The sequence below is a fragment of the Oreochromis niloticus genome, linkage group LG13 (assembly GCF_001858045.2).
Source record: "Oreochromis niloticus isolate F11D_XX linkage group LG13, O_niloticus_UMD_NMBU, whole genome shotgun sequence".
Taxonomy (NCBI): Eukaryota; Metazoa; Chordata; class Actinopteri; order Cichliformes; family Cichlidae; genus Oreochromis; species Oreochromis niloticus.
Window position 1 is genome coordinate 6,834,286 of NC_031978.2, and position 72,089 is coordinate 6,906,374.

Genomic DNA, 72,089 nt, shown 5'->3' on the forward strand with positions numbered 1-72,089 from the left:
AACAGTAAACACACATACTAGACATTATCTCAGTGTTATGTCTCTAGTTTAGGTCTGACAATGCTTAGGGTTTCAACTCTGTATAGCCTGGTTTTACAACAAGCTGCAATTTACATATTTAAAGAGAGACATGCCAATTGTTACTGTTATGTACTATAAAAAGATGCAATCTGAAATGTTTCATGTAAGGCAAAATGGAAAAAAAAAAACTAGTAGAGCATCTGAAATTCTCAGCTATGCAAGTTAATAAATCGGTAATAGAGCCTAAATCAGCATAGAGCTTAGTATTGCATACATTCTACTTTGTGACAGAAAATAACAGTTAGTGGAGAATCTTAATTTTCTTGCTAAATCTTTATTTCCGAGCATAATTCTGTCTTTGTAAGTCTAACCATCTAGACACAACATGGCGAGAGAGAAAAAAGAAGACAGGTGGAAGCACAGAAATAGATCAACAGACTGTCAGAAAAGAGCAGACACGTGAAGCCCTGGGGAGATGTTGTGTCTAGGTGAGGTTTTACAATGTGGAACATCACAACACCTCCATATCAGACATGAAGAGGATTTCCACAGCAGCTCTCTTCCTTCTTCTGTCATTTTACTCTTTCTCTCTACCACTCTTTTGCAGATCTTTCTGCAGCCCCACCCTGTCTGCTATGGTTTCTTGCCACATCTGTCAGGTAGAAGACAAAAACCAACTTTTTTTTTTTCTCTACAGTATATTCTAAAGATAAAACGTGTTGTTTCACTAAAACTTTATAACCAAAATTACACAATCTAGCATTTTAAAAAATATAAACCGCTGAGGCAGTGGAGTAGATTTTCACTGGTGTGTGCATGCATACTGAGAAGTGCTTTAAGTAACCCCAAAGTAGAAAAACATTATGTAATTGGATACAATTTACTGTTTAAAACTGCCACTTCCCATATACCACCCAGTGTCTCCTGAGCAATGCAGCTTATTTGACTTGACTGATTAACAGTGACAAAATAATTTGATAATTTTAAGTCTGTCCATTACGGTTTAACTTTAGGTGTAAATTATGAAACCTTTTCATAAAAAAATGTTACTTCCCATTTCTCTGTAATTCAGTACATGACTTCCCTCATGGATCTACTCACTTTAAAATATTAAATGTCACTATAGCAAGCCTAGCCAAGTGTATCTAATGTTACTCAATGTACTTAGCATGAGCAGCACAGACGCTAAGAACAAATGCATCATTTGATTTGTATATTTTTAGCTTTACATTGTTTTTCATGTTTTGTTGTTTGCACACTGCTGACAGATGAGGACGTAATAAATGAAAGAAATATTCTGCAAAATGAATGCTGTAGTGTCCAGTTTTCTGTCTTATATGAACTAAATAAATAAATAAATGAACAACAAGCATTTTATATATCCCACCATTGTTAGTTGTTGCTGGAAGCTTTATGTTTTCAGGTTGTCTGTCCTTGACACCTTGAAATATTTTTTCTTTTCTTCTCTTTTAAATTTGGCCAAAATATTTACCTCACTCAAAAATGAAAAGACTGGATTTTTGGTTTTCTTTGTGAACAGTTTAGTGAAATTTAGTGATATTTTAGTGAAATTGAATTAAAGCTTTTTGAGCATCTTTTTTTAAGCTTTTGAAATGTTCCTGAACACATAATTTTTCATTTTTATTGTAAAAAATGTGCTCTAAATATTACACTATTAAATGGTATGTCAAAGTGATAAAATAATAATGATGTTTCAGTGTGCTTACTAAGGCCAATTAACACATTGTTTACCTATTCATATTGTGAAGCATCACTTTTGAATGGCCTTTTCATAAGCAGCTGGTGTTTTCTAGCAGCGAGATCTGCTATAAAACTTTGTTTATTTTGAGTTGTATAATCTTTTCATAGAGGGTAAAGATTGATTTGCCCTTCTCGAGCCAATAATACGCATGAGTCTGCACTGATAATGACAGTCAAGCACACGCAGGACACATCATCCCCAACAGACTGCAGGTATATGGATCACACCCTAAATTGCATAGAGTGCCTCTATGCATGTATGCACGCAAGTAATTATGCATTTATAATTTTAACATCTTTGTGGGAATGCCTGGTGTGAGCCCATATGTGTAATGTGTGTACTAATGTGTATGTGAGAGTCTGTTTTTTGTGCTTGCTGCAAATGTGTGAAAATGGTGTCTGTGTGTGACTGAGAGACAAAGGTAGAGGGAGCAGAGAGAAAAATAGAGAGAGAAAATACCAGCATTGTCAGTTGCACTTAGTTCAGAGCCCATGTGATGAGTTCTCCACAGTGGCTGCAGGGGCCACAACCCCATTATTCGCAGGTCACACACGCTGACCCCTAGTGTGAGAGTTTATGGGATTGAAAGTCCTGTTGTGGTCTGGTTGTGTACTTTATGGAGTACATACATCGTGTGTGCATGACTGTATATGTATCCAAGTGAATCACGACAAAGATATATATAACACAAATTAGCCTAGCATTTGTTCAGTGCTCTCATGTGATGAACAAAAATGTGGTTCATGTTGACATCTGGATCAAGTGTTGTACAAATGTGAGCAGAATTGGTAGAAGTAAAACTTTGCAGTGCAATTCAAGTAACAGCTCTGTCCCATCCATTAAGAATGGGGCTACAAAATAATCAAATGGAATCATTTCAACATGGCTGCCAAGCTCCTTAATTCTAGAAGCCCTTAGTATGCTCCGTTATACAATCATCTCTGCCACCGCCAGTGTCTAGAATCTGGGGGTCATGTTCTACTTCCTACCAGTGTTGGACTTTACGCTGCTTCATCCTTCTTTGTATAATCATCTAATCGTTTTTTCTTTTACTCAAACTCTGTATTTCATTAAATTACATTGAGTTCCTTATTGAATTCTATTTAAGTCAGTGCACTTGTTGTCCATCAGCTAGAGCATGCTCACAGGGTTAGCCCTGAAAGCTTCAAAGTTTTCTTTTCCATTGTAGGACTGGAGCTTGGATCCTGCATGAAAATTTTGACACTACTTTTCGATTCCTTCATCACTGTGGAAAAGAAGGATGGAGTTGAGACACATAAAGTGGAGGTCATCCTATTTTATGTAAAGACACTAAGCAAGTCTTTCTTAGATTAAGAATATAGATCATGCTTATCATGTGTTTGCAATTGTGTTTTTTTTTCCTTTTACGGGTATATTTTTTGCCATTTAGTCTGGTCTAGTTAGCTATGGGTTTTTTCAAAGTTAATCAGCACTGTGAATCCTCCTCTGACATGCTTTATGGTCACAGGGGGAATTAATTTATGTACGGTAGTTATTGGTGGTCAGTTGGGTTGAAGTAGAACCAGAAAATGATATATACACTTACAAACTGTAAATGTGACGAGTAGGGCTGATCATGTATGTACTCTATGAACCGTTAGAGTGCATATTTGAAACAACTTATGACTTCATTGCATATCATAAGAATTCATTTATTCAACAGACATAAGCTCACTAAAACTATACTTCTGTTTATGTCAGCCCCCAAAAATCTTGTTTTCTTAAGTCTGTATATTTGCAGAAGCCAGTATACTTTGATCATTTTCATTTTAAAGCATACCAGAGTATCTTAAAATTCTTGAAAGTCTGACTGCAGTGCAACAAAAAAAAGGTAATCTTTTACTATTAAACTGATACAAAGACTGAAAAACAATATCAGTGGGACATGGAATTCCATCTTTCTAACTAGACACTTTAACAAACTAAATAAACTTCTTGTTGTGTACACCAAGATGGTCATATAACCTCATGCCCACCAGGGATCAAACGTAGTAGATGTAGGTAAATTAAAAACACATCAGTGCTCTCATCTTACAAGGACAAAATGCAAGTAAATATAGTATCTCAACCAAGAATTGAGGCTAATTAAAATATACTAGGACTCTTGGCATTTAGGGACTTAAGTGATCATCTCTCACCTGGGGCCTGTTCAAGGGGACATTGAATTTTGACTTTCCTTCCCTAATAGAGTTTCTTTGAAACAAAAGAGCAAGTGAGAATTTTTCCTACTTCAAAGAATCATCAGCAGAGAGCTCAAAGCAGCAGAGAAGAAAGATAGGCGCATGCCCTCAAAAAAGAAACAAATTAAATCTCGCTTCCTGTCCATCTTTTCTGTCTTTTGTCTTCTACTTTCATACTGTGCCATAGTCAATACCCCATGCTGTGGAGTCAGAGAGGTGGGTTACTGAACATGTTTTCTAACAAAGTCAATTTTGTTCACTGTCCCGGTATATAAGCACACAACAATAAAAAGCACAGTCCCGATTTTGTAACGATAGAGCCCCTTGACACTGTTGTATTTGGATTTATATCATGTGGCTGGGTGATTATTTTTGTTCTTTTAACCATTTAGTGCCCTTTGGACAACATTCCAAGAAACACTATTCAGTGCAGGATTGCACAAATACTCTGATATCTCGACATCACTATAACAATGAGTGAATACATTAAGCCAAGTGTGACCTGACTACACAGAAGATTTGAAAATCCACTCTTGATTTTATAAAGATGTGAGAAAGGATCAACAACATAACTAATTGTTTTTCCCCCCATTTCAGATTTGACAAGATAGTGATTTTCAAATGTTTGAAAATAATAAGCAAAAAAGAAAGGTTAATGTGACTGTTTTATCTTAAAATGTATAGCTTCTTTGTTTTTGAACCATCAGGTGAATGAAAAAGAAGAATGCACTAACTACTGTGTTTGAGTCTAGTCCAGTGCACATGGTGTAGCGTAATTATATGCTGCTTTACAAAAGCAAAAAACATGCAGAGAGCCAAACCTAAAACCATCAAAAAGTCTTGTGTGGAATTCCTTTAAATAATGAGCAAAATGGTCCAACACCCACGGCACCAGTTGAAGATAGCATGTTACAAGTCTGCTACAACTTTGGGAGTGTCATTTAAGAGTAAGTTGGGGTGGAGTCTCCTAAGAACTGAATATATTCCCACTGAATATTAAACTGTATTTTTCCCTTTTTTAGATCTTGACTCGCTCTATTGGGCAGAACATCTACCTTAAGTAGTGTTTCATTAAGCTTCCATGGTCTTCAATGCAGGATTGTTTGACTTTCAAACTCTTCTCAACATATATAGTCTCTCATATGGTACTCACCTTATCTAATACATCAAAACTTTTGAAAACATTTCTATCTTTGTAGAAAAATATTATATGCAAAGAATAACACGAAAAGGATGTGAGCTACACAGCTGTCCTGAATAGATAATTTCTGTTCTCATTCAGTATACTGGGTTCCTGACAGGAAAACTTGCAAAGACAGGGTCTAATACATCCACAAAATCAGAGACTTATTTCTTTTCCTTGACTATGTGACAGCAAGGAGACTGGCTGCTGTTTGACAACTGTCTCCTCTTAATCAGTAATCTCTTTCTCTGCATTTTGCGCAATGCCGTTTGCTGTTACCAGTGACCGCAGTGTACTCTGGTCAAATAACCTTCAGCAATTTGCCTTTGATTTCTCCTGGGGACCATAGATACTTTGTGGCAGACTACGCAACTACACTTCCCTGAAGAGCTGAAATATGTGATGTAATGCATTTCATTTTTGGTGATGGGTGGAAAAAAGTTACACAACTTCAATCTTTTGTGCTCTCTACTCTACTATACTTTAAAAATACCCAATAGTCTTGAAGACATCCACATATTTTCCTATCCTTACAAATAACCATCCTCTTAGGGCACTATTTGTATTACAAAAAAATCATTTATTACACAAAGCCACATTTACAGAGACCATGGCAGGATGAAATTGATTTTTTGTGCCTCGTAAGGACACTTTCAATTCTCTTGATGGTGTCTCACGACAAAGGCCTTTCTCAAAACCCTGTAAAAAAGATTTCATTTTTTAAAATCTCTGCTTGGCAGGAACGCCTGTCCTTGTTTCTTCAGTGTGTCTATCTTTTCGCCTCTCCCTACCTTTACATGGTTTGTTATATTTGTGTGATAATCAGTTGTTTTCACATTAGAAAATATTTAAAATGACTGAATGATGCCAGACAGAATGAGTAAACAGGCCAATATCCCCTCACACAGCACTTCGAATTTTCATCAAGCACCTCAAATTGCAAGCATTTTCATTCAACATATGTTAAACATATTTCTGTCTGGTCTTTTTAGACTCTAACCACTGGAATGTAAGCTCTTCACCAGACATCGTTTAGCCAGCTGGAGAAATCTGCTCTTTCTAATCTCAAAGTATTCAGAGTTTAACTTCCAGCATATTGCATGGATGAAATATTACTCCCACCTCCTCTCATATGTTCCAGTCCAGTTTCATTCAACAGCTGTGGTAACCATCAACACCCCAGCTTGAGAAAACAGTATATTGAATAAACACACAGTATCTGTATCGGCAATATGTTACCCCAAACAACAAATTAAAATGAAGCTGCTTTGCGGTTGGAGTCTTTCCAGTCCTTCAGTTGGTCTGAATAATAGCTGAGTAAATAAAAAGCTGTGAGGTTTTAAAGATGTTTCATGTGTGGAGCACGCTAGAAATTCGTTTGAATATAAGAGTTTATTTTTTGTTCCAGATCCAGTCATGTTTTAAAGTGAACAGGCCTGTCCACTCTAACCAGGTGGCCCAAACATCAATGTATCTTTACACACGTAGTCATATTAAAGCATTGCATTTTTACTCGTCATACAGTTTCGGCTTTCAAACAAGAAACGGTGCAGCTTAAATTTAATCATTTGGGATGTTCTTGTTTTGACAGTTAGCTGTATTTATGAAAGATCAGTGTCAGTTAAGCCTAGCAAACACTGATGGTGTCATATTGTACTTTGCTTGCTGCGGTTGGATTTATATCAAATACACATAAGTCTGCTTTAACCCTTTTTCAAAACAGATTCATGTTTTTGAAACTAGTGTGCAACAATGAAAAGGGAAAAATAATCTATCCTTTGACTTTCCTCACTATAGATAAACTGTCAGCTCATCTAAAAAACTCAAAGCATACTGAAATTTTCTCTATATGTAGTGTATATATCTAAAAGTAGGTTATCTTTAACCTAAGTCTGGCCTTTTTATGTCAGAACATAAGTGGCTTCGTCCCTACCAAGTAGCCTTTTACTTTCACCTGTAGGAGACGGATTGTGTCTCCTTCCTGACTTATATGATGGCTGTATGGTCAAGCTGTGTTTATGTTTGCGTACTATTGTGTGTGCAGAAGAATAAGATACCTTCAAACATTTCAAAATTACTTTAAAGAATGAAATAGACTTGCATGACTTTTGTCTAGCAGAGAGGTTGCACAGCAGCCTCAGCCACAGAAGCCTCAAATTGACTAATAATGCCTGTTAACCTGTTAGAAACTGTTTGCGTCACGCGTATAAATGGTAGCTTCATATTCGTTTTTCTACAATTTTAAGCATAGAAAGAAAAAGATTTGAAAATAATGCAAAAATAGACACTACAGGATATTAAAACTGTTTTGGGAGAGGAAGCAATTTACTACTTCACACGATCTTGTGGGAATGGAGATGTTAACAAAAACGAAGGCTGTGGTTCAACAACTTTAAGAGTAACATTAGCAATACTTGCAAAAGCAAAAGGCCAAATAAGTCTGGATGAGAAAGTAGCTGGAATGACAAGGTCACTGAGGGTTGACTACTCTTCAGCAATAAGTGGAAGTAAAATTATTTCCATGAATGTGTTTTTGTACTGCATGTTTTGCTTTTTATAAAAACCATCTAACAGGAATCAGTATTACAGACCTCACTGATGTTTAGTTAAAACTGTATGATCTGATTAAATGAATGCATTTGGAAAATTGCTGTCTGGACCCATTTTTGTATATTCTTGGCTTAAAACATTTGGTTCTGTCATCCAGCCCTTTGCTCAGTGTAGTTACTATTTTTCCTAATCCAGCCTCACAGAACCTCCAAACCTAAGAGTTGAACATAGAAAAGGAGTCATGTACATAAAGTTGAGAAACATTTAGCTCCAAATCTGTGCACCTTGCATCGCCAGCAGCTATTTCGCCAATGCTTGAATTGAATCAAGTATGGGTATCATCGCCACATCACTTTTAGTGATCGTCACTTCCAGTGTGGATGCCCCTTAACTACCATCAAAAATGAAGTAAATGACAAAGTAATATTTAAACACAGAAAAACAGAAAACTCAAACTGAAAGTAGATTCAAATATTAATACCACCACCACCACCACCCTTTTATAAATAAACGGCAGACGCAGAGACTGAACAAAAAAAGAAACATGCAAAAAGTCATGGCAACATGCAAAGAATATTTGGTTTAAACAAATTGGCTTTTTCAAAGGATTTCAGTTTGCTTAATGGCATCTCTGATCAAAGCTATTCATTTAGTCTGTTTGACAGCAAGATTACAGGAAGCTATATTTAGGTCAAAAATAAATAAATAAGATTAAATGCACATTTATTATGACTTCATAAAAAAGTGTACACAATAATAATTCACTAGGTTGGCTCAAGTGAACTACTGTAACCTGATTCAGTCCAGCAGGCTGGTTATTTTTTCAAATGAAAGAGTGTACTTTTAACAGCTAGGTAACTCCCTCACACTGCAAGTAAATTAACCTCTCGTGATGCACTAATACCAAATTTCTTTCACAGCTTGTTTCCTCACTAACTTAAAATCTTGTCTTTCCCAATTAGAGCATCACGCCTGTGTGTCTACTAAATAACCTTCAGTAAGCCTTGAGTCATATTAAATCATGGTTGCTCATTTGCAGACGAAATTAGCAGCCTAAGATGAACACAGACAACGCAGTGCATGTAATGTGTCACTTATTCCTCCAGAAAAACAGTTGTTACTGGTTTGTTGTGAGTTACCAGAAGAAGAAGAAAAAAAACATCCTTTTAATAATGACAGTCTTTTCAGAAATGTAGTTTTATAACATGAGATCTGACACTTCAAAGAGGTGGTAGAGTATGTAGATGTAAAGTCTTGATTGGCAGTACCTTGTCAACTGTGAAACCAGTAAAACAGTCAAATTTGGGGTAATAACTGTAGTGCAGAAATGGGTTTTTATAAATGAAAATAATGTAAATTCGTCATGGCATTTGATTCTGTGATTTCTGTGAGATAGTGGCAGGTGGCTATCACCACTTATCTCAAAGTGTTCTTTCATATTCCCTTCAAAGACCAGCATCAGCTTTTACAAGAAAGAGGAGAGACTGAAAACTAGAGTTTGGTGTGTGTGGGCTTGTGTGTCCTGAACAGAATCTGAGACAGAAAGCAAAACACATACAGACATGTGAAACTAGTGTGCCAGACAGAGAGAAAGCCTAGAGGAAATGTACAGAGTGGCAGAGAGAAGCACAGAGTTCTAGACAGGGCATTACAGGCAAACACACACAGACACACACCCAGGGTAGGCCACAATGCCATCAACCCTGTTGTTTTTTAGTCTTGTACTGCCATCTACTGTGGGCAGCAGTCAGTTCGTTCAGGTTCATGAGTTATTTCAGTGAATATTTATTAACTGAGCCACTTTCTACACACTAATCGCATGCTATAATGTCAGTGTAATGCAATTCTGGAGTTCTTTAAGCACCACCACCTTTAGGTCCACCTCTAATAATGAACAAGTTACACATTAGTTGGAGATGCAAAACTCTTGTTATGATTACCTGCATAATGACACTGACTTCTAGATAAAATGTTTTTCTGATGCACATTTAGTTTCAAAGGTTTATAAAGAAAAACAAACAAACAAACAAACAAACAAGGCATTACATTTGCTTAAAGTCCAATTTTGGTTTTGATTTGAACGTACTGAGAATAAAAGTACAATACAGTGTATACAGTCTACTTAAGATCCACAATATGTTACTATCAAAAGTTGTTCACCATTTCATGTGTTTGGCTGTGGACCGCGTTCATCACTGGGACTATCTGTTAAGGAAGTAAAAGTTGTGTGTGCTAGGAGTGAAACTTCATGTGTCTTTGGTACACTTTTAATGTGAAGTAGCACTGGGTTGTTTTGATTATCATCATAAAACTTTGTCCACTTGCTTCTTCAAAATAAATTAATATAATGGTAATGGTGTCATATTTTACCCTGTGGTCCATTCGAGTTTAGAGGTTGAGCTACATTAAATTTTTATTCTCACAGCTGCTAATGGCTGCCCAGTCTAATCATAAAACCTACTGATTTGTGACAAGGCTTCTGATCTGAGCAGTTTCATCACATACAAAGTAATATCATGTTAGGAGATAAATAAAACAGCTTTTCGTCACTGCAGCCCAGAGTTTGTGGCAAAGTTTCTGAGCCAAATTTACAGTTGTTTGTTACAACAGTACATTCTGCTGCTCCCAGTTAAAAATGTGACTCATATTCAGGCTCATATTCTCACAATTTGTCTCTGGTTTGATGCGCTAAGCTTCTGCTCTCAACCAAATCCTGCCATCCAGTGGATGAACAGCACCATGACCACAGCCTAGATACCAGTATGTTGCTGGTCTTGGTAAATGTATTCTTTTTACTACTGTTATGAGCAGTATCACAGCCCTAAAAGATGTTTTTGTTACAATAGTATGCTTTGTTCTCGCTCTCCAGGACTTTGGTGCCATCCTCCTTTGGAGATGATTAGCGGCTAGTTTAAGAAGGGGCGTGCCCCAGTGTCAGAATTCCTTTATTTTTGCAATGTTTGAGCTCCATGATCGTGGTGGTTTACTCCACTTTAAAATTTTATTTTTTTCTTGCTTTCCTTTTTGGATCACTAGCTTATTTAACTAGCTTATCTTCTACCTTTTTGAAATAGCACTTACTTCAGCAGCTGAATGTAGCCACCGTGTGGTCACCCATTGCTTTTTGGATTCTGCATTTTAAGGCCTAAACATTAGCATTTTGGCCACTACTGTGTTTTCTGTTTTGCTTTGTTTTTGGCTTGATTTGTAACCAGAAGTTGCTATATTTAGAAAAGAGGCTAACAGCTAACTGCATTCATAAACTGTACAGTGGGTCAAACATACTATTGTTAAATGCTTGATAAAACACTAGAATTTCATTAACTAAAACTAAAGCTCAAATTTCCTTGATGGCCTATACTATACAGCAAGTGTTAAAGGGTTCCATTAAGAATATTTCAGAATGCAGGCACAATGGAGAGGTCCAGCTCAGTGAGCAGAAGTGAGGCCTAGCAGGCACTGATGAGCTTCAGCTGCCTGTGTCAGGGGACCTGTCAGTCAAAGTACACAAGCTCCCAATTCCAAGTAACCAACTGGATAACTAATGAAAATAAATAAATATAAAAATCACCCCTTGTTGAATTTTAGTAAAGGGGGAAACTATAGTGGCCAAAAGCATATTTTATACCAGCCTGTAAAAAATACCATTCCCTAAAGTTGGGCCTTTTAAATTTAATTTATTTTTGGTCTCCTATACTTTTTTTTTTTAAGTTACTTCGCATTTTATAGACACTTACTGGGAAATGTAACACACTTAAAGAAAATAAGAACAAAATAAAATAATGTTCAGGGGTTTGTAATATTGTCTCCAGTTATAAAAAACAATATGCAATTTCCACTTTTTGTTAAATTAATCATCCCTTTTGTTGAATTTTAACAAGTCCTGCTAGAAAAGGACAAACTGAAAATCACGATTAATCTGTCTAGACTGCTCTTCCAATACGCAAATCAATACAATGAAAAGCCCAAAGTAACAAAAAACTTGATGTGTGATTTGAAAATTGTATGTTATTTATTAAGTGCATACTCACAGGTATACTTAAAAAGTCAGACAGAAGTAATCAAAGGGGAAAAAGCAGAGCTCTTTATGACAGTAATGAAAATCATTTTACAAAAAAGGAATAAATTGCCAATCAAGAAAAGTCAGTAGTTCTGTCATAACATTAAAACTACTCCGAGTGATTTTTAACAAAATAAAATTCACCTTAAGGTGGAAAACTTTTTTTAACGTTTAATACTGGTCAATCTGAAGCACACTGCTTCATGCAAGCTAGCAGTGTAGTGGGTATAGTATGTGTCTGTCTGCTAGAGTGTGCATTACCGCTGAGCAGCATGTGTGGACATGCTTCTCATTCCACCAGTGACAGCTATCAGCTGTCCTCCTGTTGGCCTTCCTGTCTCTGTCTCCTAAAGTGTTAGCATGTTTGTCTTCACTGATTTAAGCCAAGCTTTCTTTATCTCAGACTGTTCTTTGCTACTCTGTTTCACTGACAGAATTGGCGCTGGGTTCAGTGAGAGAAAATTTGTATATATTCAATTCACAGACAAGCACAAAGACACACACACACACACACACACACACACACACACACTCCCAGCTGTCTCTTCTGCATGACACGTGCTGAGAGGCTGGGATGTTGTTGGGTGGGGGAAGTGGAGTTGACCATAAGAAACATGAGCTCACATACTGGATGATCCCCTTCCCACAACTCACTTCAGCTTTAAGGTGACTGCTGCAGCTTTAGTGCATGTTTCTGTGGCCTTGTAAAGTTAGCATACAGGTTAGGTTTGTTTCTGACCTGATAACGAGTTAACAACACATTACCAAACGGATGCCGTGGATTTCTAAGCCGTTTCTGTAAACATCGGGTGGAAATATGAATGTTCCAAAGGTCCACCTCTTACTGACATGCATCCTCTGTGTATGTTCTGGTAAGTAGTCCTCAGTATGTGTTGATATTTCAATCTTATCGGTTATGTTTCAGCTTGCTGTAACAGTGCTGGTTCTAAAAAGAAAAAGAAATATATTATTTAGAAAATCAGACATTAGAAATGGTTCATTACAAAGTACTTTCCATGCTGTGAAATTTTAGTCTTCTGTAAATTATGTTCTCCTCAGTTGAGAGATTGGGCCATTCTCGGGAAGCAGGACATCACTTTCTGACCAAAAATAAAAAGTTACAAAAGACAAGCTAAGCAACGTTAATAAAATTTTAAACAACCACAGAGGAGCAGCTGATTTTGGCAAATCCATTATACTGAAATCAAAGGGCTTCATCACACTGATGAAAACCACAAAACTAAATCCAAATAAAAATCTCAAAGCATCACAATTCACTCTGTTAATCACAAGATTTAATCTCCAGGGAAACAACTGGCACAATGAGAGATAGGGGTTTGCTACTTCAAAAAAAAAAAAAAAAAAAAGACTGGTAATTGTGCTTTTTATGTATATGTGAAGACCATCTCTTTAGAGTTTACAGCTGCTGTGTGGTGTTTTCACTGTGATGGTATTCAGTCTTTTGTTTTACTTATAAATCATCTGTGGTTTCATTTGTCCTTGAGATATCCCATAACCACAAAAAAAGTCTCTCCAGCATTGTTAACATTCCTTATGCATTCAATACTGTGCATTTATCATTGATCAGGTATGCATTTAGTGCCTTTGCCCAAGGACATTTAATGTGACACATAGTTGTTAATCGACACACTGTTTCTTGGTGTACTTAAAACTGTGACCTTTCAAGTACTCGACAGTTAAATAACCACAACTTAAGAGCCAGAATACCAAAAACCTCAGTCTTTATATTCTCTGCATTTTTGAATAAATTCCTGTAAGGTTCATGAGGTTTATGCTACTATTTTTCCCATGGAGTATGGTCATTTTCGTCAACTCATCCCATACAAATGAATGCACAATACACATATCATTTACTCATGCCATATACTGTTTTGAAAGGAAGATGAAAGACACAACATAAAGTGACTGGCTTATCTGGTAAACGGTGACAGGATTTTTTTTTTTTTTTTATTTTAAAGGACTCTAGTTCTATTTAGCATCAAATTACCTCAGCCACTGCCTTGAAGCAATACACTTTTATCTCAAAGAACCTATGATAAGATTAACTGTACATGAAATCAGTCAAAGAGAACAAACACAAACATGTCCTCTTTATTGATGATACATAAAAATAGCACTTAAGAGTTTAAAAAAACAAAACAAAACCTAAGGATATAATATTTAGCAGATAATATGTACAAATATATCCAAGATTAGAACATTAGGCTAGTGTATGTGCAACTGGAATAAATAAAATTAACTTATTCTGAAGTTTCTTTCAATCTCTTGAAAATAGGGCTGTGCAATATCATCCGCTAGTAATTTCTACACAATGTAAAGGTGTTGTATTGCAATATCATTGCTAGAGAAATGCCATGTTTTTATGTTCTTTGTACAAACAGGGGACAAGCCCAGATATGAGAGAGCAACAGCTATGACAATTTATTAGATTAAAAAAAGCTATTTCAACAACCTCCAACAAAGCACTGTACTTTGTAAAATATGGAAGAAACTTAGAAAATAGGAAAAGCAAATGGTAGATGGAAATTACTGATGTGGTTATATGGCGGAAAAGTAGGGCTTTAAGCAGCTGGGACACAATATCCCAGTCAGAAAATACTTTTCAGTTTATTATGTGACAATATTGCACAGGTCCCAAACACATATTGCCAAATCACGACTATTGCACTGCTGCTACTGCTGGCACCTTGTTTCAATACATTCCCACTTCAAATTAGGTAGTGTGTCATCAATGACAGTAGCTCACTGAAAAAGAATGGAAAATGGCCTTCATTTACTTGCAAGGATCAATCAAATGGTACATATTTTGTTTGTTTGTTTTTTAATTTATCACAAAACCCTAAACCAGGGGTCTGCAACCTTTAACACCCAAAGAGCCACTTGGACCCGGTTTCCACACAGAAGAAAACACTGGGAGCCGCAAATACTTGTTGACATCTAAAATGAAGATAACACTGTATATATTGTTTTTTTTACCTTTATGCTTTCTGTGAACAACTAAAGTGTGTTGCTTATGAAATCCATGAAGTGCTACAGAGAAAATTACATTTTATTTATGTAAAACACATTTTGAACTCTTAAAGAAATATAACAAAAATGAAATACACTCAGTTGAAGGTCTCTTAAATGAATTTAAAAGCTGAACTAAAATGATCCATGTAGCAAAGAAAAACTGTTGTGAGCCGCCACCCTTATATCGCCTTTGGGCTTTTGGAACGTAGCGGAGCCTTGACCTGAATTTAAAAAAAAATAATTGGAAAAAAATCACTATGCTACAAAAAAAATGAAAAATAAATATCTGCAAAATTCTGCATAAATATTTATTTTACCTGGTTAATGTGTGTGGCGGGGCGTGGTCTGCAGTGCCGCTGCATGGGAGTCGGATGCACCTAAGCGGCACCCGCAATCACGCCTCGCCGCCTTAAAGTCTGTGCTATCTATGCTGTTGTGTTGTCGGGTTGTGAGCTGAAAAGCTACAGCCGGCTGTATGCGTACAGCAACCGTGTGTGAAAAGCGGTCAATAAAGAGATGCTGAAAAGCGTGTTCATGCAAACATCGTCGGGTTTGCCGTGATGTGTTTACAATGGGACTTCTGCTCCTGAACCTCTGCGCACAGCGTCCGCAAATCAGGGCTGTACGAAGTCACTTTCATCTTTACGCAGGACTGTAAGCTGTCATCTGTGAGGCGTGAGCGGTGTTTGTCTTTAACATAGTTGACGGTGGAGAACAGCTGCTGACATAATGTGGATCCAAAGATCCATAATTGGCCTACCTGGGGTTGAAAGTCTCAATAAATGCACGGCGTTTCGGCGGGTATACCAGCTTCCGCGAGTGTGACGCTTATTTTGAGCGATGAAAAATAATAAAATATAATTTTATTTTTATATTTCAATATCACAATAATCTTCCAATTTAGAACTACAAGTTAAAAAAGAACTAAACACAAATAAAATACACTTCAGCTAAATACTTCTAATTAATTTTCCCAAACCACCAGGAGCCGCAGTATAAGGACAAAAGAGCCGCATGCGGCTCTGGAGCTGCAGGTTGCCGACCCCTGCCCTAAACTAACCTATCTACTATCACAGGTGCTTCAACCACACTATTGGTGTCCACCACTATCACTTCATCCAGGAATTACATATTTTTCTATTTCAATTCAGCGACCCATACTGATAGATTTCATGAAACACGTTGATGACATATTGATGTAAGATGGAGGTGGTATGTCAGGATGAATGGGTGTAGCATGTAAGCCACCAGTTGGATATTATCTGCATCACTGCAGACATGAAATAAAAATGGGTGTCATAAATCATTTCAAAAGGTTTTTATTTCAAGATGTTATGAGTGTTCTTCGAAACACATTTATCAGGGTCTTACATCGACATTTCAGCATATCAAAACTCTGTTTAAATATAGTAAGAATTAGATATTCAGATAAAAAAAAAACAACTGTATTCTACAATGGCATATCACGTTTTAATATATAACCCTAACCCTTTGAGGAAAAACCATCTTTAAAAAAAAAAAAAAAAAAAAAAAAAAAGGCTCTTGTTTGCCAAAAAGTTCTAACAATCTCCAAATTGTAAATAAAAACAGATTTTCATGACTACAACAAACTTGCACCCCAAAATTAAGTAAATATCAAATGGAAAATCTGTGATCTTAGACACCAGCTGCGTATAGTCCTGCTGGTCTGCAGCTAACTGAATCTGAGATGGCAGAGTTGAAGTGATGGAGTATGTCCATAAGGATTTTTGGAGAGGAAACTGAACATACTACACTTTTTTTTTCCCATTTGTTACAAGGTAGTTAAAATATTTGCAGAAAATCACCTTATAGAGAGTTTTTTAATAATTAAGTTAATAAAGTATTGGTGTGTCATCCACACCCCAACTCAACTACCCCAATAAATTTGGCCCATTCCAGTAGGACACATGAAGAGAAGAGAAAGTGGATCCCAAAGACAGCTCCTGTTATGGACATGTGTAACTGTTATCACAGACACAAATGTACCAGTTCAACCATATTTAACATGATGCCCCTATTAATGTCCACTATCTGGAAGGCAAAAACATTCAAAGCAAAGCAGACAGATGAGCAAGTTTAAAGCGTAACTGGAATATCTTAAAAACCTTGCTCAAATACAGTCACAGTAACAACAAATTATTTTCCCCAGAAGCATTTGTCTGCACCTTCTGTGTGCTGTCACTCAAACTAGTGATCTCTGTTCAAACGTTTCAAGAGCCCATATGAAACTGCATTAGACAAAAAGATTTTCATTTTGCAGCGGCATCATGTGAGAATGCAGAGTGTGGGCAATGACTGACAGCTCCAAGTGGCTCCCATGTCCCGCCTCTGTCTCTATTTTTGTATGTGGTCAGATCAAAGCTTGGTCTCAGTGCAACAGACAGAGGACATGCACACAGCAACAGGCACAGCTAATGGCAGACAGCCAAGGAAATGAATATCAACACTGCAGACAACAACACCACACTCATTATACGATCTTCGACAAAGATCCCAAATGAAACTTTGAAAGGAAACCAAAACACGCTTGTGTGTGCATGCGTGTGTAGATGGCGGTGGCTTATATTATACATACATACATACATACATACATACATACTTTGGCATCTTAACTCAATCTGACTGCTCTCCAAGTTCTGCTTTGTGCATCAGGAATATTGTGTCTTGTAGTATCACTGTGTATTATTGATGTTTATCTACATTCAGCTAGATCTGGGCTGGGCACTGTGCATGTTCTTGTATCACATATGTGAGCAACCAGTTTCAGTACTAACATTCAGTAGCAACATCACAGACATTATGTATTGTGTGTTGTGAATCCAACTTTGTTTTCTTTCTCATGTTATAACTCAAGAAGACTCTCTCAGTCTGGAGTCTAAAACCTTGTTGGTGCCCACCACAACATGTCAATAATGCCTAAAACAAGCAAAGTCCCTATGTGTTATCAGGTGCTTGAGTCTTACCAGGGATAGGGCAAAAGTTGTAAATCTGAACCAAAACATAAAGTCCTACTCAGACTTATTGCTCAAATTGTACACACAAACATAATGTGCTTCGATTTAGGGTGTCTGTAAATCTGAGAGCCTTCTTACTTATATGACTACAACTTGTAAATTGGCTTTTTGCCTTTTTTAACAGTTGAGCAGTGAAGAATAGACATGAAGGAGAGGGAGAGAGCAGGGGAAGGGCAAAGAGCTGACGGTTAACCTTAAACCTGGGCTGCTGCATTTCAGCCATAAGGCATATGGGCACCTGCTCAACCAGTGAGCTAAAATGATTGCCCTTTTTTGGTTACACTAATGGGATCATAAACCTCATATTGTGTTCAATAAGTGAGACCATAAACTCTTTAGGAAAGTGGCAGTGATTTGACAAAATAAACTGCTCCATATACCTGTAGCTGGCAGTTATTTTAAAGTAGAGTACCCCTCCAAGTCAGAGTTCACAACAACTAAGCGTTTGTTTGTTTTTTTGCTTACTTTCAGAAATGACTCCCTCTCCAAGTAAGGGGTTAAATTAAGTTCTCAAAAACTTAATAAAGACTAAAAGTGGTACTTTCTCCAAAGGTTGCTAGTCCTTGGAGAAATTTCAGCTGTAGAGAAGCAGTTTAAATACTGAATAACACTCAATTCTAAGATAACACTCACTTTTCCAAAACCTGTATCAATTCGTTCTGAAAATCTGGTGGTGTGTCCGAGAGCTGTTACCCTGGCGGACTAGCAGCAAAAGACTGTGTTGAAGCTTTAAGTTTGACATTAGTATGTCAGTTTGGTAAATTCTCCCATTAAATATATTATGTCCCTTCACATGTACCAGGTGGCTTGGTTTTCTATTCAGATTAAATGTGTGTCTCAGTTCTTCAAACTACATGACAGCATCAGAGTTTGTAGAACACAGATGAGACTAAACTTTAAATGTAGCATCTATTCTTTCTCTGACCCTTTTTTATACATTTCACATCATAATCAAATGTAATCATATGCTTTACAATAGGATTCTTTGTTTAATGTTGCAGTAAAATATATTTTGTGCCTACATACAGACTGAATGTCTTTTCTTGTAGTAAAGGTTGCCGACTCCTCTACAGAAAAAAAAAGTTTCCCCAAAAATGTTAAATTGTGGATTTTACTTTACTACTCGTAGATCAAAACCCTCATCAGAAACACAGTCCACTATTTAACAAACTAACTGCTCCAGAAAGGAGATTATTTTATTAGGAGAGATAAATAACTGGGCAGCAGCATCATTAACAACTCATCAGTCAGGAGTCAGCCAAACAGATTATGACCATTGTTCTCATTAATGAGGGTTTACAACAATAATTACGGCAAATTGAAACACTTTTACTCTCCAGCTTTTAAAAGTTCAGCTAACACACAAACTTCAACACAGCTCTGGTGGTGTCCATCCAGAAATGTTTGATAAAAACTTCAAGTTTGAAGTACTGGCTGTTTTTCAATTTTTCCTTTTTGGTGATACTTTGACATGAAAATGACTATGAAACTGAACTGAATTCAGCCAAACTGCAAGTGTCTCCTAATACCAAATACCAAATAACTCACTGATTTGTTGTTGGTGTAACTCCTTGTGTTCCTCAGAGTTAACGAACACTGAAAAACATGTAATAACACTGTCCGCTCCTCTTCTCTTCCTCTGCAGGAGAAAGACTCTCCCTGAATACTATCCAGGCGATGTTAAACTTTGTCAAGGACAACCCGCAGCTCCTCAAAGAACAGAACTTTGACATGGAATCAGACGTAGATTTGGAGGAGTTCAAAACCATATTGAACAGCTTCCCTGGTCAGTTATGAGGAGATTTTCTAGATTTTCTATGCATCTAGCTTTTCTTGCATCTTCTATGCAAGAAAAGCTCATCCCTGTTGGAATAATTAACATTTTTATGTATTTTAAATGTTGAATTTGTGCTTTCCATTATCATCTTTTAGAGTGTTAAAATTCAATTTTATTTTTATGCAGCGGGTTACCACAACAACAGTTGCCTCAAGGCGCTTTATATTGTAAGAGACTCTACAATAATACATACAGAGACAACAATCATATGACCCCCTATGAGAAAGCACTTTGGTGACAATGGAAAGGAAAAACCGCGACCGGTTGGGGTGAAAAGCTATGAGCGTCGTTTTCGTATTGCTAATTTAAGATTTTCTCTGTAGAGAAAATCTAAATAAGGAAAAGGCAACTAGCAGAAGCAATGTAGGGAATGGTCTGCTTAAGTTTTTCCTTATTTTGTTTGTTTGTGTATTTATTTCTTTTGTTGTATGTCTGTGTGTGTCTCTCCTGGTTTGACCTTATGGGTCTCTGTGTGTCTGCAGAGCACGTGAAGCAACATTTGCTGAACAAGACCAGCTTAGATCTTCCCTACACCTCAAATGTTCATTCTGATGTTCCACAAAGACAGGATAGCCTACAGCCTGCTATGCCATTAGTGCAACAGCCCAAAGGAGGTAAAATCCATCACACTTTTTTATAAACCTAAATCTACTTTTTTAGAAACCAGATGATGTTTATGTGTTGATTACTGAATTTCTGGACAAAAATCTGAACAAGGGTTATATGCTAAACCAAAATAATAATAATAATAATAACAATAATAATAATAATAATAATAATAATAATAATGTGAGGAAAATATTACTTATTTTTTCTGTGTTCCAGCCTCAGTAACTTTGACACAGTAACGTCTGCTGCAATTTTTACACCTCTGATGAAATGTCACAAGCGTTAGCTTTATTTTGATACCAATATTGTTTACACAGACTTTGTAATTGCAGAGAAATACTCCATTCATTTTGGGCATGTCATTTTTGAGCAGGAAGCTCAGAAAGCCCTTTGGGGCTTAGCTGGTCAATACTTCAAAGAAAGACAACCTATATATGTGTGAATGTCTGTTTTCTCACCCCTCCCAATTTAAGCATAGCTACAGTGGCTGCTGTACGATAAACATGTTTTAGTCAGCCAAGAGAGACCACTACATTAAATTAAGATTGTACCCCATAATGGTCATGGTGGGCCATTGTGTTTCTACTACTGTTTGGACTGGATCCAGATTCTCCCCGAGGTTTTTCCCCATCTGTGAAAACCTGTCATACCACTGTTTACCTCAGCTGTTGATGTTGGGTGGGAAGTGTCCTCCTGTATTTACTCTAGTAGAGCTTGTAAGACCTTGCGAAACTATTCTAATATGGGTCAATGAGTCTAGAAAGCTCAGTTCTGACCAATGACAGCAATACTGAGTTGAGTAGTTCAGGATATGCTGAACTGTCAGTAGTGCTGCCATTTTTGCCGCTGTGAGCTATCGTTATCCTTTCAAAGGCAATGTTCATGGCATTAGCAAAAACTTCTTTAAAGTGGATCTTTGCATCCATCTGAGGCTTGGGGAATAAACTCAAAAAATGAGAATGTAATCAAACTATTTATCAGCAGGAAAAAATTGATTTTTTATGAAACTTGAGCCCAAAATGAGCTGGTATAAATGTTAGCTTATAACCAGCTGTTCTGTTTAGTTAGCCAGCTCTCATCTCATCAGCTCATATCTAGAGTAATTTATTTTTAATATGTAAATTATCAATTGTTGGAGGATGCAATTAGATCTTAAATGTCCTCAAAAAAAAAAAATTACTGACTGTACCTACAAATTTGGCTGATTTCACCTTAAAGATCATCTTCTTGGGCACCACTGGACCTCCAGAGCAGCAGCTATCTTGAGATCAATCCCTGCAGGTGCCATTCTGTCTTCTTGCACTTGTTCTTCTATAAAACACCTGCTCCTGTTTGATCTTGTGGGAAGAATTCACTATACATAACCCGACTGTTGAAAAACTGGCAACTGGGTTGGGAGCAGTCCAAAGCTGCCCAAGAAGATCTCCTTCAAAAGTTAGACAGGCAATCGGGTTCCTTTTAATGGCTCGAAATGTTATTAGACAGTGTAGACAAAGGCAGACAATATAACTAAAGACTTATTAAGCGCATATGACATTGGTAAGATTCAAAAACTAAATTTTCCAAACAAAAAGAAAGTAGATCAGTATTAACCACAGCTTAAGAGCCTCCTTATGGACCAGAGCGCCTGGGTGAATCAGCGGCCCAGACAGAGTGCTCCTCTCTTGGGAAAGCAACTCACTGAGGCCCCACGTGTGTGTGTGTGTGTGTGTGTGTGTGTGTGTGTGTGTGTGTGTGTGTGTGTGTGTGTGTGAGAGAGAGAGAGAGAGAGAATTTGCTCATGCTGGCTAAATGAAACAAGATCCGAGCTCACACAGTTCGATGTAGCCAGCCAGCAGATTCCCAAAATAATATGCAAAAGCTGTCACCTGCTCACAGGGCTGTTTGCTTGGTCACATTAAGACAGAATTACATGATGTTTTTACTATGATGATATGAAAAATAACTCATATGATACTCAGTAAGATTACCAATACATTGCCTATTTTGCTTGTTGGGTCCTTATAATAAATACAAGTAAATAAAATATTTATTTACTTTGTTTTTATTATTTATTTATCTATTTTTTTCAGAGCCCTGTAACTAAAGTAACTAAAGAAAAGTAATGGTGCATTGGTACATATTTTAAGATTACAGTTTATATGTGACTGAAGTATTTATGTACTTATAAATTGACAAATGCCAACGATATATTAAAAGTTAAAACTCTACCACTACCATTAGAAATGAGTATTGGGAGCTAACAGTTCTCTGCAAACAGAACTGAAAGCAAACTAAATTTAGGACAAAAATGTGAAGCTAATGAAAAATGGTAAACTATTATAACTCCTGTCATTGGCTTGATGGTTGTTTCCTGTGTTGGTTTTTTTGTCAGACGAAAAACTACCAGGCTGAATTTCATCAGACCTAGTGGAGAGGAAAAGCATGGGCAAAAAACCCCCAAACAAAACCCAAAATAAACTGCAGGCTATAGTGCTCTCCATGGTTTGTCATTTATTTTTTGCTTCTGGCCACTTAGAATTATTAAATAAATATTGTCTAGACTGAAGTGCATCATTTATATAGCATGTGTTAAATGCTCCTTTTATATTCAGAAGGGTTAAAAGCAGGTTTAGTGTTCTGAAGTCAAGCTGATCTAAACTAAATGTCAAATGGATTAGCCAGGGTTGGTATTCCCAAACACCTTAAGACTCAAAGAGTTCACCAAGGACTTATAGGACTTGCAGACTTATAGAAGCAGATTTCATTACAGTGTTCATAGGACATTCAGTGCAGAGGCTTTTCACCGGTATAAAATGACCACCATTTGTTGCTGTTACTGTTGATCTGTTTGCATCTGTCCATCCCTGCCTCTGTCCTTCTCTCTTCTATATGCACTCTAGCTTTCTCTGAGATGAACTCAACGTTTCAGATTACTTGTGGTAAGTCAGGTGTGGCAACAAATACATTTGAGTACCATATTGAGAGGCTAAATTAGAATAGAGACTAGAATACAATAGAATAGAATAGCCCTATATTGTCATTGTACACATACAACAAAATTATGGGTGCTCCAAGCCAACTGTGCAGGAATAAAATATAAACAGAAAGAGAGCAGGAATAAATCATAAACAGGAGATATATATAAATGGAGAGGAATATACACAATGTAAGAGAAAGGTGCTTAGAAGTAGTCCAAAGCACTTGGTCCTGACTTGGGCTCAGAAATTGGGCTCTTTACTGTGATGCGTTCAACAAAGTCCATTCTGAAAACCACTTGCCTTTTATGGATGCTGATTTTTGAAACATTGAAATATTACACTGCAATCAGCCAGTGATGTATAAGTGATAAGAACAGGAGCAGATGAGACCGTCAACAGAAAACATCTGAGTCCTTCTCACCCTCTCACTTCGTCTGCCACTTGAGAAGTGACCAGGTAAGTAAGGGGAAACCACACCCATTGTAACATTTACCAGAAATTGATATCACCATGGTAACAAATGTGAGACAAAGCAATAATCCAAAGGAACTAAATCCACAATAATCAAAATATCAAAAATACACATTTTGATCCCTACATCAGGAAAATGAAGTGTAAATCACAGAAAATGTAATCTACTACCTTCCCTGTCACTTCAGAGAAAATATTTTTAGGGATACTTGGGTGGCAAGATGTTCTACATATCATGTAATGCTGTCAAAGTGACCTCAAAATATAATTAGTAATGGCTGTGTGGTAAAGAGTGAGTGTGCAAAAATCAATACCTCGTAAGTAAAATTCCTTCCAATAACTCTGACACTTTTTAAATGAATAATTCGACAACCCAGACTGTCTTCAACTTCTTTATCGATCACTCAGTCTGACTAAAGTCTGACGCCCTTATGCTGTTGGTTTTAATCATCCTGACTGCCCAAACTGTATTTTTGTTTGTTCTAGATGTAGAATGTTGCTCAAACGATGAGACAACACTGGTAAAACGACTGTTCACTGGTTACAACAAAGTGGTTCGTCCTGTTAACCACTTCAGTGAAGCTGTAGTGGTTACTGTGGGACTACAGTTAATACAGCTTATAAGTGTGGTAAGTCTGTAACTCTTTGTCTGCATTTTACATGAAGAAAGATATGAACAGCTGTCGCTACTGTGTTTTTTCTTGACTTTGACCTTTTGACTGTAATTGCAGTTTCTCTAAAAGGACAATTGATTATGGAGGAGCTGGCTTTAAGGTGTTCAATGAAAAGGACTATGGTGACAGGGAAATATTTGTTCACAGAGGTATAGGCATCCTTAATAGTCTCAGGCAGAAATTGGACAAACTGGAAAATGTTATGGATGATGACTGTCTAAATCAGGCAGGGAAAAATGCTGCAAGACACAGTGACTGAAATGAACCCAGAAATTACTTGTTGTTGATGTTAGAACTAAAAACTGGGCAAAGGCACTGAATCACAGACATTGTTGCTCTTTTGATTCACTATGGATAGAGCACTTAAAAAAAAAATCCAGCAGTGGTCCGTCTTTATTATTTTCTCAAAGAGAAGAACTTTACGCACGGAAAAGGAAATATGCTTAGATGATATTGGTTCTCTTTGGATCTGCCTTCATATGTGAACAAACATTCTCTGTGAGGAAGTTCAAAGCAAATCCATATCCTCTCGCGGTCATGATCACCTGCCTGCTGTCCTTCATATTACGACCTCAAACACTGAACTTGACTTCTGTGCACGTGTTCAAGCCCAAACAGACCAGAGTTCTCTCAATGAACGGAGAAAAAAGAACTGAAAACTGCAGATTAGATCATAAAACTGCAAGCAAAATAGCATTAGCACAGAGTTAGGTCTTTAAATTTGTTTTGGGTAAGGCTGAATCAATAATGATAAACTGTAAGTGCCTTTATTATCCCTGTTTTACATTTGCATTGCCTTATTGTGGGATCTAAACTTAACAGTAACATTTATAAAGAGATCAAAATAATATTGAGCTTATTGCTGCATTGCCCCGCAACTTTCACAGCTTCTCATGTGGCCCCTAAAAGTAGTTAATGCAAACATATGTAACTCCTGCCAAATAAGTGCACAAAATGGACAGAGGTTAAAGGAACACTGTGTTTGACTGAAAAATAAAGCATTTAGAGAGGACATTAAAGTCATGTGTCATGATGATCCCAAGCTTTTCTTTTTTGAATGTATTCAACAGGAAAGCAAAATAATAAAAAGGACCATACATTATTAAATCTCAGTCAGTGCCACAGAGATAATACCGTTATTCTGGAAAGAAATTATTATAGCAAATGTTATAAACTGGATAAGAAAAACAAAAAAACATAAGTAATGAAGTTTTTGCCATGTGCTGATTTGGAGGACCAGTTTGGTTTTTGTAGTGCCCTGTATAAAACTGGAACTCCAAAGAGTGGACATTTTCCATTATATAAAATTAGAATAATTCATATCAAGTCATGCAGCAATATCGCTTTGCTTGGTACTGAACAAACCAAATCAGTTCTGAAAACCTAGATAACACATGAAGAAACCAAGTGATGTCAAATAACACATATGATAAGAGATATAACACCACAAGCGGTTACTTAATCTGCCACATATATACCTAAATCTCATTTATACCAGAAGATGACAAGCCACCCAAACAACCAGGGTGTTTTGGGGGTGTAGACACCCTGATAAGACCAAGACTTGAACTCAGACATGTTCCAGAGACACCCTGTTAATGAGAATACAATGCAAAAATGTGACAAGCTGCCATCTAAGGGTTACCCCCCAGCATAACACCAAACAGGTACTTGACTAGTCCAGCTATGGCTTAATTTAAGACACAAGAACCAGGATAACAACAAGCATATAGGATGGCACAGCAGCCTCAAAGAAGCGACACAGGTATCAATTTTTTTTTAAAAAGAGCAACTCTCATTGTGTGTAGCTCTCTGTGCTTATTAAGTCCATGAACATGACTAGGTTTGACAGTCTTTTGGACAATCCCTTCATCCATTTTATTCCTCTTAAGAGATGGAAAAGGTCTTCTCGTTTCCTCTTGTCATTTCAGTTTTACCCCAAGCAGTTTATAGTGGACAACAAATTCGTATTACCAGTGCTGACAAAAAAGATGAAAAGTTAATAAAGAGGGTACTGTTTTGTATGCCAAACCAAAAATAAAATAATCATAAAAATGTTTGTACCTCGTGTTAACCCAGGTGTGTTCATATTTCCAAAAAATGTAAAATACAAAAAAATGAGAAAGTGTTTGTTAAAATTTTAGTTAATTTAAATCCATTTTAGCCTCAAATGTGAAACATGAATGTTAGTTTGTAGTTGGCTAATTTCCCTGTTAACCACAAAACCAAGGAGGAAAAAAAAAAATTTCAGGACATGAGCAATGCGAATTGCCAACCTGTTAAACCCCAATGCCCCCAATGCCGGGGGCAAGAGGGGGAACATCTGGTTTCATGGACAGCGTTGCCAGGGCAGTTTCTCAATATACATACTTGTGTGTACTTGCGTTCTTGAGGACTTGTGATATGTCATCACTCGCAGACCAAACACAGTTCCAAATCAAAGTATGCATCAAGTATGCTCAAAATTCCCAGATGTGTTCTCACTCTTCCCATTTTATCAAGCATGCATCCTTGGTGACTTGTGTGAACTTGGTACAACCAAATATCCCAGAATGAATTTTGTCCAAAACTCAAACGCAGCAATGGTGGAGGAGAGGAGCTAAACCTTTAAGATATTTCCAGGTGAGAATGTAGCTGTGTAAACTTCAAATATCTGCTCGATTTATAAAGACATCGCATATTTGCAAAATTGCTCTGACGTTTTCAGAGACGTCTGTTACCTCACCAGCTCAATAGCTCAGCGGTCCCCAAACCCAGGGCCACGGACCGGTACGTGATTCGTTTGGTACTGGGCCGTGAGAGTTGAGGCTTGGGTGCTAAATGTATGGTTTTCAGGGATTTTATCGTTTTTTTATTGTTATTTTTCTATCGTTTTTATCTTTAACTCTGTCTCCCTGGGTCTTTTCTCGTGTGTTATGAATAAATCTTACTTTTTTGGATACCGGTACTGGTTCTATTTTGTTGTATTTACCGTGACACCTTAAAGGCCAGTCCGTGAAAATATTATTACTGGTCCGTGGCACAAACAAGGTTGGGGACTGCTGCAATAGGTGACGGGGTGGTCAAGGCTCACTAGAACCGGCAAGAACAGCGGACTCCCGGTACATTGTTTTTAACACGCCCCCCCCCCGTGGTCTTTCGCACCTCAGGTTAAACATGATATATAAGTCACTTAGACAACTTCTAAAAGTTAATGTTTGGTTTATTTTGGTGTTTTATTTGTTCCTGAGTAAATTAAAGTTAAAGTTTAGGACAAAGTTTAGGATTAAAGTTAAGCTTCATAACTATACCGTTTTATTTAATACTTAAGGCTTACTTGGAGAGCTGTCAGTGTATTTTAAGTTTCACCCGTCATATCACCTGATGTAAAATGTTCTGTTCTTATTTAAAACTGACAGGGAATTAAATATAACATTAAAAATATTTAAATTCAGTAGGAAACATTTTCACCGGGAGCAAAAACAGCATGTTAATACATGGAGGACCTGAAGCTTGCTCCAAAAATGATCAGATTATATTTTAAATATTTGTTTAATTCTCTTCCAAACTTCAGCAGCTTTGTAAGTTTTGAGTGTCTACTAAAATGAAAATAAAACCGTTCTAACATCTCACCTGTTTGTTATTATTCACACACACCTATCCTATTTTTATTAATAGAGAGAAAAGCTTGTGTTTCTGTCATGTAGCGATTGTGCTTAACTGTATGAAGCTTATTAGACATTATGAAACAGATGACACATAAAAGCGAATTTTGCAAAAGTGCTTAAGATGAAAAAAATCTACTACATCATGTGTAATTTTTTTCTTGTCATGTGTAATTTCCATTGCAAATATTAATCACAGTTAAATTTAGTGGGGACGGCAGTAAAAACTCCGGAATAGAGATGTCATCAAGTACACTACCGTTCCAATTGTAGAGTTCTCGGACCCCCATGTGAACTTACAAAGTCCCGACTAATTGAGAAACGCCCCTTCTGTGGTATTCACAGAAACGGCATACAAAACATTGCTACCACCACTAAGACGACAAACAATTAAAAGCGCATTAAAGCACATTCCGCAAAATGTGTAAACACAAAGCACGAATGTTCGATTCACCTGATGGCAGGTACACGGACAATTAACACCTGGACTCAAAGCCGACATCTCGCAGATTCCAAAACTGCAAGTTTAGTCACACTGAACCAAAATTCACTAAACCAGCAGCAAAAGAAGACCAAAACTATGCTTCACTTAAAAAAAACAAAACAGTGAATTATGTCTTACCTGTGCCGTCTCACATCCAAAACAAGTTTTCACCGCTGCCAGCTACATTAACTGAATAACTGCATCTCCCACAAGGCCTCAGAGCCATTTTCCGTCAAAAAAATCGCCAAAGTCAGCCCGATGACAGGGATTTCATTGGATGATGGCAAGTGTCATGCGTTAGCAGCGCGTGTGTTTGTTGCCTTGCAATTTGTGTTTCGTTGGGAGTGACGTGAACGTGGTGATGTTATCCGTGATCCTATTGGCTTAAATGATTAAAAGGAGGGGTCAATCGTGAAAATCGGAACCAAAGTGACTGCTCCACAGAATTTAAAGTCCCAAAGACTATTTTCGCAGTGCAAAAACAAGTCCCAGTATGCCTGTGCGTGGGGAATCCTTCAAAATATATATAGAAAAAAAAATACTAAACATTTTTAGGCATGCAATAAAGTTAAATCATTTTTGCAGTAGAACTCATGAGAAATTTCAACTGTCACAGATTCTGCCAAGATAAGCCAAAATGTGCCAAATTGCAGAATGCCTGGCTATGTCCTCACTAAATCATCTGTAACTTTGGTCAGCAGCATCAGCCTTTGCACAAATAATGTCTATATGTTGATTCGTGGATTTCTGGAATTTATTGTCTATACCATTTTGGGCATGTCATTTTCGAGCAGGAACAGAAATAACCTTTGGGGTTTAAGATGTTAAATGTGGATCATTTTTATTGTGATTGATAACTAAAATATGGGGTGATGCCAGGAAGAAATTAAAAAAAAAAGATGTTACCATCATTTTGTTTTGTTTTTACTTTTTAATACAGGTCATGTAGATATGTCTTTCTGTCTTTTCACAGGATGAAGTTAACCAAATTGTGACCAGTAATGTCCGTCTCCGACAGGTAGGTCTGTGTCACCACTGACCATGCATTATAACTTTAAGTGGGACTGCACACCATTTGAAGGTTGGCCTAATGCTATGGACATCAGTGAAAGTTACAAGTTACCAGAAAATCACAAGCTTTGCAGATTTTGATGAATATGATGGAAAGCACTGAAGAAAATAAGTCATAAAAAATAAATTAAAATATAATGTAATTGATTTCCTCCCAGCATTCGACTTTGTCCCACACAAGCACTGCATTTGTCCCACAGTTACTTTATTGGGATCTGGTCATCCCGTTTAATTCTCTAATCGGCCTCACATAGCTAAATACAACCTTAGGAGTGATGATCTAAAATTTTTACTTACTTTACAGCAATGGGTAGACGTTAACTTACGGTGGAATCCTGAAGACTACGGAGGAATCAGAAAGATCAGAGTTCCTTCATCTGACATATGGAAACCTGACCTTGTGTTATACAACAAGTAATTTTCATTCTCTTTGTGTTGAAAACATACATATACTTGGTGGGGATTTTTGGTTTTTAATGACTTGCAGCTCCACTCACGTGCTTGGTTTTCCTTTGCCTCTGTCCTCATCATCTGCAGTGCTGATGGTGATTTTGCCATCATCCATGAAACTAAAGTCCTGCTAGAGTACACTGGCAAGATAATATGGAACCCTCCAGCCATCTTTAAGAGTTACTGCGAGATTGTTGTCCTTCACTTCCCATTTGACCTACAGAACTGTACTATGAAACTGGGAACCTGGACATATGATGGCCTGCTGGTCGTAATTAACCCGGTGAGCATAAATGCTTTTTTTAATTTGGGAATTTAGACTGTGTACAAAACAGCTGAACACAAGGACGCTAAAATGTTTGTGAACCACTGTCTTTTAGGAGAGTGATCGACCTGACCTCAGTAACTTCATGGAGTCAGGTGAATGGGTGTTAAAGGACTACAGAGGATGGAAGCACTGGGTGTACTACACTTGCTGTCCTGACACACCATACCTGGACATTACCTACCATTTCCTGATGCTGCGACTGCCTCTGTATTTTATCGTTAACGTCATAATTCCCTGCATGCTGTTCTCTTTTCTCACCGGATTGGTCTTCTACCTGCCTACTGACTCTGGTACGTTCATTCTGCAAGCTTGATAGGTAACAGAATACAGTTGTCGTTGATTATTTTTTCACATTATTTTCGAGATATAAAGAACTTAGTAGTGGTTCACTTTCTCTGCAGGTGAAAAGATGACTCTCTCCATCTCTGTCCTGCTGTCTCTGACTGTCTTCTTGCTGGTTATTGTGGAGCTGATCCCCTCCACTTCCAGTGCTGTTCCCCTCATAGGGAAATACATGCTCTTCACAATGGTAATGGTCATTGCCTCCATCATCATCACTGTCATCGTCATCAACACACATCATCGCTCACCAAGTACGCACACCATGCCGGCGTGGATCCGTAAGGTTTGTATGGGGGTATTTTTTCTCTCTCCACTTGTAATAAATGGGAAATGTTGTTGCTGTTTTATAAGATTCATAATATCAATAATTTTATTTCCCTTCATCTCAGGTCTTCATTGAAACCATTCCCAACATGATGTTCTTCTCAACAATGAAGCGCCCCAGTCAGGAGATTCGGCAGAAGAGGCTATTCCCTACTGACATGGATATCTCCGACATCTCAGGCGAGGCTAAATTGCAACTCCCACTGAACATTTTTACATAAGAAGCCAACTTTTATCATTACCATTATTGTATGCTTGTGAACAGTTTTAGTTTAAGTCTGTCCTAAAATTGTTAACCTTCCTCTCTCCTCTGTAGGTAATCCTACCCCGACGGCTGTCACTTATCAGTCTCCCATTGTTAAAAACCCTGATGTTCGTAGCGCAATCGAGGGGGTGAAGTACATCGCCGAGACTATGAAATCAGATGAAGAATTTAACAATGTAAGAGAAAATCTGCATGAATTATTGATAGTGTATCAATCCATAAAAGTTCTTAGAAGTTCAGAGCCTTGCATTCAACTCACCAGCCATTCCTGTGCTTCTCTAAAACTTAAAAGAATCTACAAGTGTAGGCACAGTAATCAAAACTGTTTACATTTCTCCTCTGAATCTGGATCTAAATGAAATGGCCAAAGAGACAATGGTTTAATTTTAATTAATTAAATTGAAGGTTAGAATGACAGTAAATGTGCCAAATAGTGTGGCCCCAGGAAGTCACACCATCTGGGGAAACTCAGTCTAATCTACAGCTCTCCAAAAAAAACTACTACTTGTTGTTTATACTTTGGCTTTCATATTAATAAAACTAATATAATGTTTTGAATGTATAAGCTAAGCTAAGCTTACTGGCTTCTACATTCTAGATTAATCATTTCTACACCAATGAGAGTGACAGGAGTCTTTCTCATCTTCTGCCAATAAACGTAGTCCACAAAATCTTATCTGACAGATAACAAGGCAACATTAGGCAATCTGATTTTCCACATCTTTTAGCAATGTTATTGATTCAATTGAAAAGCTTCTCTCTTTTTGTGTCCCAGCGACCGATCAGTAAATTCCAAACATGTGAATGTTCAAAGTTCAAAGTTTCTTCCGTACCGTCTTATTGCAGGCAGCAGAGGAATGGAAGTTCGTTGCCATGGTTTTGGATCACATCCTGCTCTGTGTGTTCATGGCTGTGTGCATCATCGGGACTCTTGCTGTCTTTGCTGGGAGACTCATTGAGCTCAACACACTGTAGAGGCCTTCGTGATGGAGGAGAATGCATTCATCCCACTGTCCCTCACGCACAGATAGGCAGTCAAAGGTCGAGCTAATTTCAAAATTCTGTTCAGGGCCTTTACTCGTGTTGCCTTTGAATGTGCAAAGATATTTTTTTACTTTTACTGAGGAGTCTGCAGTAAAAACTCCAGGCATCTCAGAGGTATGATGATACACAAATATCTTGATGGGTTATACTGGGTCACACAAAGCTGTTCTTGTTATTAACAATCCAGCATTTTTCTATTGTTTCTCTTGTATTTCTACAGTTGGTGATTGCTGCCCTCACAATTGCGCACACTGTTATTTTACATTTATGTAAAATCACAAACAGTAGTTGTTATGTTGTCATATTTGGCAGCTTGATTTAAGGTTTGTGTGATTGGTTCTCTTACATGTTATCGTCAGATGTTGTCTTGGCTTATTTTCCCCTTGAAACTTTTATTGATTGGTTTTGCCAGACATTCAGTTTGACAATTAAGGTTTTCTTTTCTTTTTTAGCAAGGTTTTATCAAGCAATTTTTTCCAAAATATGTTAATTTAAAGTCAAGCAGATCTTTAGTTACCCTATAGCAAGTAAAAGTGGTTCAAATAATTAAGATTGGTAAGCTTTGATTTCATTAAGTGAAAAACAATGGAAACACCACAGCTGCAGTATTGGTCAATGTGCTTTAACAAGCTAACACAGCTTGATGTATGTATGCAGCTGTGACAGAACATTTATTTTAGTATAATGATATGGTTCAGTCCTGCTGTCTGTGTTAATCATTTGTTTTTTGTTTTAATTTGTAGTTCTCTAGATGTGGAATAAAGTGAAAAATAACATTTTGTTTTAGTGTTATGAAGTTCAGACTACACTGACAAATCACTGGATGTTTTCATTTCTTGTCATGTTCAAGAATCCAGTTTAATTTGTTTTTGTCGTTTTGTTTTGTTTCTTACTTGAAAGAAAGGTATATGGTGGCCATAAAAGGACAGCCAGAGTCAACAATAGTCAGTGTGTCATTACACCACCACCAGATATTTCCTGAACTGCTGATTTAAGGCAGGATGTTGTTTTTGTCAAATTCTGACCATACTGTCTTAATTTGCAGGAGAAAGTGAGACTTATTTGACCAGCCAATGTTTTTCTAATCCTCCATTTTCTGATTTTGATGAGAACGTGTGAACTGTAGCCTCAGTTTCCTGTTCTGAGCTGGCAGGAGTGGCACCTGGTGGGGTTTGCTGCTGTAGCCCATCTGGTTCAAGGTTCCATGTTTTTTGCATTCAAAGATGCTCTTCTACATTCGTTAGTTGTAACGACTCATTATTTGACTAGATATTTTCTCATTTTCAGACTTTTCTCTGTAAACCCCCAAAATGATTGTGGGGGATAATCCTAATAGATCAGCATTTACAACAGCACCAACAACTACACCACCTTCAAAGTCCCTTAAATCACCTGCCTTCTCCAGTCTGGTGGTTGGTTTGAACTTCTGCAGGTCATCATTGCAGTGTGCACCTGATTAAATGGAAAAATAATGTTCAGTTGCTGCCATATGATTGGCTGATTACACGTTTGCATTAACACGCACTTGAACAGGTGTACCTGACAGTGAGTGAAAGATGGTCAAAGTAAATTTGGTTGTTCACAAAACCCATATAGAGTACACAACCTGTGACTGAATAATTAGTAAGTCCACTAAATATCCAAGTGGTGTCTGACAGTGAACTGAAAAGTGATTTACGGTAATCTAAGAGAAGGATGGTAATATTTAGGAATCAAAACAATTAACAAAACACAACCACTGCCGTCCTTTGTTGTTGAAAAACTCTTTATTGGGCGTTCCAAGCGCAAATTTAATGAGAAACAGCATGGGCAGAAATCCATTTGATAAATTTAGCAAGGCAAAAACAAAACTACAAACGGAAAACTAACAAGTATTACACATCAGGATGCGAGACACCATGTTGAGGATCTGGGACATTCTTTAAATATTTAACAGACAGCCTCATATTTTGAAGTTATACACATATTTCACCAGCATGTAGAGGAAGTGTAAAAATACCAAAAACGGTTTGTTGATATTGGAAGCATTAAGCTAACCACAAGTCAGTAAGATGCTGCAGGTACCAGTTTTTTTCCCCAACTTTGTAAATAAAACAATCGGATGAAGGGAAATAACGGGATTAAGAAAAAAAATAAAAAATTCAAATGGTGCTCAACGTGTCGTGACAGGAAACTTGAAATAAGTGTTCTCTCCTTAACATTTGACCAAGGTTTATCTAAAAACATTCTTGCCTCTGGATTCTTTGGGCTGTCCCAATCCTACCAGCCAACCTCTGGCAAAACTATTTTCCCCACTTCATCAGGGTGTGTCTCTGGGACCCAAGCTGTGCAACACAGGCGATACAGGACGTTTACATTTGCATAGACACTCACCATTTCTCCTGGTTCCACCTAATAACACAACATTCCAAATGAAGAATGAATTCCCATCCCTTCAGCTACAGCTAGGACTTAATGGCACCAGGTTCCTACTGTGAACATTTCAAATGAACGTAAGCACCGAGACGTAAACTCTTTCAATATTTTATGACCTAATGTTTACCGAAACAGAATCAAGGAATACACTTAAATAGCTGTGAACACAATGGCAATAAAAGGTTAAATGAGTACATTTTTAAAAATGTCTGATTTACAAATTAAAACACTGTATAGCCAAATAAATAAAATAAAAATAGAACTCAGTGCAAATGACGACGTGAAGTACAGACAAAAAAAACAATGGATTTGGCAAATTATAATCCTGACTGAGTAGAACGATCGGCAATGACCACATACAGATAAACTGGCAGTTTAAGCTCAAAGTCGTTTGTTTCTTCTGCTTGCAAAGTATACAGAAGTTTATTCAGCAATTTTTTCATTGTTACCAGCTAATAAATACTAATGTTATAACTAAGCTAATAACAGTTTTTGACAGGTAATATCTTGCAGACATCGATTCAAAGTAAGAGCTTAGTTTAAATGTATTCTGCTAAAAGATGGCAAGGAAAAATAGAGTCAACATGTTTCCTCTGATAAATCTAATTTTCCAGATTTGATGGCCAGTTTATTTCAATCCAGCCACAAAATGAGAGAACACACACACACACACACACACACACACACACACATGCAGATTATAAAGGAAATAAGAGTAATGAGTCATGTTAGCCATTTCCATCAGCATCAGAAAAGTGGTAAATACCATACCAATTGGTAGAGCACAGATTCATTAGCGTAACAGTTGAAGTTAAACATTATTTAAATTCATTCTCTCAGCCTCTTAAAAAAAAAGAAAGAAAAAGAAGTGAGAATGAATCTTTTTCCCCCTTTCAGTGAACAGACTACAGCTAATTGTTTCTGCATCCTTTCTTTCCTTGATGCAACATAAGCCACACTGGTTTACTCCTCTCATTCAGCATTCAGTTTCAGTACTTTTGCTTCCAATAGAAGTGCAACTAACTGCTCATATCTCATCATTGGCAGTCTGGGACAAAGATGCCGTAATATAATGAAAACAAAAGAGAAACAAAAAGCATTAAAATGTATGGGAATAAAAGCATACATGCATCAGCGTTGGCTAAACATGACTACAACAGAAGGTATCCAAAGAGATAAATGTTTCTATTGTTAGCCTAAAATATTGGATCAGGGACTTAAAATGGAAGATGAAAAAGCCACAGCAGCAGCCTGAAACCTAACAGCATACTTGTATGCACATACTGTAAACACAACAGAAGCTGTCCTGATTCACAACAGGTTTATCCTGAGATGGACTTCATGTGTTATGCATGTCAGTGTTTGGATAGTGTAGGAAAATCCAGTGTTTCCCACACTGGATAAGGAGTGTTTGTGTTGACCTTTTGCTACAACTATCTGACATTCTCACCCACTTCAGGTAGTCATTTTAAACAGCGGCAGTCCTCTTTGTAACGTCATTTCATCTGAGAACAAACAATGTGTGAACCAGCAGTTCTATCTAAAACGCTTTTTCTTATCAAAACCATACAGCATCCAACTACATTAACCCTAAAAGGACCTTAGAGTGTAAATCGTTACTTGAAGTTAGTGCACCTACAGAGCAATATCACCAATCAACCAACTACACCACAGAGAAATAGCCTCAAAATTCAAACTACAACCCTCAATCTGACTCCTTCCCAGTCATCGCATCAAATTCATGACCAAGATATGTTGGCATCATTTTTGGCAATACTGTTGGACAATTTCACTAATAAATATAAATAATCATGATGGTAATCCTTGTCCATCAATGCTGCTTTTCAATACCAATAACTATTCCGGCCATTACCATCACCTTCTGCCTGGACAGAACAATCACATTTCTCTGGACCTTTTCTGGCCTCTTAGAAACTATGATGGCTGAGCTCCTGTCTCACAGGGGCTGCTGCGACTGTCCCGGTTCCTCCTCAGCCACCTCTTCCTGAACCATTTCTTCTTCTTCTTCTTCTCCTTTCTCTTCCTCCTTCTGCTGCAGCTGATCCTGCTCCTCTAATGGGCTCTCGCTCTCTACTTCTTTAGTGATTCCTTCGCAATCTCCCATCTCCTTCTCATCTGAGGAGAAAGCATGCAAGGAAGAAATGTATATAACTACGAAGCAAAAAGGTAACAGAAGGGAGGCGCGAGAAAGAGCAAGCTTTGGGCTAACATAAAGAGTTTGCAGTACAACAAATGATTGGTTTCTTGGATCAGGTAGTAAAGGAAATTAGCAGCATTCCTGTTGTTAAGGTTAACATTCTGTAAGCTTACAAGAGTGTTTTCTACAAACAGATTTGGAAGGAGCAGGCAATGTAAGGAGCTTTACTAACACAGAAACCTCTCCTCTTCCATCAATTAAAAGCCCAGGAAGACCAACATCAGAGGCTATGGCATACGTATCTACACCTCAAGTACATGTTATTACATGTTAGGAATGAAAATGAAAAACGCTGTGATGTATAATGATTAATTTAGTGATGGACAAAACCACTTGAGTTTTAGAAAAAAAAAAGAAGAAAGAAATTTGATGGTGTAAATTCAGTCAATTACACAGAAATGTATTGTAGAACTAGACTGTGGCAAAAGGAAGATTTGATTCCTGTTTGTGGAGGATTTATAGTTCAGGTGGAGATTGGCAATGATTACATGACACAGCACATCTTCTGACATAAGTGCAGAGTAAATATATTTAGGTCAAATTTTCCAATGGGGTGACTGAAAGCACCTACCAGTCCTTGGATATTTAATCAATTTAAAATTGCCCCAAAAATGTATATTAATATTATCCCAGCTGAATGGGAATTAAATCAGGAACAATGGCATGTTTTTTTTCGATCATTTTCACGTTTCTACATGGACTCCAAAGCAAAAATTACTTAGTTAAGAAGAAGGTCTAAATATTTTGCACACTCCGTGAATACCAAACCTGGGTCAAATAAGTCAGATCAAAGTCACGTTGTTTAAATGTATAGTCTATAAGGATAATTTCAGCTCAAAAAATACAGGATCAGTGGATCAGCAGAAGCATAAAAATGTCACATTATGTTTTTTATTTATCTATTTATTTTGTTTTGCAGTGTGGCTTTAAAATTTCTTTAAGGCAGGATAAAATCCATTTATGACTCTTATCGGACCCAGGTGTGGTGACATCCATCACCAGCTAACACCCATCATTGCTTTAGTCTGATTACTGGTAGCAGTTTGGGATTGGCTGCATTCTACAGTGTTATGGATTCTACAGCAAAGAAAGATGGACCCATCTGGCGATAATTAAATCAGTTCAAATTATGCCGGCTTGCACAGCGCAGGGAGAGAAGGGGCAGGGAAACCTGGACTCCGCAGAGGTCGAGTCTCTGGTCTTTGTTGGATCTGGAAACTGTGGACCAAATTCCACGGAGCTGGAGCTTTTGCTAGAAGCAAAATCATACCATTAAACGCACCGGTCACAGGAAATGTACTGTGAAACTTGCACGAATGCAGCTTTTGATCAACTGTTGACTGAAATACATGCTGAACTGCTTCTGCTTCTACTTGGTGCAGAGAAGTTTCTTGCCCAATTACCTCATGAACAGAAACTGCAAAACATGTAGCCTAGAAATTCTGTTCAATTAGTTCGACTATGCAGTTTCATGAACACTGAGCAAGAAAGCGGTTACAGGAAACTCATTCCATCTTGCTCATTGGAATTATGTTTCTTGATTTTACAATCACAGTGTATTCCCCTTAAATAAAAAGTGGTGACATTCGAAGTTTGCCCATGTGCTGCCTCATCTGGCTTGTTGCTCACTAAAAAGCTTAAAAAAGGATTAACGTTGAAAAAAATCAAAGATAAATAAATGAAGAAGGTCAACCGGCACATTGCAGCGAAGCATTTAAAACAGGTGTTAGGACATGGAAGAAATAGCCAAGATGTACAGGAGAGTCTAAGTGTAAGACTGCACATGGGGTGCCATTTGTACTAAAATTATTGACACTGTGTTGTTAGGAGTTTGTTGTTCTCTCTGTCATGTCATTCATTGTCCCACCAGCAAAGGTGGAATATCTCCTATCTATACTTTTGCTAAAAAGTTTGATTAAGTCTTGTTCAGTTGGACTGTGGCCTTGTATTAAAATTTTAAATGGTTAAAAATCTGCCACTGACTTTGTTCAATGCTCTAGAAAAAAAACTCATTGAAATTTGAGGTCAGGATCACAAATTACAATTCAGTGTCAATTTTCAAAGAAAATGCAACAAATCCAAACTATAACACAAATGTGTGGTTGTCATAATCATGTTGTCACCAACTACAGTTCAACAACATTCACAGCTAAACACACTTTTGGCATAAATGGAACCTCATAACTGTGTGCCCATTCTCTTAGATTTAAATACAAACCAACATATTATCTTTGGTTACATTCAGACTAAATTTACTTTCTTTTTTTTTTAATTTCTGTTCTGATAAGTGAACTAGAAAAGTATTGGCACTGGTCCTAACATTTAGTTCTTGCTTGGTTAGAGTTTAGCATCTTAGGTGAGAGTGACACAACTGTGTCATTTGTGTGATGAGTGTTCTAGTACCTCCAGAAGGTGGCGCGCTCTCCTCTGTATCTGTTCCAGAACGTGGTGATGGCCCAGGTGAACGTGATTCAGCCCGCAGCCTCTTTTCAAAGCTGAACTCTGGAAGTCGGGGGGCCTGAGGACGAGTCTTCCTAGCTGGATTCATAAAGTAGCAATACGCGCAACGAAATGCTGCAGGGAGGAGGACAGAGAGAAAGCAAAACACACACGAAAAAGAATTAGCGATTAGATTGCTTAAGTTCAGTACACATATCCGTGAATGTCCAGATTTTCATCAATTTGTGGACTGTATCAGCTACGTGTTGCACATATAAAGAGGGTGTCAGAACCATGAAAACCTATTTATCATGGGAACACTTTATCCAGGAATCTGAGCTTTCAGTGAGCTGTTGAAAAGTCAAGACAGTTTTATTTTTTTATATCTCTAACCTTCCAATCACTTCTGTCTTACCTGAAAAACATCTTCAAAAATGCAGTAGTGTGTTTCTGAGCTTACCTAGATATTCAAACTCTTCTTTCAGAGCCATGCCATTATGAGAAAAACACTGCTGGCAGATCAGCGCGTATCTATAAGAAACAAGACAGGACAGAGAGGAATATAGAGGCAAAGAGAATAATGATCGGTGCATTCCAGGAGCTATTCAATAAAAAAAAAATACACCTCAAAAATCTGCCTCATCTTTTTCAGTCAATGATTTCCCATGATGTTTTTTCTCCAAATGGTATAACTCCAACAGACAAACATAGTGAATACTATAAGTGCAGCTGAAGAGCAAACAGGTGTGAGTTCATTATAAACTATTTCAAGCGGGATAACTTCCCACAGCAATCTATCTGGAGAAGCAGCTAACCTGGCACGCATCACCTGGTTTTATTTATTTTTTACAGTTTCTGTTGTAACTAGATTTTTTTAAAACACATTTACCATACAAATAATAGATAAAATGAGCAGCCTAGCTTTTCACCCTTGTGTAATTTTATGCTATGGTGTTCATTTCCATGGAGATCATTCAGGTACAAGCTGCAGAGCTTAAGGAATAAAGTAATGTTGCCTTTACCATGAGTGAATGCATTTATTTTGATTCTATATTATAGTACAGTTCAATACATGGCAGTGTTGGGCTGACATTGACTGCCCAACACATCCTGTAGAGACTAATCCATCAGTTTGAAATAAGACAATTCTACAAAGGGCTGTAAATTCAAAAAAGGATCCTCACCTGTTCTGTGGTCCATCCCCTACCAGATACTCGATGACTCTGTCCAGAGCTCCCCTGTCTTTGGGCAAGATGGGTCTAGCTAACGGAGGACCTGGAGGGTGCATACCTGTAAATAAGTCCACACATGGAAATTAATACAGAATCACATTACAAATACACTGTTTTGCAAGTTTAAAAAAAAACAAAAACAGATTGGGTTAAAAAAAAAAAAAAAAACCAAGCCAGCCTCAAAACAGTATAAAGGGTATAAACACTAAGAGTGGTGATGTCCAAATTACTACATTAAAAAGTTACGAGAAATCAGGCACTGCAGATGTTCATTTTTGCCATGCATAGATGCATGATTTCAAGCTAGACATTACCTTGCATTGGGGAGGAGGGAGTCCTAGGTACTGCGCCCTGTAGGACCGAAGCAGACAGAGCAGATCTGTCTGGTGGACCTCCTGGAGCTGAGAGAGGAACATGTTCTGTTGGAAGAGCGACACAAGAGATGGACACAAACTGGCATCTAAGAGAACTAAGTCAAAGGCAGCTGGCATTGCTGTTCACTACAGTTGCCTTTGACTTAGCTCTGTGCCTTTGACCTCAAACTTCATTTAGATTTTGATGCTGTATATTCTTTTTACATGCATCACAAATGGGCACGGCATGAGATTTAAGAAATATTAGGATCGTTTATTATACTTAAAGCGTCTCATTTTGTCTGCTTACCCACAGGTGTGCCTGCTGGTCCCAGCAGGGGACGTGCTCCCAGTGTAGGAGTCATGACCATTGCATGTGGGGTGCCCATTGGCATCGGTCTCATTGGCACCCCTCTCTGCCGAATCTCTGCCCAGGGGGAAGAAATTCATTGAAGCATTTGTTCCTTTCCAAAGGCATGAATAGGATTTGTTTATGCCATCACAGAAATCTCTCTCTCTCTCTTTTTAAGAGCTCCACTCTTCTGATCAGAAACTTTCCAAGTAAAATTAAGTAACACTCTGTGCAGAATTATGGGGTACCTTGTCCTGGTCTGGGAGTCATCGGAGAACGCACTGGAGTTGACTCAAGTTCCTGCAGCAAAAAAGAGCGGAGCAATGTGAAACAAAATAAAAATACAATACAAAAATAAACAGATAAAATAAATATCAAGTGAAAAGCTCTCACAGCTTTCTTCTTAGCCTCAGGATCAAAACGTTCCAGGATGAGCTTGGCATTTTTGTACGTTTCTGTCTCCATCACCTCCTCAAGCTGGAAAGACAAAAAAGGGAAATCTAAACTATAACATCCAGGCTCAACAGGATAAGAAATGTTGAAGTAGCTTGAGGAATAAAAAAAAAAATACTGATGGGGCCAGTGATACCCCTCAGCCTCCTAGTAAATACACTTATGGTATCAATTTCAAAACACTATGTTGCTTTGTTCTCGAGTTATTGTATTCACAAGATTTTCAGAAAACGTGAGCTTGAGGCCGAGGTCACTAAGATTCAAATTCATCTGAGATTTAAGCAGATACACATACTAAGCCTTAGGGGTAAAAAAAAAGGCCAGAATGATTTTCTTCTTGAAGATGCTTTCTGCTTCTCAAGGCGTGAAACTAAATAACATACAAAATAAAAGAACAGACCCAGCTGTTTTCTAAACTAAAACCACAGAAGGTTCGAAGATTGAGTGGAAATTCTCATCTGACAAACCACTGCAATCCTGAAGAGAAATAAAAAATAAATTAAGAAACAAACAAACAAAACTGGGGGAAAACTTACAATTTTTCAATCACAGTTAAATAAAATAAAAAAAGCTGGACGCGTAACACCCAATTTTTCAGATCCAAATAAACAGATCTGACCAATCAGACCACTGTATTTGGCAATAAGCAGGCTGTAGCTCAAAATACACACCTGTAATGAATATACAAATAATAAAATAACTATTTTATCTAAGACCCACGGCTAAAAGCTGCTCCAGGTCCATCAGCTCGCTCAAATTATTTCTCTGCCTCTTCAGTCCTAACTCTGCCAACAACAAAAACAGGCCAACCGACATATGTACGAAAGCGACTGTGATACAGATTAAACCAAGAAATTCCCTCTGCTGCTGCCTTCTCATGAGAATTGAGAGTTGAAGCCAAAATCTGTTTCTTCCTTTTCTTGTTTAGAAGCATCAGGACCAGCTCATCGTCGCTTAATACTGACTGTATTTTTTTCACAGTGCATATTTTGAGGACGAATTTCCAGCAAAAACGCAATGCATTCATATGTGTTACACGACAAGTTCAGATGTGAAAAGTTTGTAATTTCACACTGTTTTTTTGCAATGCATTCAGTGTGTAATGGCCTTTACAGTGAAAGACTGAATACTTACAATCTTTTTTTTGGCAGCCTTTAAATCTTCGAGTTTTTCACCTAAAAAGAAGAATAAATAACTTTAGTCAATTCGCATCATTTCCAATAAGCTCCTTTTTCCATCAACCCGTGCTCTGGAAATAAAACACAGTTTAAATTCTTATATGCTCAATTTGTGATGCCGCTAGTATCTTAACATATCTCAGGATCAAATTATGCTATTTTGTCTTTGTAGCCTAAGCAGTATGTACTGTCAATAATAAGAGTGTGGCTCGAGTCGCAAAGTTAGGAGGTTGTAAGAAAACATATTTGTAAGCAAGGACAATCAAAATGTAATGCTTAAAATCATATAGTCAACAACCATTACTCCTCAAGCCATTTTTCAATAGGCCACTGCTCAGCAGGCCTTTTTGCCTGAGCCTCCCTGTGCTCAACTATGAGTATGACCTAATTAATTATAGAAGGAGGCACAGGCCGAGCAGTAGGTAGACAGATTTGAAGCAGCAGTTTCCTGATCCAACCCAATTGTATCTTATGGAAGACAACCGCTAGCTTAACAGAAGCCTGAAAATAATATATGTGCTTTTAACTTTAATGGACAAACAAGCAAAGGAAGACTGATAGATCACTTACTGTTTCTCTCAGTGCGTTTGGAGAAGAGGAAAATCAATAACTTTCTGATGAACCACACCCTGTTGAAGAGCCAGAAAGAAATGCAGAGAGAAGAAAATTGTCTTCATCGATGACGTCACATTCAGAAACCCTTTTCTCTGCTCACAACTTATGGAAAATAATAAGACCTAATATGAAATTTACTTTTTACTTTGACACATTGAAGACAAAGCTGTGAATGATTGTGAAAAGCAACACTGGCACTCACAGCACAGGGTATATGAAGAAAGGCAGGGCCATGGCTATTCTCTGCCACCAGTGCTCGGGGAGGTAAAGACAGTAGACGATCAGGGAGGTCAACAGGTAAAGGGCAGATGAGTAAAGTAGCAACCGGCCAACCCATAGCTGCAGACAGAGACATACAAATGTATCAATGAGAAAAAGAAAGGACAGCTCAAGAATGTTTTTCTTTAATGTTTTGCTGACATTACCTTTTGCAGACGCTGGTTTTTAGTTTTAAACTCTTCCAGCTCTTTAATCTCCTACAAGAGAAACATGTTAAAGGATATGTATACACTAAAAGAAAAGCCTACTACTTTGGAATGCACTCAGCTTTGTAGTTGTATTTGTAGTAGGTTGGTGTTTCCAGATGGCATACTACGTCATATTTTTAGTAAGCCTAAAATGGACTTGAAACATTGTGCAAATCTGTAAAATCAGGTAAAAAAGTATACACAGTCAGTACCTTGTCCAGGTTCTCCAGCTGCTCAACTGTTGTTGGCTTTGCCTGGATTAAGGATAAAAGTCAGAAAATCACCATTAGCGTAATCGACTAGATTTTGATTCATCAAGAGTTCATCTCCAAAGGGGTCTACAAAAAAGCGAGATTAATGGTTTTATCATGCTATTTTGAGCTTTGAGTTTTCTGTCTCACAAAAGTGTCTCTTTTTTCGCTCAACCACTGTAGTAACTTATGCTTAACACATAACCTAACTGGAGCCAGGTTATAGGTTATAGGTTACAGGTTATGACTAGAACAACATGTTTTAAGTGCAATGTAGATTTTCTGCTGGGGGAATATGGTTTATATGTAAAACAGAACCCAGAAAGCCCGCTTAAAAAGTTGATAAGTCCCATTGTGATATCCCTTACCTATGACTGTGGTTTTAGGTTTTGTCAAGCCAGCAAAGAAATCCTGGCTTTGCTAAACTTCCTTCATAGTATACCCTTCTGATTAACTAAATATTTTAGTCAAAGGAAACTCAAAGCAAATGGGATGTTTGATTTTCTGAGTGAGAACAACAATCAATACCTTCACTGTTGCTAAGTCTCTCATGCTGCCTGCCTGCACCTCTTTCTTTCCCTTTGACTTGGCTAGTATGTCTAAATATAGTGTATGAATTCACCTAGCTTGGGTGCTAAGCTCAATCTGTTCATAGTTATCAAACTGTCTCACAGTAGAGTCACACAAGGCAAAACTTTACTGAGAATCAGCATCCAGAATTAGCATTTTACTTAATTATTCAAGGCTTGTAAAGTAAAAATAATGAGATTGGCAAATATTTAAAAAAAAATATTTAGAAATGAGTCACTTAAGTTATTTTGAATGTAAGGCTGACAACAAGTCACTTAAAACTCCGTGCATGTATAGTTGGAGTATGACTAGTGAGCTAAAAAATCTTTTAAAGCATATTTTGGACAAAGTTGACAAGCTTTTTAAGTTTAAGTGTTTTGGGGGGTTTTTATGGATTGGGGTTAGACATTTGACTGGAAATTCAGTACATGTGGTTCATTTCAGTGAACTTAGCTTCAAAATAATCACTTGGATTCAATCCAATACAATCAATGATCAATTGATTTTTTTCTCTGTTTCATTTTCTTGTATTCAGACATGTTTTGTGTCACTTACTTACCTTCCATCGAGATATCAGTGCCCCCATGTTTTTGAAAAAACACGAGTCTTTGCTTTGATTTCTTTGGTTCACTAAGAAACACACAAACAACACGTTACAGGTAAACAAAGCACACGGTCTTTGCTGTAACAGTTACACAACTTTTGATGTTAAACTCCACGTTTGAGCCTGACCCAGACATTTATGCACTTGCATCATAACAGGATTTAGAAAGCTGTCAACAAAATCACACACAATGGCAACTCTACGAACATAATCTCTCCCTATGGCTCCTTATACATGCAACAAGGTGGCTAAATATATCACTTGTCACATTCTTATTTCATTTTCAGTATCTCACTGGTTAAATGTAATGCATGGCAGGGAATTAAAATTCCATGCTCTTCACTTTTAACTCGCCAGACCCTATCATGAGATGGGTCTAGCCACGGCTAATGTCACCGCTGTGATTCCAGCTACAAATATTTTTGAAACTGGAAATAGTTTGTAGTTTCCAAAAATGCGCAGCAACATGCATAAAGCTCCAACTGTGCTGTATTTCCGCCGAGTACCTAGCTTGCTAGCTGACCTAGCTTTAAGAGTTGGGAGTCAAGTCCCTGGGCGGTCACAAGACATAACCCTAATGATGCTGCAGAGATTTATAACTGGCATTTCCTAGCTATTTAAAGATGTTTCCTATTGACAGCAGCAGCAAACAATGATATAACTTGCTGTATTCCTGCTAACGTAAGGTAGTTATAGCTAGTATTAGCTGCTCATTTTACACTGCTGCGAGTCAGCCACGGTAAACTAAATACTCAGAAGAAAGAAGGGCCTTAGAAAACTAAGCTTTAGCATGACCACTACTTTTTGGGGCATATACAGAACTCTGATCAAGAAAGTACGTAAACTGATGTACTAAGCTAGCTTCTGTAATAACAACATACTGGTGCCGACATCAGCAGCAGGCACGCTGTGATAATAATATTCATCTTTATGTGGTCTTTTCAAATTAATACGTAAACGGAGAGGAAACTTACATTTACGCGATGTCTGGGTGTTTCTGTTCACTGACCATTCAGTAAAGTTCACGCAGAAACAAGCGCATCTTGTCTGCTAATGCTACCTAAACTGACATTTCAACTGCCAACCAGAAAGGGAGTTTGGCGCGGTGTTGAGACGTAACGGAGCGTATGTGACGTGGGCTGGGGGCAAAGGTTGACCCATTTCCCAGAGTCCTGTGCGGTGTAGTCTTTTTCGTTTCATTTTGTGAAATTTTTTATCTAGCGTTATTAAACAGTCTTCTTAAAAAAATTCATAACAAATAAACTGGACTTATGAAAACAAGAAAGGCAGATTGGTACACAATAATTGAAAATTAAATTAAAAACATAAGTTTAAACATGTATATGGCTTATATAGGATATGTTGGTGTACTTTCATGAAGTCATGGATGTGAACACTTTCTTGATAGTTTTCTGAACTGCTAGTGTTTCAAAGTAGCATCTATTCTACCCACAGCCTATGGTAAGGCTGTGGGTCATTTTTGACCCACTTGTGCATCTAAAGGTTAACAAATAATTTGGTTTGTCAGAGGAAAACATACATATTTATCAATTAATTTGATGCTACTGCAAAACAAATGAATGAATGGGTGAATAAATAAAATGAATGTGCATCAAAAGAGCCATTCTCGCTTTAGAAGTCTGCTCTGTTAACTAACTGATATCTGTCACTCAGCTTAAAAACCATAGGACTTATAGGATCAGCACAAATATCTGCAGTTTGCCTTTATGTGGGTATCATAACATATAGTACAATACAAATATATGCATATGGTAAATAATTTTGAGAGGTAATAATCATAATATAAGGAGTTGGACTACACAATTTTATAATGGGATCCAGAACCAGGGGAAAATACTATACATAGTCAGATGTTGGTCTAATGGTACCTGAAAGATTATGTTTGGAGTCTTCAAAAAGAGGTTTCAGATTTCTACAAAGCTCACTCTCTTTTTTTCTTTTGGACTTTGATTTCTTCTTTGAAAGAAGATGGATTGTTTGGGCTTTTATGGATACTACTCGCTGGAGAAATAGGATGAATGGGCTAAAACAGTGGCTCAGCTGGCTGCTTATGAGAGGATGACATATACATGGGCCCCTTGGGGCATCTTTACTGCTGTAACTTGGAGGTCAATTTAGTAGTGTAACCAAGAACGTCAGAAAAAACTGGAGTTGTATTTGGTGCTTTGTCTCCATTTTTAAATAACAGCTACAGCTCTAATAGCCTTTTCTCTCGTCTTTGTCAAGTTAAGAGAACCATCTAAACTAAAAATAATAATACTAAAGCACTGGAGACTATTTTCTTTTGAAATTCTTGCATCGTGTTATTCCAGCTCTGTAATAAGACATTACTTTCTTCCATAACACCACCACAGATGTAAACATTCAATTCAGTGCCAGTCAAGCCTTTTTGTTGTAGTTCCCCAGTTTCTTGTCAGCATCCGGACCTTCAAGGCCGACAAAGCTGCAGGCTAACTTTAATATGTAATTCTAACTTTTGCCATTAGATGTCGCAGTTTTACTGTATGATGTGGACCCACCAGTAGGACTGAGAATATTTAGATGCTTAGGTGTTAAACTAAACAACTGAACAAATCGCATATGTGGACATTTAGCCTCCATTATAGGTCTAAATTATGTTTTTTTTCTTTTTAATTTATAAACCTTTTGTAAATGAAAGTGGCTTGAAAGAAAGAAAGGAAAAAAGAAGAAACGATTTGGGTTCCAGCTCAGCATCTTAATCACAAGTTTCCGTGGTGTCTCACTGTTATCCCATCGCAGGAAATTTGAAGTTGTGATATCTCACCAATATTTATTTCTCAGCTCTCAGCCGAGCTGTTTCAGATTTGGCTGCAGTGTGCAGAGATTTGGCCTCCAACTTTTATGCTTCTAGCTTCCTCTGGAGTCTTAAGAGTTATGGGCCTAATAAAATTCTGCCTGTCTTCTCTCTCACACACAATCACTCCTACACACACACACACACACACACACACACACACACACACAAAGATAGGCCTATGCTGTATATATCATAGCTGATGAGTAATCCTGATGCTGATGTTATTTCCGTTTCATTAACCCGTAATAAATTAAACACTGAATGAAAATGAGCAACAGGGACTTTTCCAACTCTCCAGTGCCCTACTTGCATAGAGTACACACACGCTCATTTACGCGGGACAGCTGGATGTCACCAAACAATAATCACTGGTGTTTGACAATTTTAGACACAGTACAATAAAACGCGCATTTAATTGAGTTTTTAATTAGACTAATCTTTCTTTCCTCTATTTAGACAAAGGAAGAGAATAGACATGTTTTTTCAAATGTTTAAGAGAATTAGAAAAAAATGTGTTAAACAGCTTTATTTAACAGGGCTAGTGGGATTTCATTGCTTGGGTAATTGTTGATAATTTCAGATTCTGCGTATGTGTCTAAAAATACAGAAACAATGTAACAAAAAAGTATAACTCGGCAAATACAGTTTAAAAAACGAAATTTTTTAAATTTTGCTATCAGATCTTTCATGATTTTCACGATATTTGCACCCTACTCTCTAACGTCATTCATTTAAAGTCTTTATTTACATTAAAAGCTGTGCTACAATCGACTTTGAATAGGCTACGTTGTAATCAGGTGCACGTCAGGTAGGATGAGAGGCCTCCTGCACGTTTTTTTTCCCCCTCAATTGGCGAAACGTGACAAGAAGAAGGCGAATATTTCGAAGTGAGTGTGGTGGGGATAGATCGTTCTTTGGACTTGGTAGTCAGTGTGTGTAACTAAAAAAATAAAGACCTGCTTTACGGACGATGTCCAACGCAGAGCCCGTATATTTGTTATACGCCTACCTTTCTAACCGTAGGGTTTCATACATTACTGATTACGGCATCGGGAAACATTTGGATTGATTTTGTCTCGTATACTTTTTCTGGTTTTATTTACATTTAGTGTTTCGAGTGTTTAACCCTCACTAAACTGTCTTAATAATGTATTTACCCGCATCATTATTATTTTTATTAATTTTAATATCGCCTATGTTTATTTATTTATTGTTTTAGTTTTGGGCATCTGTTTAGCTGAATGAAGTGCGAGGCCAAAATGTTCAATGCTTTGTGTCGCAATATATCAAAACACAAAATATTAAATACATTGTCCCGAACACTTTGTTTATTTACTTATTTTAGTTACACAAATAATAATAGTAACAATAATAATAATAATAAAAATGTACACAGATATTTTCTTGGTGAAGTGGACTTCCTGTACATGAAAATCTGGTTAGTTAATCATTCTCATCCAACAAACTTATAGAATTATTTATAAAAGTTCAATATGCCGAGGTCATCGATGGAGGACAAACAACACGTGCTTTTAGTGAACTATAAGTTTCATTCATTCTCTGTGGGTTCTTTTTTTTATTATTATTATTTACAATTTATTTATTATTTTTTTAATAGCAGCCTTTGGACACCCTAAGTTTATTTTTTATAACTATTTTTTCCTCTTAGCCCAGTTTAGAGTAACTACATTTTTCGAGTACGATTACTAAAAATACACAGCCTTATATTGCTTTTACTAAAACATAGGCACTACAAAAAGGCAACGACCATGACCGCTGTAAGATGTAATTCAGAACCCACATCGCTATTTGGCACTCTGGGATGAGAGGTTGTTAAAGAAGCCTATTCTGCATGCCAGACATTATCACGCGTGTCCCTAGACGTCCACAGAGACTTATGTGCTACAGTAAGTATACACAGTATACACATATGTTTCATTTGGGTAACTGCTGAGCAGTGGGCATCATTTTCACTGGATATATTAATTTGGTAAATTAAAATAAACCAGTCCTTTGTGGTTTCTGTCATCAATGTTGTTTTGCCTCATTTAAAGACTTGCATCAGCTTGCTCTACATTTGTTTTGCACAAAATTACTTAATGTAAATTTAGTAAGTTTGGTTACCATGGAACCCAGTCAATTCACCAGCAAAGTAACTGATCAGTACACATCATAATCACAAACCTTCCAAAACTGGTCAGAATTGTTTTTTCAAAGCAGGCCTGTCAAAATAACAGTAACTAGATTTACGCATCCTACATTCATAATATAGCTATATCTCAGGACTGTACTGTTGCATTGAAAAGTTATTCACGATTTATGCCTCATATAAAAGGCTACAGATCCTTTTAAAAGCAGGCTTCACAAAAAGATAGCCAATCAGTAAACCACACCTCTGGTGCAGTTTCCTCACTTGCTGCCTATAATGCCTTCTGTCTTCTCCTACAACAGCTGCAGATGTATTGAACCTCAGCTGATTAAGGCAGCAGGCCAAGGTTAGAAACAAGAGAGTGGTCGTGGATTTGTTTGTGGGATACTTTCATGATTTATCTGTTGTTTAGTCCAGGGATTTTTCCATGCTTCTAAGGACCAGCTTTTGTCCTTGTTAATTTAAATATTGTTTGAGGCAATGCTTTAGTTAGGAAAGTATTCAGGAAATATGAGGGATATTTAGTATACTTTTATCATGTGAAAGCAATACAAATGCTCACAATGTAAAGAATTTTCACGTATTATTGTCACTTTCCTTAAACAATGCTTTTCTAATCAATGCTAATCTAAATGTCAAAATTAGATACATTTTAAGTAGTTACTACAGTGAGACCATTTAAAAGAAACATCTGGTCATGTTTTCACTGAAGGCACATAGTGAGATGTTCTCATAGTAAGTGAATGCTCAATGAAAGTGATTAGACACATTCTGTATATTTATTAGGCAATAACTTGTCACCTCATACTGTTTTTACAATAGGCAAAGTAGCAGAATGGGTTGAACTTACCCCTCACTATTCAAAAAGAGATCCATCAGTTGGAAAAAAGCATATTTCATAAGTTCCTACTTCCACTGTGTGACTATACTGTGAGACTGCTCCTACTGCTAATATTAATACTACCAATGATTGTCGGTAAATGATAATTTTTCATCCATTAAAAATGATCCAATAAACCATTCTTGATTGTTAGGGTCCAAAAGAGGGCTGGAACTTATTTCAGGTAGATCAAAGGCCTACAGTCAGGTTTTTTTCACTATATATTCTCATCTGTGTTTATTTTTTCTCCAGTAAGATTTGTTATTTCGGTTTTTTCCACTGAAAATTAAAAAATTGGGTTTTTTGGACATCAGGTGTGGAATTAAAAGTTTAGAATTCCTTATATTTCTTATGACATTCACTTACAAGTTGTTTGTTAGGCCTTATTTGATGTGGCTTCAGTGTAAAAACATGCAGCCCATCCTGTAGGATTACTTAATTATACTCAAAAGACCAAGTTTAAAGAGACTCAAGGTCAAACGCTAGCTTTTCTTTTCTGAGGGCCATTGACTGTGGTCTTGAGGGTAATGAGCACATGCAAACACGGCCTTTTTATTCTGTTTTATTTATCTTTGGAGGTGTTTTAACATCCCAGAGAGACTCAAACTACAAGTTCATATTAACTGTAACTCCTGTGTAAGAAGCAACTGCAAACGTGTCAAACACTGGGAGCAGGCGCCATTTGTCCAATTTGGCCTGCTGGATGAATTTCCAAAATTATGCCTTCTATTTCTATATTTTTGCTCATAAAGAGGTAAAATAATATTGTTTTTTCTTACAAAAACTATGTGTGCAGGTTTCGTGCCTCTATAGACCCACTACAATCTGTAAATTATAACATAAAAATAGCAGAATGTGAATCTGGAAAAAGTTATATTTTTAAAATCACCCTAACTGTTTTTTTTTTTTAAAAGACATCTCAGTAAATTCTTTACGCATTAAATAAGAAGGTTAATTTAACTTAAGTGCTCCGTGACATCATTTTTTCAAGGGAGTGGGGTAAGAAGTGTCTTTCATTGGACCTGTTAAACTTTTTAGTGCAAAACAAGTGTATTTTCTCCAATACAGTATTAAGCATTTACTGGTCCAACTCACTCTACATCAAATTGGGCTGTATGTGGCCCAAACTGACCCTTTAGGAGGCGGATCTGTTCCCATCCTCTCTTCAAGCTGCCGGGGAAGCTGTTTATCACGAGTATCTTGGTTTACAGTGCCCGCGTTAAACCCATTTTTATGCACAGATGTTAGATCCAAGGTTTTCTCCAAAGTACACATGATGTTCCGCCATTTTTCCTCGCTAATCCAACAGAAGATGGTTTCGATCAGACGGATGTAGGCACATCGAGGACTGATTCCTAGAAAGGAATTTACACCTGGGAACCAACAGGAGAAAGAAATAAAACAGCCCCAGTGCAGTTGTCACTGCAGGGGAGATAATAGAGGAGGGCGGAGTCAGAGCCAGCCCAGAGGCCCGGGAGACTGCACCGGAGAGTCCACAGTGTAAACGGCAGTCATTTTAAGAGTAAGTTGAAGTCACGGCGTAATTATAGTACGAGAATGTATAAAACGATATCCACATCAGACAAGGGTGAGAGATTAACGGTCATATGACTGGATTTGATAGTTTATTTCAATTCAAATATTGCATTTAGATCATTTCTGTATTCCCCAGATGCCACCGATGTTGTCAAGGGCCGCAATTGAACCGAATCCGACAGCTACGTCATTATGGTCTACATCTTTAATAAATATATAAATTCTACTCTTCACTTTTCCAAATTTTCATTACAAACTTAAAAAAAAAAAAAAAAAATCCAACCATGACTTTACGCGCAAATATGCCGCCTTTGTCAGCAACTTACTGGACTGCTAGAGTCCAAATGCATATAAACTACATGTTTTAAAAGCTTCACTGATGACTTTCACCTTAAACCTAGTAAAATTGACTTGAGTAAAATTAACACTTAACTTACATTTAAATGAAATTCGAGTACTAATATATGATGTTTATTGCTTCGTTATTGTGACGTCTTGTCTGGACACTGTTCTGGCTGAAGGACTCGTATATGCTGTGCAGCTGCATGTAATTAACACACATCTTGGCAAAGAGAGGCTGTACACTGGCTGCAGATGATGACTGTTCTCCATGAGGTTTTCTTCAACTTCTGAAATTCAACCTGGAATTTTTCACTTTTATTTTGTGTTCAGGATTCTGTTAGATACAAACAAAACGCAACTCCGACGTGACGCACAGGAGTAAAGCCATTCAATTATCAGTATAAATGTATAACGTATTTTTTATTACTGTTTTTATCTTTTAAAGATACATTTTAAATCTGCAGAGTACCTGCTTAAAGGCTGGCCTTTATTAACCATCCGTGCTGGATGTTATTAAGACTGATATCAGTATATGTCAAATACAATGGATTATTATCCAATATGATGATTAATCAGTTAATGTACTAAATGAAAACAAAAAGACACCTATTCTAATTGCTAATCATGTAATTACCAACTTTGCAAAGTGCAAAAAGCTATGTGGCTTGTTCAAGACTTAATGATTAACAATGATGCGCAGTCCTGTAAATGTTCAGTTGCAGGGAATATTGTGTAGCCTTTACAATGAGAAACTAATGATAACTAATATATCCTATATATATCCATATATATAACTAATAAATAATATATCCAGAGTTGAAATTAGCCAAATCAATATATATATTTGACATGTATTGATATTACAGGATGTCAGGGGAAAATTCGCAAATAGAAGGCTGCCAAAGTAAAACAGAGATACAGTGAGACAATATCATCAATCACATGTACATGGGGTGAGCGTCTCAAGAGACAGTCACACCGGTACTCTTCTTTATTGCAGTTTATATAGGCATGTAGGTTACACAGCAGACGGAGGCAGTCTCCGCCTGTTCTCAGAATATAGATTGCTTAACTGACAAATGCATATCTTACTAATCATTCTGTCCGAACTATACTAAACGTCTGCTTAAGTGGCATTTTCCGTTGCTCTTTGCACAGGAACTTGTCTTCACAGGCATTTGATAAGCATAGGCAAGGTTTCATGTTTTATCAGGGTGAATCGTCATTCAGAGTTTACACAATCACAAGCAAAGCATATTTGAATAATAAACAAAATCTTTTCACATTTCCCTCCTGTTGTTTAACTTTCACACTAGTTAAAACACCATTGGTTTATTATCTGTGCATGATTTCTTGCAGCGCATTTTTAATCAGCACGTCATACATTGGTGTATCACAGCATTTCAGTGTCAGGGGGATTCATCATCATCTTCGTCCATGGGCAGTGTCAGGTATGCCTGCACATGAACTGCAACAACTTTATTAATCATTGATTGTGCACATGGCAAAATACAAGAAGTAAAACAACAGAGTAGGAGTAGAAGAACTCCTACAAAAACCAGTCCTTTTATTAATAAGAGATTTCCAGGAACCACTCAACAGCCAGGTAAGCCAATCTTCAGTGTTCGTGACATAGTCCTGTTGCTGAGCGTCCCTGAGTTGTTTCAGCGTGCGTAAGGCGTCGGTCATGTTGGAAGAGTGAACATTATCTGGAATGTATGTACAGCATGTGTTGTTAAAGAGTATACAGAGTCCTCCTTTTTCAGCCAGAATCATGTCCAGTGCGACTCGGTGTTGCATCACAGTTATGCGCAGGGCATCAATCTCTTCATTTTGTTGATTGTTGATTTTGCACGAGGCATTCAGGAACAGTCCAAAGCGGTAATCCAAAGTTTCAATCCTTAAAATGTTCTTTCCGGTGCCCACCCATGGAAACAGTGAGTGGAGGACCTTTTGTCCGGTGGTCCAAAGCTTAAATCCCTCTGGCACATCACTGCCATAGATGGGGTCATGTGGTTGCACTGCGGAGACGTCTCGTCGTCGTCTTGTAGTCTGAGAGATATTTACAGCTGACATCCTGAAGGTGTGGTCTGAAATGAAGATTGGGGCACAGGTGCCCGTCCATCCGGGTGGCAGTATGAAGTAGGCATGTTGTCCACACAGCCAGGCCATTCCCTGCACCCAGTAGGTGCCGTTGCTGGGCGCAGACGTGTTTACAGGTGCGCCCTCTCCGTTGGCTGTGGTTTGGTTACAGTTGGTGGTGTCGCCTAGGGGTCTGTTACCGTCGTCTTGTCGGTAGCACATGGAGTGGTTCTTCTCTGGGGTTTGGTCCAAGAACACTGGGAAGTGAACGGACGTGTTCCGATTCGTCACGTTGAAGTTGATCCAGAAGAGCTGGTCACACGTTCCGTTGTCAAGTCCAGCGTTTTCGACGGTGATTACCTCGTATTGGGGTGGTCCCTGAAACATACTAAAGAAGGTTAAGCGCATAGATGACAGAGCTTGTCTCATCAATGATGATTTTCTTATGTTGATAGCCAATGCCCGTGAAGCTGGCAGCGCACTTGGCTTGTGTTTTATTCATGTAGTTTCCATAAAAAGTGGGATGTGTTGAAGTGCATGGCATGTGGGAGCAGACGTAACATGCAGTGTTATTAGGCTCTCCCTTAGTCCTGTCATGTACGTAGCGGTACCATGCGTTATTCATCCATGGGTGAATGTGGTCTTGTGTCATGTCACGGAGGTGTGAATTGTCATGCGTCCATCTCGTCCGTAGATGGTGCTGTTCGTTTTCTGTACCATCCTCTAGAAACATGAGGAGTCCTGCTGAGAGTAGGAGGACAGCCACGAGGACAACAGGAGTCTTCATGGCGACCAAACACACCTAGGTCCTCAGGTGAGTAGACTACTGGCAAGAAGCAGAGGGCGGGATATACCCGATCAGCCCTCCCTTCACCAGTCAGATCACCTGAGGGTAGGGGTGCCGGCGCCTAGGGGTCTGGGCTGTCACTCACTTTCTTGCAGTGGCTTTGGTGAATCCAAGATGGTCTTTCTGCTATCTTACAGGCAGTTGGTGTGGTGATAAGCACTTGGTATGGGCCTTCCCAACGGGGCGAGCTCCAATTTTTTCTATGGAGAACTCGAATCAGGACCCAATCACCTGGCTTCAACCTGCAAGATACTGGAGAAGATTCAGAAGGCAGTTTATTGTTCAAAACAATATCTTTGTTTTCTAGTAGCTTCGACATCCATTCTGCTAGTGTAGTTTCTCTGATTGATTTATCTAAAGGTTCACTTGTGATTGGCAGTGGAAATGGTCTGCCATGAATGATTTCAAAAGGTGTAAGTTTTTGTGAACCTTGTGTTAATTTCATCCACATTTTTACTAGGCCCATGCACTCTGGCCACGGCCTTCCTGTTTCTTCCATACATTTTCTAAGCCTCTGTTTTATTGTGCCGTTTGTCCTTTCTACTAGGCCGGCACTTTGAGGATGATAAGCACAGTGATATTTGATGCTGAATCCTAGTGCTTCAGAGACTTTGCTGATTACCTCATTGACAAAGTGTGTCCCATTATCTGATCTTATCAGAGTGGGGATGCCATATGTTGGAATAAAATGGTTACATAAGCATTTTGCTACTGAAATGGCATCTGCTTTCTTTACTGGATAGATTTCTGGCCATTTTGAGAATACGTCTATGATCACTAGAGCGTATTTTGAGCCTTGGCATTCATTTAGTTCAATAAAATCCATGTGGATTGTGTGGAAAGGATGAGGTGGTGTGGGAAAATGACCTCTCTTTGGTCTAAGATTCCCTTATACATTGTGTTTTTGGCAAATCATGCATGTTCTGACAAATTCTTTTGCTGAAGTTTTGAAATTTAGAGTGTAAAAGTGTTTTGGAGATTATATCTCCTATCCCTCCTGTTGACGCATGGAGAGTAACTCCATGTGTCACTAAGGCTGCTGTTTTGTGTAGAGATTTTGGAAGTATTATCCTATACTGCTGATTCACTGCTGATTTACTGTGAGTGAGTTACACTGTTTCACGACATTTCATACTGCCGAGTTATGAAGAGAATATTGTATTCAGAGAGTAGGGGCCTCTCTCTTTTTTTTGTGATAGTAAAGAGAACAGAGCACATGCCACGGGAGCGTCACCCCCACCCTTGGTGGAAGCAGAAAAACAGGGAGCCAAGGTCATAACTCAGGCTCACAAAGAGTCAGAAAGAATGTGAATACTTAGTTTTGTGGCTGTGGCGCATTTTGTATAGCTTTTTTTCTTTGTTTAGTAGCTTTCTGCCTTCACCTGAGGGTGTGCCCTAAGCATGTGACTTCAGGTCTCCATAATTGGAGTTTATTTAAAGATAAATAAGATGATTTCATATATTGCTCGCAGATCATGCACTAGACGATATGTTGCAGTATTAGCCTGCTTCAACACTTAAACAAAACATCACTCTTTGTTTTATTATTATTGTTATTATTATTATCCTGTCTCAAAACAGAAAATGAAATTGTAGTTGTTCTTGGCTGAGAAACACAAAACCTCTCTTTTTTTTTTTTTTTTTTTTTTTTTCAAAACAAGAACCTAAGTTTTAATTTCTCAGCCTTGTCACATAAAACAAAACAGATAACCCAGCTCTCAGCTGGCTCTGGACTTATCATCATCAAGGACACATGGTGAGAGCTACTTCAGAAGTTACAGTGCTCATCACTCAAGCAACATTTAAAAAACAAAAGAACAAAAACAAAACTCAGCACACTGCACAGAGAACAACAACAAGACATAACTGAAGATGTTGTTCTTGTTTGTTCTCCTTGAATTTTAGAATAAAGTTATTACATCTGCATTAGTAAATCATATGCCTAATCATTCTGTGCCACTGTGATCCACAAGTATGATCACAGATTTATTCATTTTTCAAACCAACAAAACAAAAAACAAAGACAAAAAACAAATTGCCGATGGCATGAAGGCTTTACACACATGAGTCAAGACACAGAAAGAAAAGAAAAAGCTGCTACCAGAAACAGAGCAGAAGTGTGAGGAAAAAACTGAGCTCACAGACAGCTGCATGTGTGACCTTTAATATGCAGCTTCTGCTCTAAAAAACAAATAAAAATGTGTAACTTGCTCATCAGCTTGGTAGTGTCCACATATTTAATTCATTTTATTCAGCTTCTCAAACCTGTAGCTTTAGCTGTTGTATTCAGGGTTTGGCTCATTAGTTGTTAGTATAGGTTTGCTCTTCATCTTAACAAAGTCTCATCTAAGATGACAGGTTTACAAGCAGGTCAGGTGTCTCTATGCACCTGATTAGTGTAGTTATTTCCTTATTTTCTTCATCTCCTATATCATTGTACTGAGTTTGAGCAAACCTTAAGCTTGAATCAGACTACTTTTAACAATCTTCCACCTCACATCATAACTGACTGAAGTGCCTCTTCCTATTAATAGTATGTCATTATTAATGTTATCATTGTATTGTTTTTCCTTTTTTATAACAGCAATAGTATATTACAATACACTACTTTACTACTAATATACAATAGTATATTAGTTTATATTTTATTATGTATCCATCACGGGTCTGTGTGAACCTGCAGCTTCACACCTTCCCAAGCTGGAGACATTTTCCTTGGCTGAACAATGACACAGCCTTAATATGCCTTATGCATCTCTCTTTTTTATTTGATATATTTTGTGTGAATTATCTGGTTTCACGCATTCTATTCATTCAGCTTGGTTGTCTTCCCAATTTTGTTTCATTGCTTTAATTTAAGTTAACCTTAATTTAACCTTTTGTTTATTCCACTTCATTCCTCTTTCCATGCTTTAAAATATTACAACTCTTGTGTATGCTTTGATTTCTTTTTAGCTTCCTTTTCAGTATTTATTTCTGCTTGGAGGGTTTCTTATAATTTAGTTAATGCATTTTCCCTCCCACGTGGGACATTTAGGTTTTCTTTGGATTTCTCCATCTATATGCACTAATTTGTCCGGCGCCTGGACATTTCTTTTCTAGCCACTGCTCGTCAGCAGTGAGTTTTGTTGCTTTATTACCCATTATTAGTTTATGCTTCTTTTAGCGCTTAGTAATACACACACACCTGCGGCGCTTTCACTGGCACGAGAACAGAGAGAGGTAGCTGACACGCCCTTCTACTTTCAAGCTATTCTTGAAGCGGTGTCACCTTTACGTGATAAAACACGACCTTCCTCTCAGCTCACCAGTACTTCAGCGACCAACAGTAAACAAATCAGTGGAATAGTTCAGCCTCCTTATTGTGCTGTAAAAATCAACTTATTCCACCAAAAAAAGACAATAAAAGACAGACAGTTTTAACGCGCGTTCACGCTACCAGCCTCTTAAGGCGAGCGTAGTGCTTCCAGCCACTGTGGGCGAGCTAGGCCTATTTTACCCTTTCGGGGAGCTACCAATCACTTATGACGAGCTCAATATTTATTTTAGTGCTTCCAACCCTCTGCGGGCGAGCTGACTACCAGTCCTCAAGACGAGCTTAATGCTTCCAGTCTGTCTTGGACGAGTCTTAAGTTTCGTTTTCGTTTTTGCGCAAACCTTTATTATCTCAAAGTAGTCTGTCTTACCATGGCGCTGGTTTCTTCAGATGCACCTGATCAGCCCCCGACGGTGCGGACCACTTTTAAAACGTTGACCAAGACCCGAATTCACGCTCTTGGGTTTTATCACACACCTAGTGCGTGAGCTGCCGGCAGACTTCAACATGGGCTTCTCGCACCGACGGGACCTGATGAGGTGCTCTCTGTGAGAGCTGCTTTAAATAGGCTGTCTCATCCGGTTTCGAAGGACCAAGAAATGTCAGGGGAAAATTCGCAAATAGAAGGCTGCCAAAGTAAAACAGAGATACAGTGAGACAATATCATCAATCACATGTACATGGGGTGAGCGTCTCAAGAGACAGTCACACCGGTACTCTTCTTTATTGCAGTTTATATAGGCATGTAGGTTACACAGCAGACGGAGGCAGTCTCCGCCTGTTCTCAGAATATAGATTGCTTAACTGACAAATGCATATCTTACTAATCATTCTGTCCGAACTATACTAAACGTCTGCTTAAGTGGCATTTTCCGTTGCTCTTTGCACAGGAACTTGTCTTCACAGGCATTTGATAAGCATAGGCAAGGTTTCATGTTTTATCAGGGTGAATCGTCATTCAGAGTTTACACAATCACAAGCAAAGCATATTTGAATAATAAACAAAATCTTTTCACACAGGAATTAAAAGGACAAAAGCAATGAAAATTGTGCAGATAAATTATAGAATCTTTGTTAGATGTGCGTGTGTAGAATGGTGACATATTGAAATATGTCTCTGCATGCTCATGTTTTTAAATGAATTCTATTTCAGTTCATTGCAAAGAAAACGTAATTTTAAAACAATCACTCTGTGTGCTATCTTTTTGTTTTCATGTGAAAATCTGGTTAAAGAACAGAAGAATGAAGAATCAGGAGACTGTGGCTACCTGTTCTGAACTGGTGAGGAAGAAGAACTAAAAGAAGATCATCTGCAACCTTTGGACACCTATAAGCAAGTTATAAGAGATATATCAGAGGGTAAAACACAAACCCAGCTAAAGGAAGACCCACAGCTCATGGTGTTTTTCTCTTGTACCAACACAGATTTTATTACGTTTGCCATTGAGAAAACCTTTTGGAATGCTTCTCTTAAGTCCAGCTTGAAGTCATGTGGTTTCACTGCAAAGCCATTAATGCTCTCTCTGCCTCAGGCCATGTCCTTTGAACATGAAGCCATGTGGGCAAGCATGCAGTTTTATCCATTTGCATTTGAAAACAAGCAAAACAAAACAAAATATATGTTTTTAATTTTCTGTAATAACTTTTTAAAAATATGTATATTGGATTTTGATGTTATTTTCTTTAAGTTGGTGTTTATCTTGCTGTTAATGTGTAAGCATTCATAAAAAATGTCCTGCTTAATGCTAATAACTTCAGTTTAGGCAAAATGGAAGTCAGTAACCTCAGTATACTAAAGCTGAATATAAAACCAAATGAATATGAGTCTAAACAATCATCTTTGCATAACATTTGATGTTTGCCTCTTTGCTTTTTCTCCTCTAATCAGCAAAATCAACAGAAGTGCAGTTATATTCCTGGTTTTCCTTTATGTACTTTTTTAAGGATGATGAATATGAGGACTATGAGGAAACTGTTGTTGATTAAACATTAAAAAGAATATCATTACCACTGACACATTGTCTCATTTCTAATTCCTTGTTTTTGTCTCATGCAATGTTGCATATATATTCTTAAATGTAAAATGTAATGAAATATTATTAAATACCCTTGTGACAGGACTGTTTAGAGTACACAGACTTGTTTTTTTTTAAAAATGGGTTTAGTGGGAGCTGGGTTTGATGTGACAACCAGCGTTAGTTGATTTGTGACAGTTTAATGACACAATTTCATAGCTTGAAAGTTTCCAACATCTGTTGTTTATGGGAGACCTGGCCAAGGATGAACAATATTATAAGGTTACAAAATGTGTTAAGTATATATATATATATATATATATATATATATATAAATATATATATATATATATTCTGTAAATGTTAAAATTAAAAGAATCACTGGTTAAAAATTACTTCATTAAAAATGGAATTTGCCAGTGCATAACAAAAGCATAGAACAGAAATAAATAACAACAAGGCAAGTAACACAACGTCTAACTTAGGAATGCAAATGTCATTGTTCAGTTACAGAAGTTTTTGGAAGAGATTTTAACTCCAGAGAAACCAAAATTATTTAGCATTTGTATTTCCTGAAGGTTATTCTATGGCTAAGGAGTAATAGAAGAGGATGATGTTCTACCAAGCTCTGAAAAAACCCTGAGTACTCAGAAAAAGGATACTGGACATACTGGACAATGGATTTGATTGAATTTTAAAAACGCCTGTTGTAACTGAAATGTAAGGCAGTCTAAAATACTATAAAATGTAACATTAGGCAGCAAAGAAAGAAGTACTGCATTAAAGAAAATCTATAAAGAGGAACTTCTCAGACTTCTGTTCTCTGTTCTACACCTTGGTGTGCTGAGTCTGAACAACATGGGACCAGACAGCAGAAACACCCAGTGAGTCCAAGGCTGCTAATGAACCTTGAACCGCAAACAAATCCCAACAAACCACACGGCCACAAACCACCATTTTCTCAACTCGGTGACTTTTATTGGGGCAATACAGACAGTCTGCTGCCTCTCGCTTTGTTTGTCTCACACATTCACCTCGTCTGTGTGTGAGTGGGACTGCAAACGGGTGTGTATTTGTGAGTGATGTCTAAAGAAAGACAAAGGAGAGATTGTGTTTCTGGCTGGAAATAAAGACATTAAAGCTAGCTACCCCCAATAAAACTATTTTTGGGGTGTTTTACCTTTGCAGTTTTAAAGAACTTGAGGCTGTTGTACTAGTAGTTGTTGCAAACTCATACTTTTAGTTACATAATATTGAAAATGAATGGAGTGTAGAAGTAGACTTGCAGGGGCTTTAGTAGTCAGTCATTTCATTAAAGAAAAAATCAAACAATTCTGAAAAAGGTTCCTACTGGAAACCTTCAAAACATACAAAACATTTTTTTTTAAAATGTGGAATGAAGTTGGTGTATTTAATGAAGTCATGAAGTATATTACCTTTAAACAAGGAAGATTTTCCACAGGCCCTCAAAGTACATATGGTTGAAATTTGGCACTTTTTCATTTGTTTTATTTTTCCAATATTTTGGAGCCTTCAAAGTTTCAATACAGGAATTTTTTACAGATTAAAAGAAAAAGATAAAGAACAACCTTTAAACTCTGTTCCTAAATGCAATCAAGTCAGTTTAACCTACTCACCAAGTGTCCGAATCAAAAGCCAAAATCTAATTTTTTTCTTTTTTTAACCAATTTTGAGCATCATTATCATGGAATATACCATAGCTCCAACAGGAAAATCAAGAAATTAAATGTCTATGAGCAATTTATAGAAATAGGCATTGGTACCCAGGATGTTTCATCTGATGGAGGAAACTTGAAAATATGCAATTGGGTTATATGGCTGGCGAAACAAGTTATAGCATATGAAAGATCATATGAAGATACATTTTGGTGCAAGGCTCATCTTCTAGTTGTAGTTGTCCTGTGTCAAATTATTTTTTAAATTAGTAATATTCTAACACTGACCAAAATTTACAATTCTGTTTTACTCAAAGAATTGAAACCATGATAATGTTAAGCGTGCGTGTAGAACTGTATTAGCAATTAATCTGAATCTACTAACAGAGACATTTGAATAAGGTATTTTGCATTTAGTGTCCATTATAATGTTTATAAGACACAAAATATAGTTGTTTGCAGAAGCACAAGCAAAGTGTTACCAATATGGGGAACAGGAGTAAATAAAAAGATGATGAATGACAAACCAGGGCAGTAATCATGTAAAATACGGCCTGATAGTAATAACAACACTTCACTAATTGTTTTTCTTAGTACTCATCTCTAAAACGTCTTGGCATCAGTTTAGGGCAATGCATCGTGGGAAATGGTGCCAACATCTTCCCATCACATCTTACAGTCTGTCATATAAATTTAAAGAGCAGCCTGAGTGACTTTTAATTTTTACACAGCAAACACTCTCCATTCTTTTACAGCATCCTCAGACCGACGGACCCCCCCACCCCCGCCCATTAGCAGAGGAGCCGTTATTACACCGCCACCTAGAGTAAGATACCCTGAATTTCATTCAGGCATTGAGAAGGCTCTCTGGTCCGAATGAGGTTTGGGGTCATTAAATCATAAATTCTGATTCATGTCCACGTTAGTCTATTCATAAAACCATTTAAGAAACAAGATTTTCAGATCTGAAAATCACTTCTGCAGTGATTTAAAAATGATTCCTGGGATATCTTATATGACATAAAGGACTGCTTTGCTCACACACCTCTCTTCATCCGGCTGGAAGTGACACTCAAAGTCTCTATTTATTTTCAAGAAATTATATTCCAAGCATATAATCTTATTTTATCTGAATATTATTAGCTGTAGTAATTAATGACTTTAGTGAAAGCCCGTGGACCTTCTTTTAATTGCAAAGTTTGAGTCCTTGCAGTGCTTTCAATCAGATTTGTCTCATTCAGCCAGAAGATGGCGCTAGCTGTGCACGATCAAGGTGTAGCCCAAGGGTGTCAAACTCATTTTAGTGAATGGGCCACATAAAGACCAGTTAGATCTGAAGTAGGACGAGAAAGTAAAAACTTTACAAAACAGCCTTTATTTAAAAATTAATGAATAAAACTAAAATATCACGATGAAAACATTCACCTGGCTCTTATGATTTTCAAAAAGCTGAAACAATTAAGATATCACAACCCCTCCCCCACAAAATCTGCCAGACAATAGGAACTTTTACATATTCCTTGAGCCTGCAGTCATTAGGTGCACAATAACATTTGCTGCTCACTGTGGATTTATAAAGACACAAACCTTGGCACGTACAGTTTTTGTATTTAACCAACAGTATTATTTACTATTATTATTTATTATTCCAACAACTTGACTAAATCTAGAGATAATTTTAAATTTCCATCTGTTTTCACTCCTGTGTAACGCCACCACTATTACCCTGTAAATAGCAGTGCAATATATTGAAAAATTTTCTTGCAGTTTTCACACTTTTCACACTTTTTCCGAACTCAAACGTCAGTGGGCCAAAATGAATCCTTACTGTTTAACGTTCCTGGCCTAACCTAGCATATAAGAGCCCTCACAAGAAAGGCACTCGGAATTTCACTTTTATGCACAAGCACTGCTATATATATAGATTATGACATTTGTGACACCGTTTTCCTTCCACTTAAAATGACGGATAAATCAAATGATCTTCTTAGATTTGGTTTATTTAATAAGAAAACAACAAAAGCACAGCAACAACAAAACACTCGAAACTTTAAAAATTAGAAAAAAGAAACTAATCTGAGCACAGAACTTGTGAACTGATACAAATCCATTTCTGATCTTGGGTAATAGTTGCAGCAAAATAAAGCTGCACGCAATTCAACATGAACTTCAAGGGAGAATCACTCTAAGCTCTAAATGAGTCACGATTCACACAAAGGAAAGCCGAAGCCCATCCCCTCCCGTGTTAATCAGTCCTGTTACAATCTGAGGCTGTGATGACATAATTACTAATAAAGTGTAAGTCATATTTTTGCATTAAATAAGTGCAAAAGGCAGAAGCACCTACACTCTCTTCAAACGGGCATATGAACGGCTCAATACTACTTTTTATTCAGCCTCTAAAAAGAGTCCAAGTTTTTTTTTAAATACATATATACTACATTCAGGTCCATCTGCAGTAGGCGTGCTATCACATTTCTGAAAACAAAAGAATGAATTGATTTATCTTCTATACTGGCTAAATACAGTCTAACCATGTGATCCGCAGAGTAACCAATGGGCAGCCGAGGAGAAAGTAAGGGCAGGAAAAAATTACTACCATTTTAGGGGAGGATGTAAGCCACTATACCAGCCCATCTAACGTTTTACAGTCGCATTTAAGTGTCTTTTTATTGAAATAATAAAATAAACATGTCGCTAACGAATTATTATTCCATGATGGGTCTCCAGACCGAGGAGCCTTACGGTGCACATTTCATCCCGGGAGGCTTGCAGGGTTCGACGGCTGGCTGCGCAAAGCCAGGCCGGGGAGCAGAGGAGGAGGAGGGGACCCCCGGCTCACACATCCCGGATTTCTCTCATTTTTCCAACAAACAGTCGAGTTTAAATGGCTTTTCTCCTTGGACAAACACTTCCACTTCCTCTACGTCTTCTTCTCCGCAGCTGCAATCCGCCCCCGGTGCGTCCATCCCCGGCCTTTTTCATCCACATCACCTCCTGAGCCACCACCCCTACTACGGCCAGCAGACTCCGACACACGCCGAACACCTTGCATCCGCGTCGGACAGCAGGTTCGTACGCTGCTGGGAAGGGGCGAGCCCCACCTCGGAGACCGCTCTGTCGCAAGTTTCGGCAACTTTCTCCGCGTGTCTCCCAGCACAGGGTGACCTCTCCAATCCGAGCCCGAGGTATGAGACAATTAAGCCCGAGAGTTCACCCCCGTCACACGACAGTCCCGAAGATTCCAGCTTCGCCAGTCCGGCGGAGGTGGTCCTGGAGCGGCTTGGGACTGTAGAGGAGCTGGGGAGGAAGCCTGAGCCAAAGAAAGAGGACGAGGAGAGAAAAACACAGCAGCAGCAGCAGATTGACCCGGGTAAACACAGATACACTAAACTCAGGAATGTTTATTAGCTTTAAGAAGTGGCGATACACAGGTGTGTCTGTGTGTGTGTGTGTGTGTGTGTGTGTGTGTGTGTTAGAGAGGGGAGGACTGTGGAAGTGAGTGTGTGACTTTTATGGGCCTATAAATGTCTTGTAAACTGTAAAATATAAAACTTTATTGTCCATTAAAATAATTAAGGTGATATTGTTATTTAACAATTTGTCAATAGCTATATGAAAACTCAGGTTGACTTGCACATGAAGGTTTTTCTGACAGTAGGAGAGTTAGCGAGCCCGTTTTTTGCAAATACTACTCCAAGCTAGTTTTGCCTAAAATAGTCAGTATAGTCATGCTATGCTCTAAAAGCATGCCATGCCATTTAAAACACCTTATTGGAGCCTTACTCCAGAGTGCAGACTCATAGCTTTATTAATATTATTATTAGTAGTAGTAGTAAAGATACATTAATATATTTTATCTTGGGATAAACAAAAAAATTATCTGGGTTTCATTAAAAGATCTACTTTTTGTAAAATGAGAGATTTTAGCCAATCTAAAGTTAATTTAATGATATAAGAATCCTAAGTGCTTTAAATTTTTTAATGCAAAATAGCAAATGTGTTGTGAGAGGATGACTACCAAACCAAAGCCAAAATACGTGTTGCCTTCTGATTAATAAATAATAATTAAATAAATAATAAAAAAATATCCTTACCCAGCTGTTTAAAAAACAGAAAAATGAGCATGAGTGTGGCTGTGGTTGTTTTTCATTTCTGTCTGCTCTCATACTGAGATTTAGGCTCATCTTTATTGGGTATACTTTGCTTTATTTATAGCAGCTCACTGTCCTTCCAAATCGAAAAGGACAGAAACCTCAAATGTGGCCACGTTTTAAATTATGTCACATTATGTTAAATTACCGGTTTATCATAAATTACAGGAGCAGTATGTGAAAAAAGGTGTGGAAGTGTTTCTTTTTCTAATGAGCCAAAAACTGTGGGCTCATAAAATTTGCTTCACAAAATGTTTTCTTTGATTCTTATGCCAGTCTTTGAACTCCTCACAACACACACAGAAAGACATGCTTAAAACCAGAGGAAAGTAAATATACATGGTGTTTGGTGTGAGTAAAAACCTATGCAACTCTCATCTCTTTTCCTGCAGAAAATCCATCAGCTAGCTGGATCCATGCCAAATCGACCCGGAAAAAGAGATGTCCTTACACCAAACACCAGACCCTGGAGCTGGAGAAGGAGTTCCTCTACAACATGTATCTGACCAGAGATCGGCGCCTGGAGGTGGCAGGACTCTTAAATCTGACAGAGAGACAGGTCAAAATCTGGTTCCAAAACAGACGGATGAAGATGAAGAAGCTGATGATTCGGGAGAGGAGGAGTATGAATGAATGATGGATTTAGAGGCTGGGGCTTTTTTTCTTCCTGTGATAGGTGAAGAGGTGGTGGTGATAAAAGAAACACAGTGCTCAGAGATGGCCAACATCTCTAACATAAACTGTCAAGATCAGCTGTGACTAAGCAAAGGATTGTAGAGCTAACATGGCTGCCTTTGAAAACTGCAGTGAAAAACTCTGCAGGGGAGACCGGGATGTGCTGTAACACACATATTATTGTCTTTTAAAAAAAAAAAGTTAGGTAATCTGTACTTTGGAGCATAATTCTTCCATCTGCATGTTTAAAAAAGAAAACAGCTAATCTGAAACCCGGGGTAGTTGTAAATAATGACGTGTTAACATTTACAGGGAGATCAATAAACCCAATCACAAACATACCAGCTCATATCAAAGACTACTCATTTTAAAACACATCTGTTTTTAATATGGATGCACATCTCTCATGTTCAGAAATGGCAATGCTTGAAACATTCCAGACGTAATACTTAAACTGTCTGTGCTCTCAACAAAAAAATGGGAATGGTGTTTTATGATTTAAGGCTAAAACTATCGTCCTCATGAAAACTATGTTTAATGTGCCAGCTGGGACTTAAGTACAAGGGAAAACTATCAAAGATAAACCCCATGAGTAATCTCATAGCTGAATACCTGCTTGTTACAGCCTGAAAAATAGCTGCAGAATATTTGTATGGGATTAAAATGAAATATTTGTTGGGAGCAAACAGGATTCGGGCTAATGGACTGTATCTGATGCATGTAAGTATTAACATATTTATGTGAAATATGTTAATACTGTTGGGTTGGCATTACCAAAAGATAAAAGACACATTTGCTATGGCTGGAGTTATTCTCTTTATACTCTTTTAACAATGCAATTACCCTTAGAAAACAAACCAGAACCAAATGTATCTTTGAAAACGCCAAGATTACACATGTGAAAAATCTAAAAATCGCAGGTACTTAAAAGGCGAACTAGTCATGCTAAAGTAATAATGTGTTTTAAATGTGATACTTTCACATGTGTCCCACTTCAATGGCTTTTTCATAGCAAGGTCAGCTGTACTTTAATGTCCAACTGGCTAATAAGCGACTAAAGATGAATATTTTCTGTCTAACACATTATGTGTGACTCGAGGCTTTGGTTTATTGGCTCTAAATAAAATTAGTCTACTGCATTTTAAATAGGACCACAAGGCGCTCTTGTCTTTTCCTGGTCCTGCATTGAAGTGCCTGCACAAATGTGTGGGTCATAATAGTTAAAAATACTGAAGAAGGTTTTGTATAATCACAAACTTCTACATGTCATACACTTGTAACCACAGTGCATTTGCTAAATTTACGAGATTTTATATATTTACAATAAGCAACATAAAAAAAAGAAGCAAAACACCACTTCTTCTTCTCTGTATTTCAGGTGCCTGACAGGCCTGTACAGAAACGTGTTTCACTTTGCTCTTAGTGGAGAAGTTCTCTGTGTTACAACCAATCCTGGTCTCCCTTATTAATCAGAAAGTAGCTTTTAAGGAATTTGCTCCTGAAGACAGAATAAAGCTTCTTTGTTTTGTTTTTATAAACTCTGCATGTAGCCTTATAGGGGCATATTTGTTGGTATTGTTGTCCTTGCTGTTGTTGTCATTGTTGCTGTGTATATTTGTTGTTACTGTGGGTTTGAAATGCAGATATGGTCATGTCTACACACACACACACACACACACACACACCAGTCATGGCTAAGCTATGGTGTGACTGCAGTTTGATTGTTAGATTTTCTGTTTCGCTGTTTCCTCCCGTAAGAATAAACAGCTACGTCTCTTAAGACGTTTTACAACAACGCACAATCGATTTCCATTTTGCAATGTAAGTTGCTATAACATCAGAGACAACGGGAACATTGTGGGGATTTTAAAGGTATTTTGGTGCTTTTCGTTTTTGTCCACATTCTCCTTGAGAGAAGAGGAAGAACAACAGGCTATGTTAGCCTACAGCGACAGGCCTGTGCTGTGCTGTGAGACGAAGTGTGATCAAATAAGGCCTTCATCCTGTCATTTAGGTTATAGGCTCAATATGCTGCTCATGGTGATTTTTCTAAATAAAATAAAAGATGGATTACAGCGTCGGTGTTCATTTGCGCCTTCTTTTTGGTGACTTGGTAATTTTACGCAGAGATTAGTCCGCACAAATCTTTTTTTTTCTTATTGTTTGTTTTTAACTTGATATTAAGGGCATATTAATAATATTTATGGCATCACGTGGCAACATTGTAGACATAAAAATATCCTGCTATAGAACTACTGCAAAAATATTTTGTAGCCCCTGATCAATGTAGCCTAAAACTCATAAAGGTTAAAATTGCGCTGTCGTTTATTAAATAGCGCAATACAACCCAATAAAAAAGGCTTACATACAGCATTATCCTATATTATTATCCTGCGGCTGATTCTACAGGGGGCGAAACAAAGGCAGTAAGTCATGGTTGACATTAAACAGGATTATAGGCCAATAACTCAATTTATTATGTTTGTCATTATGATTATATTCCACCGTCAAGGTGTTTCACTGCTCTCAGGTATATGTTCGGAGTTTCAGCCCACGGAGAGACATTTCTGCCTCCTTGTTTTGTCAAAGTCAGTGCAGCGCCTCGTAGCTTCCTTCATTTATTGCTGCTATATAATCTTCTCAGGGCTCATCCTACTGCAGGGTCATAAACCAACAGCATGCATTTGGAGAATAAACGTGACTTTCCGCCCCAACTCAAGACAGAGAGACACGCAGAGAGAGGTGCCATAAAGTAATTTCACCCAGACAGTCATCGTGACTATATGGTTTTATTGGACACCCTTTCCTGCCTTAGAGCCTCAACTGTCCTTCTAAATGTTAAAGTCATTGTCTGCAGATGAGACTAGACAGCTCCAGTCACGTCTTTTACAGACAGCGAGAGCACAAAACACAGGAAATTTCATTATGGAGGGAATTAAAACGGATTTGCCCAAAAGCATGTGAGTCTTGATGAGGTGTATTTTTTCCTGTTTCAGAAGTAATCGTTTAATTTAGGCTAGGTTATCTACAACTTCGGTGTAGCCGTACTGGTAAAAACAAGAAGCTTTAACATCAGCAGTAGTCTGATTTTATTCAGCTAGAGCAAAACCTTCTTCTTATTTTTAAAGTTAAGAAATGGCCGTCTGAGTTGCAAACAGCATTCAGGCCTTCTGTGCTGACTGGGCACAGGTATTGATTTCTATGGACTAGTATTAAAAATAACTTGGTCCTGCATTGGAGCACAGACGAGTGACAAAAGAAAGAATATATGCATCCATTTTAATGGCTGATGGACAAGAATAAAAAGTATTATAACTATTTAAATCTCAAAACTTCACTCAGAGCACACCAACAAATGCATCAGAATTACTGAATGTAGATAACATATATAAAAAAAGATAATAATAATAATAACCTGAAAATTTTTTTCAATTAAATGCCTCCAAAGTTCTGATTTAATGTGCACTTTTAATAAAACTATCACAAACGAAACTCTTCCACCTGCATTTACATGTAATTAGCCTCCAAAAGAATAATATTTAAAGTGCTGCAGAAATTAGGATGCATTAGGATGATAGGATTGCACGTAGAAACGCTAAAAACATTACTACTAATTGCTGCATGCTCCCCATCACATTTCTTCAGTATGATAAAAATAGATTCCAAATGATCCATTAACAGAGTCCAGGGCCTCACCAGCTGAGCAGCATGCAAACGATTGATGGAGAAAAGTGATGTGCACTTGCATTTATTCTGTTATGAAGAATAAAATATAGACGGTAAAGCACGTAAGCCTATACTGCGGCCTGACATGAATATTCTGTTTTATACTAACATAGATAAATTAAAAATTAAACATCAGTTTTATCAATCAAGGTGGCCCGGATAAGTTAAAGTAACATTTTTGAATTGGTTAATTTCAAGACACGATCTGATTTTAAATTCCTCATAAACACAAAAACATGCAAAAACAGGGCTGCTTTTCATGTGTAATTACTCATTCTGTCCACTGGGCGGAGGTGTTGTCTTTCATGGGCTATTTGCACTCGAGCAGCAATTCTATGGTGCGATATTTATTACTGT

At 37.6% G+C, this 72,089-nt stretch overlaps 3 protein-coding genes across 5 annotated transcripts in view; 2 read left to right on the top strand and 1 right to left on the bottom strand.

Moving 5' to 3' along the window:
- The first annotated feature begins 11,734 nt into the window (after positions 1-11,734).
- On the top strand, positions 11,735-34,883 carry LOC100691234 (acetylcholine receptor subunit alpha). The gene is made up of 12 exons (XM_003438339.4): positions 11,735-12,649; positions 19,491-19,631; positions 20,165-20,296; positions 24,209-24,351; positions 29,498-29,542; positions 29,900-30,009; positions 30,133-30,328; positions 30,426-30,663; positions 30,775-30,998; positions 31,105-31,219; positions 31,356-31,480; positions 32,151-34,883. The coding sequence occupies exons 1-12, from the start codon at positions 12,595-12,597 to the stop codon at positions 32,277-32,279; spliced, it is 1,653 nt and encodes a 550-aa protein (XP_003438387.2). The 5' UTR covers positions 11,735-12,594; the 3' UTR covers positions 32,280-34,883.
- lnpk (lunapark, ER junction formation factor) lies at positions 34,634-46,627 on the bottom strand. Of its 3 annotated transcripts, none has more exons than XM_025897530.1 (16): positions 46,470-46,627; positions 45,451-45,521; positions 44,283-44,324; positions 44,029-44,079; positions 43,806-43,942; positions 43,559-43,617; positions 42,945-42,985; positions 41,751-41,834; positions 41,606-41,657; positions 41,316-41,432; positions 40,967-41,053; positions 40,605-40,710; positions 39,881-39,951; positions 39,385-39,555; positions 38,153-38,233; positions 34,634-36,899 (listed from the first exon to the last, which is right to left on the bottom strand). In XM_025897530.1, exons 2-16 carry the CDS (start codon positions 45,475-45,477, stop codon positions 36,721-36,723), a joined length of 1,305 nt encoding a protein of 434 aa, XP_025753315.1. In that variant the 5' UTR covers positions 45,478-45,521; positions 46,470-46,627; the 3' UTR covers positions 34,634-36,720. The 3 variants fall into 3 exon arrangements, with proteins under 3 accessions (XP_025753315.1, XP_025753314.1, XP_005473743.2); XM_025897529.1 differs by having other exon boundaries at positions 40,967-41,071; XM_005473686.4 differs by lacking the exon at positions 38,153-38,233 and having other exon boundaries at positions 40,967-41,071.
- Positions 46,628-64,552: 17,925 nt separating this feature from the next.
- Positions 64,553-72,089, top strand: part of LOC100711709 (homeobox protein Hox-D9b) — an 8,918-nt gene continuing 1,381 nt past the window's right edge. The window contains exons 1-2 of the mRNA XM_003438242.5: positions 64,553-66,550; positions 67,724-72,089. The exon at positions 67,724-72,089 is cut by the window's right edge and continues 1,381 nt beyond it. Coding sequence (XP_003438290.1) covers positions 65,869-66,550; positions 67,724-67,968 — 927 coding nt within the window. The 5' untranslated portion in view covers positions 64,553-65,868 and the 3' untranslated portion in view covers positions 67,969-72,089. The remainder of the gene's footprint in view (positions 66,551-67,723) is intronic.

Bases quoted from the DNA above. Each gene is read 5' to 3' on its own strand.
- LOC100691234 (XM_003438339.4), top strand. From the start codon at position 12,595: ATGAATGTTCCAAAGGTCCACCTCTTACTGACATGCATCCTCTGTGTA. The intron at 30,664-30,774 runs GTACGTTCATTC...CTTTCTCTGCAG, and splicing joins CTACCTGCCTACTGACTCTG to GTGAAAAGATGACTCTCTCC. The intron at 30,999-31,104 runs GTTTGTATGGGG...CCTTCATCTCAG, and splicing joins TGCCGGCGTGGATCCGTAAG to GTCTTCATTGAAACCATTCC.
- lnpk (XM_025897529.1), bottom strand. From the start codon at position 45,477: ATGGGGGCACTGATATCTCGATGGAAG. The intron at 43,943-44,028 runs GTAATGTCAGCA...CTCTGTCTGCAG, and splicing joins AAAACCAGCGTCTGCAAAAG to CTATGGGTTGGCCGGTTGCT. The intron at 40,711-40,966 runs GTAATGTCTAGC...ACTTATTTACAG, and splicing joins TCCCTCCTCCCCAATGCAAG to GTATGCACCCTCCAGGTCCT.